The sequence below is a fragment of the Bos taurus genome, chromosome 26 (assembly GCF_002263795.3).
Source record: "Bos taurus isolate L1 Dominette 01449 registration number 42190680 breed Hereford chromosome 26, ARS-UCD2.0, whole genome shotgun sequence".
In the NCBI taxonomy this organism is placed as follows: Eukaryota; Metazoa; Chordata; class Mammalia; order Artiodactyla; family Bovidae; genus Bos; species Bos taurus.
This window is the reverse complement of record NC_037353.1, coordinates 14,517,303-14,589,391: the sequence shown is the minus strand read 5'-3', so window position 1 is coordinate 14,589,391 and position 72,089 is coordinate 14,517,303.

Here is a 72,089-nt window from a genome sequence, read left to right as displayed (position 1 = left end):
ATGGAAAAACCCACGTGGACTTTTTGGCCAACCCAATACAAATGGAGTCACTGAAGTCCACAAAAGTGACCTGTTTCAGGTCACCAAGGAAACACTATCTGATGAGTATCATGACAATTAAGCACTTACATGGATTTTTTTCTTAACTTCTCAAGAATTCCATTTCTTTGTCTTTAATATGGGAATAACACATGTCCTCCACACCGTATCTGAAACCCTTTGAGCCAGGTATTCAGACATTAGAAAGTTAGGACGGGGTGAATATCATCCCTCCGGTGGGGTCTAGGGCAGTACCTACTAACCAAACACATTAGTATTTCTGCAGCAAAATGAGGTATTTTCATTAGGCAGGGGGAAATAAAGGCTGTATATACCTTCATTTTGGTTCAAGTTAGATTTTACCACAAGAATTATTCTGGTTTTAAGAGCTCTAAAATTTTAGACTGTGGACTGGTGATGCTGACTTCAGACGGTCCAGAAGATTCTACAAGATAACTCACGTCAAGTGGCTGACATAAGTGGGAGTTCTACATGACTGCTGACTGTCATTATCAGCTAGTCTGGCGCTCAGCCTGTGCTGCTAGCCGTGGAGAGTCTCTAGCAGGACATGACGATCTCAGACAACCTCAGGAAGACGTACTATCCATGCACTCAGCCTGAGCACGCCACGCCCTTCCTGCAGGGCTGGTGAACAGAGGAGAAGAAGCAATGCTCTGTGAAGACCTCCTGTGCAATTGAGGAGTAAGGAGATGATGCTCTAAACCACAGACTGAAGCCTCAAGGGCCAGGCAGGGAATGGAAAGGAACAAAGAGACCTGGGTGTGGCCATGGCAAGTGGGACAATACCTGCCCATCCCAAAGACAAGATGCCACCCACTTTGAGCTGTTGGTTGCCATGTAGGCATTTAAGCCTTGTACTGTCAGACCTTTTGATTTTTTAAGAGAAGTCAAAATCAATGTACATATTAAATGCAATGTCCTGAATTTTACCTATTGGCCACCAATACTTTTAAACACTACACACACCCAACAAGACACAGCTGTGAATCTCTGATCTAAATAATCATAGAATCATTTAATTAAGTTTGCTATGTGTTAGGCAGTGCCTTATAAGTGCTATATGCATTATATTTAATTGCACAGGAGAAACATTAATGCCATTTTACAGAGCAGGAAAACTGAGGCTCAGATCACATTAGATAAAAATGATTAATGCCCTGCCAGTTGATAAAACTGTAATCTTTAGGGCTCTCATTTCTACAAACAGAAACCACTGATATGCCTAGTGGGAAAACGACACATTGAATTTCTACAAGTTAACAGCTGAAGTTATAGACTCTGGACTTTAAGCAGTAATTAGGGTTTCAGCATATAAATTTGGGGGCACACAAACATTTAGCCTATAACAGATAATAAATAGTAAGCCAAACAAAATGATAATTTCCTAGAGCCTCAGCTAATCCTTAAGTGAGTATTTTAGATAATTTTCTAGTATGACATTGAAACAAAAATATGCAATAACTTCTTTGCCTTATTTCCAAATTTTGCATAATTTTTTCTTAGCAAGAACTTTGAAAGCAAGTTTTAGTTAGCTGGCACTAGACAACTCAGGAAAGCAGTTTTGTTCATATGAAAACAAAGTTAGCATCGAAAACTGTCAAAGAAACACTGGCAAAACTTTATCAATTGATTCCCTTTTTAAAATATTCTTTGTATTTATCACCAAATGTTTCTGTCATTATAACACTTCCTTAGGACAGACTGGAAATTTCATGATTTTGGCTTCTCTTTCATTGGTTACATTGTAAATTGGTGCTTCCTTTTTAGAGTCACTGTAGTCATCTTGCTAAGATGTATGCAGTCCTCCAATTTTATTTAACAGACTCCATATTTATTAAGCACACTTTACTGTATCAGGTATTGTGCTCAAGCCTTTTAAATATGCTGTTCCATTTAACTCTACCAGTAGTGTTGTGAGCTAGATGCTACTGAACCCATTTAAAGATATGGAAACTGATGCTCACAGATAGTTACTCAGTTCAGTTCAGTTCAGTCGCTCAGTCGTGTCCGACTCTTTGCAACCCCATGAATCGCAGCACACCAGGCCTCCCTGTCCATCACCAGCTCCTGGAGATCACTCAGACTCACGTCCATCGAGTCAGTGATGCCATCCAGCCATCTCATCCTCTGTCGTCCCCTTCTCCTCCTGCCCCCAATCCCTCCCAGCATCAGAGTCTTTTCCAATGAATCAACTCTTCGCATGAGGTGGCCAAAGTACTGGAGTTTCAGCTTTAGCATCATTTCTTCCAAAGAAATCCCAGGGCTGATCTCCTTCAGAATGGACTGGTTGGATCTCCTTGCAGTCCAAGGGACTCTCAAGAGTCTTCTCCAACACCACAGTTCAAAAACATCAATTCTTCAGCACTCAGCCTTCTTCACAGTCCAACTCTCACATCCATACATGACCACTGGAAAAACCATAGCCTTGACTAGACGGACCTTTGTTGGCAAAGTAATGTCTCTGCTTTTGACTATGCTATCTAAGTTGGTCATAATTTTCCTTCCAAGGAGTAAGCTAGAAATGCCAAAAATCAGTCTTGGGCTTTCTTACTTCTAATCTAATGTACTTTTTATTGTTTAGTAGTTTAAGTGCTACAGCATTTCCTGGGAAGACTGTAACAATGATTTTATTAATTAAACCCATTTATTGAGCACTGAATATCATATTGCCAGACATGCAAAGAGTTGACTCACTGGAAAAGAATCTGATGCTGGGAGGGATTGGGGGCAGGAGGAGAAGGGGACGACAGAGGATGAGATGGCTGGATGGCATCACTGACTCGATGGACGTGAGTCTGAGTGAACTCCGGGAGTTGGTGATGGACAGGGAGGCCTGGCGTGCTGCGATTCATGGGGTCGAAAAGAGTCGGACACGACTGAGCGACTGAACTGAACTGAACTGAGAGATAAAACAACAAATATGGTCAATACAGTCTCCATTCTTACAGAGCTCACACTCAAGGAGGTGGTGTGGCTTAGCCATTTTGCATCAGTTTCCTTTGGGGCTTCCCTGGTGGCTCAAATGGTAAAGAATCTCCCTGCAATGCTGGAGACCCGGGTTTGATCCCTGGGTCAGGGAGATCCCCGGAGAAGGGAATCGCTACCCACTCCAGTATCCTTGCCTGGGAAATCCCATGCACAGAGGAGCCTGACAGGCTAACCCTAACACTTTCACTTTAAGACTTTCCTCTCTTTAAGTTCAGACAGTCACATTTTATGAACTTATCCAAGGATCTTAGGCAATGGCTCTGTTTGGGTTCTCAGTCCCTTAAAACCTGAAACACAGCATTTTGCCAAGGAAAGGGACAAGGACAGCCCCCTAGATGTCTTGAGGATGCAGTTTTGCAATGGCACTGGTGTCAAAAACCTCTAATGCTGAATTAAGCTGGTAGCATCTATACGTGTCAAAGGAAATACCTCCAAAAGGATTTCTTTCATAAACAAAGACTGTCTTCCCTGGGTGCACTGGAATTCTTTCTGTCTCTTTGAAGGGTTTACTGCCAATATTTTTCCGAGGATTTCCAAATGAATGGCTTCCTCAAGATGGAGTCTAAGAAAAACAGGATTCCTTTTTACATTTAATTATTTGTCTGGCTTCAGTTCTCTAGCTCTACTATTTAGGATGACAAAAAGAAGAGCAACCACATCCATATGAATCACATTGATAGACAAAAACCTCAGAAAACTGGCTGTCTCTCTGCTTCCCTGGTGGCTCAGATGGTAAAGAATCTTCCTACAATGTAGGAGACCCTGGTTTGATCCCTGGGTTGGGAAGATCCTCTGAAGAAGGGAATGGCAACCCACTCAAGCATTCTTGCCTGGAGAATCCCATGGACAGAGGAGCCTCGTGGGGCTATAGTCCATGGGGTCACAAAGAGTCAGACATGACTAACTCTTTCACTTTTTTGTATAAACAAGGAACAAACACCCAGGGATACTGTGGAACTGGAAGTCAAGACCTGGCTCTTATTTCCAATCAGAAAGCTATTTCAAAATTCACAAATTGAGCTCCAATTTGGTGTGAGTTCAACATATATGGATTGTTAGATGGAAGAATAGAGGGATGGATGGAGGGAAGGATAGGTGGGTCAGTAGGTGTGTAATTAATTGAACTTAATGTTTAAGGGTGGCTCTTGACTCAGTTATCCTGTTACAGGGCAAAGTGGGAAGTCTCCCTAGTCTAGTCAAGCATCACGTGGGCAGTTTAGGGGATTTAGTTCTACACCAGGGAAGTACCTAGGGGCTTTCTGGTCCCCTCCACATGTTAGAAGGAAACTGAGCTTGTTGGTGCTGGTCACATCACTGGGCTGAACACACATGAGTATGCCCTGACTCACACCCATGAGTTCAGTGTCCTTGGAGCTGCTTTCATTCTTTATCTTGTATCCATGGCATTATTTCCCCAACCCTGACTAACTGGGCTTACTTGATTATATTTCGTATTTACCTTCTTTGGAGGTTTTCTTGCTATGTTATTGTTCTCATTGGCCTGTTTATGCCATAGAATGAAAACACTGCCTTCTGAAAAGGGCAGTGTGTTTTTTGCATGAGGGAAAGAAAGAGTCATAATTGGTTTTGATTGTTAAACATTAAGAATAGGCCCTGTCATCTCTATTTAAACTCAGTGAAATGAGAAAATGATGTTCCAGCTCTGAATGAATTATCCATATTGCCTAAGTAAAGTAATTACAAAGGGATAAGTGGAGAAAAATGGAAGGAAACATAAAAGCCATGATGCAGCATGACTAAGAAGCAAGGGCTCTGGCACTTGCAATGCTACTAACTAAAGCCACATGTCCTCGAGCAAGTCAGTTTATCCCTCTACCCTCGTTTCTTCATCTACAAATTAACAAGATGAATTGTGAGGATCTCTTTCCACTTGCTTTTCCTACCAAAGTCTTGCTATTTATTAGCACTGTGGCTTTTTTTCAAAGGAAGTCTTTTTTAAGATCCTTTTGCAGGTAGAGACTAGCTTTTTCTTCCTTCTTTCTTTGATTTTATCATACTTTCGGTTACAAGCCGTCTTTTCTATTTTAGTTTCTTCGCTGTTGTTTTTCTTGCTGCCCGTGACTCTGTCGTCCCTTTCTCTTGACACATTCTCCTGGGCATTCCTGCTGTTTACTGCAATGTCAATCTCAGAGAAAACTGGCTTCCAAGAGTTGTGAACCCTGATGTTGAGTCAGAACAGATAAATAACACGTCATGGGAAAGGTACTCGAGGTATTTGCCTCTGAGGTAACTGTCATTAGCATGAGCAGTTTCTAATATTTGAGTTTTTAAGATGCAACCTTTATGGGAATGCTTTTGACCCTGCAGTTCCCCTCTGGGAATTCACTTGCACAAGACGGCAAGGTGGCAGGTCCAGAAATGACCTTGGCAGCAGTGCTTGAAAGAGTAAAAATGGAAACAACCTACATGATTCTGCCAGGGTTAGAAAAATCACAGTCCATCCAGGCAACAGGCAGCCCCTCTGGACTTTGTGATGTGTGAAAACACATGGTTTTGAGGGATGGTTCCCGTACAGCAAGAAACCTGTTGAGAGACCTCAACTTTGTAACAGCTTTCTCTGTATGGAGCAGAAGCATGAGCTTCCATGCTGGATATTAGTAAGGAAAGGCCATGATGCTCCCCTCGCTCTTCTCAATAAGCGCTTTCACCTGTGAAACTTCTTGCGGTGAAAGATCTGATGCTGACTCTCTTCCTGATCATCAATGGAGTCTTTAGCCTGGAGGAACTGCCATTACTGAGCTCTAGTCAGGAGTGCTGTGTGCTGGGACTAGAGGGTTTATCAGACTGCTGGCCTTTAAAAGGCACATAGAAACCCAGACAGACAAGCCTAGTGCGAGGTAGTGTGTGTACTGGGCTAGCCAAAAAGTTCTCTCAGGTTTTCCATACCATCCTACAGAAAAACCCCAATGGACTTTTTGGCTAACTCAATATTAAAGAGATATGTAACCTACTGGGGCTGCAGGAATGCAGGGTTTGGAAGGTGGGAGGATGAGGGCAACTTAATCCAGGCTAGCACAGGAAAAGGGGGCACACAGTGGAGCAGTGAGGAAAGATCTCCCAGAAAGGATGACCCAGAGCTCAGCACCACCACAGAGCCTGGCCTTTCTGGGGTCACTTACTCTTGGCAGTAGGCACCCAAACTGCCTCACCCTTCTCCCCTTTTCTCTTCCAAGTCAGCAGGTGGCATCCAGCCTGCTCCACCCAGCCCCTCCTTACCTCCCATTCTGATACTCCAAGGGCAGTGTCACTCAGTGTTCAGTGTTAATTGTGAAATGTGAGCCTCAGTTTCACATCTGTGAAATGGCATTACTCATAGAATTTAAGCAACAAAAGCAAAAACACACAAGCGGGAATATATCAAACTAAAAAGCTTCTGCACAGCAAAGGAAACGACCAACAAAATGAAAAGGCAACCTACTGAATGGGAGAAAATGTTTGCAAATCATATATAGGACAAGGGGTTAATATCCAAAACGTATAAAAGAACTCATAAACTTAATAGCAAAAAAAAAAATCCAATTAAAAAACAGGAAGTGTCAACTCATTGGAAAAGACCCTGATGCTGGGAAAGACTGACAGCAGGAGGAGAAGGGGACGACAGAGGATGAGGTGATTGGATGGCATCACCCACTCAATGGACACAAGTTGGAGCAAGCTCCAGGAGATGGTGAAGGACAGGGCAGCCTGGAGTGCTACAGTCCATGGGGTTGCAAAAAGTCAGACATGATTGAACGACTGAACCACCAAAAAAAAAATGGGAAGGAGATCTGAATAGACTTTTTTCCAAAGAAGACATACAGATGGCCAACAGGTACATGAAAAGATGCTCAACATCACTAATCATCAGGGAAATGCAAATTAAAGCCACAATGAGATACCACCTCATACCTGTCAGAACGGCTGTCAACAAAAAGACTAGCAATAACAAGTGTTGGTAAGAATGCAGAGAGAAAAGACAACGCTTGTGCACAGCTGGTGGGATGGTAAATTCATGCAACCACTGTGGAAAGCAGTCTGGAGGTTCCTCAAAAAATCAAAAACATAATAGAACTAGCATATAATCCAGCAACTCCACTTCCAAAGAAAACAGAAAGACACACTCAAAAAGATATATGCACCCCATGTTCTTTTATTATCATTATCAGATGTTATTACTAATTCTTTCTGCCAGTAGGAACTGTTATAGCCAATGGTACACTGGCAAATATTGGGTTGGCCAAAAAGTTTGTTCAGGATTTTCCATAACGTGGTATGGAAAACCTGAACGGACCTTTTGGCCAACCCAGTATTTAACAGGCTCTCAAAAGGAAAGAAAATGCCCGGTTCAGAGCATTTGCTCATTTCCATGGTGTAACTACTCCCACCATGGTTGATTTTAAACTACTGAAATCAGTGTCATTGAACGTGGAGTCTGGAAGGGGATGCTAACAACAATCTTTGAGCTGGTCCCAGTGATGATGAGTATCCTTGGATGAAATGATACCTATTCTTTAAAGTGCTGATTACACATCCTTCAGTTCTGCTTGACTTCTTCCTTGCCATCTTATGAAGAATGAGATATACCCAGAAGGCTGTGTGAAGACTGAGCCAGCCTGCTGTGGTCACATCCTGACGCCATCATGAACTGGCTCTGAGACCGTGGATAAGTTATTTACCTTTACCACCTCTGTCTGTCAGTTTCTTCACTGTTAACTGGCACTAAAATTACCTTCTGTCTGTATACAGACAGTGCGTGAAATGCTAGCCTTGTGGATGGCCCATATGTGTAGTATGCATTACCTATTACTATTAGCAGTGAGCTAGCATGGGGACTTCTTGCTGCCAACACAATAATTAGTATCTGGCATATGTACAGTATCTCATCATTCATAAAAGGCTTTTCCACACATAACTGTACTTGACTCTCAGAAGAGTCCTGTGTTAAGACCATGTTGCCCTACAGTTGACAAACTCCATATTGGAACTGTTGTGGCTGTTAGGCTAAACTCTTGTCTTTCAGCACTTGGTCTTAGCTTCAGAATTGTGTTCTAACCAGGGACATTGGAGGATATGCGTGTGTGTGTGCTTATGTAGAGTGAGAGTGTTAGTTGCTCAGTGGAGTCCGACTCTCTGCGACCCCACACTGTAGCCCGCCCAGGCTCCTCTGTCCATGGGGATACTCCAGGCAAGAATACTGGAGTGGATAGCCATTCCCTTCTCTGGGGGATCTTCCTGACCCAGGGATCGAACCCGAATTTCCTGCATTACACACAGATTCTTTACCATCTGAGCCACTAAATTGAGTCTATTCCTGAAACTCCTTTAAAATCTTTGAAGTTCTCAGAAATGAATCAAAGACACACAGTTTGCTATATAATAAGGCAGAAAGCAAACCGTGAGGGCTTAAATTGTATTGCAGAGACCTAGAGTGGGGTTATCCTTGTCAGCTCAGGGAGTCACCATGATGCAGGCCTGTCCTAGGTTTTAATACCTGGATGGAATAAGCTCACAGGCTCCCCCTTCAGGCCTTCCTCTCACAGGCACAGAAAGAGGTTCTTAGAGCCGCTTGCCCTCCGATTCTCAAATGGGTTCTGCTTGAGGTGAGGCTGCCTAAAGAGTTTCAAGATGGGAAAAATATTATTGTACTAAAACTTGAGGAAATAGGTTGCTGAAAAAGAATGCACCTGAAATGTGTTGTTTTCTATTTAAAAATTTGTTCCTTGCTGTTTTCTTTTTATGCTAATTTGGATAAAATAAACATAATACAAAATTCACCACTTTAACTATTTTATTTATTTATTTTTGTAGGATAGTATATTTATTTTATTTTTTTTAATTTAATTTTTTTTAAACTTTACAATATTGTATTGGTTTTGCCAAACATCGAAATGAATCCGTCACAGGTATTTTAAAGCACATAATCCCATGGCATTTCATACGCACACAATATTGTACAATCATCGTGTATGCATGCTCAGTGGTGTCCAACTTTTTGTGATCCTATGGACTGTAGCCCATCAGGCTTCCTGTGTCCATGGGATTTTCCAGGCAAGGATACTGGAGTGAGTTGCCATTTCCTCCTCCAAGAGATCTTCCCAATGCAGGGATCAAACTCCTGTGTCTCCTGCATCGGCAGGCAGATCCTTTACCACTGAGCCACCTGGGAAGCTGCTATACAATCATCACAGCTATCTAATTCTAAAATATTTTTATCATCTCTCAAACAAATCCTGTCCCCAAGAACAGTCACTTCCATTTCCCCCACCTCCCAGCCACTGACATCCATGAATCTGCTTTTTGTCTCTGTGGATTTGCCTATTCTGGACATAACGTATATTTGGAATCATATCGTGTGTGTTCTTTTGCAGCTGACTTCTTTAATTTACCATCATGTGCTTCTGGTTCATCCATGTTGTGGCACATTTCAGAACTGCATTCATTTTTATGACTGAATAATATTCCACTGTATGTGTATCCCACATTTTGTTTATCCAGTCGTTTTGTGGATATTTGGAAGTATTTATGTGTTCTGGCTACTGTGAACAGGGATGTTATGAACATTAATGTACACGTTTTTGTTTGATCGTCTGCCTTTGATTCTTCTGGGGCTATGCCTAGGAGTGGAACTGCTGGGGCAGATGGTAGGTAGTTCTGTTTCATTTACTGAAGATTTTTTTTTTTTTTTTTACCAAAGTTACTTTTGGTAAAAGGGAACAGTTATCTTAGAATAAAGAGCATGAGCAGAGAAACCTGATTGAATCCCAGCTCTTTGGCAAGTAGCTGGTCGACCTGTTAACCTTTCTGCTACATAGTTAATGGGAGAGCAATATGTTAACAACCACAGCATTACTAGTAAGCAATTATGTGTGTGATAGTTTACTGTGTCCCAGACTCATAAAAAAAGGAATTTCTCAGTTTTTTATGAGGACGAGGTCTGACTTATTATGACCCAGGCTCAAAATAGAAGTAGTGCAAACGTGGTAAAGAGTTGACCCTTGCTAGCTTCCAGCCCCATCAGCTCATCAAATCTGACCTTGTTTGACATCTCCCTTCTCTCCTAACACTTGTTTTCCAGAATTCTCGATGGGCACAGCAAGCAGTCTGCTCATGGTCTCCTGCCTCTGTGAGGCACTGTGCCCTATCCCCACCAAGCCACTGCCCTTACAGGGACTCTGCTGGTGGCCCCCATGGGTCTGCTGTGCTGCCCCGCAGTCTGGGTGAAAGGGAAGAGTATGGGGGAGATGGGCCCTCTCTCCCTGATCAGGTAACATTCTGTCCCTTAGGCTCTGAACCAACAGTGCTTGGGCACAGTCTCCAAAAGTCTATAAACACAGCTCCTTCCCCACTGCTGAGGACCAGTATCCGAGACAGGGGGCCAGAAACAGTGGTCACTTCCTCCTTTCTTCCTTTCTTCCCAGGCACCCCAGAGGCGAAGATAAAATACAGCAATGGAGAAGACCCTCCACCCTCCTCTGTCAACCAAGAACTAAACTGCTGTGCACATCAACTCATACAAACAAGCCTTAGGGTGAGGGGGGGCCCCTGCTCCCTTTGCAGCTGTGGCTCAGCTCCAGCTCAACCTGGGCAGCAGCTTTCATACACATGATCTCAATCTGTCCGCAGTCTTAGGAACTAGCTAGCATTATTCCATTTCAAGGATTACAGTAGGAGATGCTCAGTATTAAAGCAGAAAATGAGCAGGCCTATCCAACAAGCAGCAGATGCAGTGAATCGCCATCTGTCATCCCCGGCTGGGGACCTGGCCATCTAAAGGCACATTGCCAGGATGCCTGGACACCTGCATATAAACTTCCCTTTGCGGCTTCCTTTTTCCAGCTAATTGTTTAAGATGATCCCTTCTGAGCTCCTATCTTTGCTGGCTATCATCTTTTATGACCCCTGCTAGGATCCCAGACCACCCTTGGTTTGTAAAAGTTTTAGACAACTTAGAGTCTGTAAAAACAGATGCCAATCTTGGCTCCAAAAGGCTAGGATGCTAGGACAAGTCAGGGTCTGGCTTAGTTGTGTTGTTTACCCAAGACAGCAGGAAAGAAAATAAGGTTCTGGAAAACATGGATGTAACAAGCCTGTTATCCTGTCATCCATCATGGATGGAGAAGGAGATTTTGAGATTTAGATAAATCTGGGCCAAAATGCTCACCAGTTTTATCTATCTTTTAAAGGAACCTCAGGAGTCATAGGACGCTGCTACCTCTGTAGCATACGTATTGGAGAAATTGAAACTCAAAACAGCTACATAACCTGTCCAAGTTCACAAAGATGCATCAAGGCAGGAAAAGTTCACTGACACCAGAAAGTTAGAAGTTGGAGCTGTCACTTTAGGCCAGAATGGTTAAAAGACTTTTCTCCCAGCTCCAAAGCAGAAGTCTCATCAAGCCCCCAGGAGGGTATAATTTCCTAGGACCTGCAGAGGGAATTCCAGAGGGGGTCCCAGACTTTTATGGGAAATAATTACATCTTTCTTTCATGAATCTCTAACTGAAATCTAGCATTTCCTTTAATGATCAATGTAGACCACAAACTACACGAATGTTGGCAGAACATGGGACTCTGTCACTGAAATCATTTACATCATATTCTAATGACTGCACACATCTCAACATATCATTTACACTCCTCACTGTTTCAAAATTAAGAGTCATTTGGCCTGCAGCATGTGGGATCTTAGTTCCCCAACCAGGAAACAAACTCACACCGCCTGCAATGGAAGCACAGAGTCTTAATCATTGGACCTCCAGGGAAGTCCATGCTCCTAGATCTTATTTACTACATTAGTAAAGAAGATGACATATTTCTATGACACAATTTGTCTTTAAAATATATATAGATAACTGTATATCAATATAACTGTTTTATAATCATGTTACATCTAATTTATATATAGACACACAATTATATCCATCATACATATATATATACACACAAACATAAATTTATGCTTAAAATATTATTTGACACATATTTGCAACAGTCCAAAGGTAGAAGCAACTTGTATGTCCTTGATGGATAAACATAAACAAAAAGTGGTATAGACTTACAACTTTAAAAAGGAAGGAAATTCTGACAAACACTATAACATGGATAAACCCTGAGGACATTATGCTAAGTGAAATAAGCCAGTCACAAGAGGAAAATACTGTATGTTTCCACTTACATGAGGTACACAGAATAGTCAGATTCATGGAGACAGAAAGCAAAATGGTGGGGGAAGGAGGGACTGAGGAATTAGCGTTTAATGGGTTCAGTTTTACAGATAAAAAGAGTTCTGTGGATGGTAGCACACCAAAGTTAATGCTCTTGTGCTATACACTTAGAAGTGGCTGACAATATATTTTATGTATTTACCATAATTTAAAAAATTTTTAAATTATTTGGCAAAGGGATCCACAGACTTTATCAGATTGCCAAAGGGGTCTGTGACACAAAAAAATGTGAAGAAAGCTGCTCTTATACAAATAATGAAAATTCCACCTTTAGTGATACAAGATATTCTACCCATGAAATTTCCATAGGTCCCTGCTCATTGAATGGCAGGAGTCCAGGAGTCTGAGGACCGATTTCTATCACTTAGTAGCTGGACTTGAACTTCCAATTTCAGAATGGAAGGGTCACCCCTGTTGCTTGGGCCTCACTGGCTATGGAGGAGATCAAGGGAGATGGTAGCATCCGTGACTGTCCTCACGTTCACTTTGTCCCTGCACTTCCTCACCGACCCCTCCCCTCAGCCTGCAGAATCCTCCTTCATCCTGGCCCTCCATAAGCCTTCCCGGATCACTCTGCCTGACTGAGTGGCTTCAAATCCACTTTCAATTAGTGGGTGATCTTTCACAGGCAAATATACTCCCCACTTTGGCCAGTAATTAACACCAAGGACTTTGCGGTTAGACAGAGTCTGGTTCAGAACCTTGGCCTTGGCACTGACCCACAGTTCTATGTCCTTGATGGAGAGCAAGCTACTTAACCTCCCTGAATCTCAGTTTCTTTATACATAAAACAGGCTGATAAATAGCCACTCCATGACAGCTGTGGCCACCACTCAGTGAACTAAAGATCATAAAATGCCTGATACATAGCAGATATTAAGTAAGCGGTAATAGTTTTATTCTTACTATTGGTATTATTCTTGGACAATAAATATCTTCAGGATGTGGATGGAAAATGTGTATTTCCTCACAGAACCATAGACGTAATAAGATTTTACCTGGCTCATGGGCTCACAATAAATACTGGAGATATGAAAGATGAGGACCGAGAAATAGTTATCACTCCTTTGATGGTTATCACAGCTCATGATGCACACTAAGCAAGTATTAGGATGCCTCCCCACCCTCTGGAGGCAAGGCCTTCCTTCTAAGTGCTCTCAATCTCTGAGTTCACGCATGGGTAAATGACTTCCTTTTCTAACCTTTGACTTACCATCTGGACAATGAGGACCGACCATGGGTATCTTTGGTCAACCCTACCCAACCCTTCTCTTGGGAAGAACCTCCACCTTCTGGACTTGGTCTAATCAGCTCCTCAGGACCTCTCTCCTCAATCCAGTCCCAGAGTTCCTACCAGGGTGCCCAGGCCAGGATACACACTCCAGTCTCAGGGCTGGGACCGTCAAAACTGATTAAGGACCTGACCAGCTGGGCAGTTGGAAATGCCACCTCTTTAACATCTCAGAAACACCCTACCTCCACCCACCCAGCAACAGCAGCACAGCTGGGAAGTAATTAATGGCCACCAGTGTTGTTCTACCCTGGATCACCTGCCTGGGCCATTAGGGGGTGGGGAGTTCCTCAGGCCACAAAATGGGTCAGCAGGTCACTGAGGGCCAAGATTCAGCTTCACCTTAGTCATCCTATGACCCAGCCCTCCCTCTCACCATCCAACTTTACTCTCTTTTTCCATTCAAGCGTCTTTCATGAATTCACCCAGCCACCACTTGGCTGTTTGTCTATCATGCATTCATATCCCATACACATGTATAAAGCAACTTGCAAAGATGATGATGGTGGTGGTGATGGTAATGATAACAATCAGTCATTAGCTGAGGCACTGACACTATACCAGGCCCTGGGCTAAGCATCTTATTACCTTTTTTAATTTTCAAATCTCGAAGAAGTATTATATTATCATTATTCTTGTTATCCCAAGAGAGTTGAAGGATAGAACATAGTTAATGAGTGGTAGAACCCTCGGCAGTCTGTCTGCAGAGCCCCTAACCTCTCTACTATACGGCCTCCTGTTGCTGCTGTTTAGTTGCTCAGTCAGGTCTAATTCTTTGTGACCCTATGCAGTATAGCCCTCCAGGTTCCCTTGTCCATGGGATTTCCCAAGCAAGAATACTGGAGTGGGTTGTCATTTCTTTCTCCAGGGGTTCTTCCTGACTTAGGGATCTAACCCATGTCTCCTGCACTGGGAAATGAATTCTTTACCACTGAACCACCAGGGAAGTCCATACTGCCTTCTAGGTGACATGAAGTACAGCTACAGTAAATGCTTCAGAACTAGACAAATCATTAAAGCAACAAGAACTAGAAAGCAAAAAGCCCTCTCTATGCCTCGCACATTCTATCCCTCTGTGTGCAATCTTGGACAAGCTGGAGAATCCTCAGCCCATTTCCCACTTGCCACAAGATAACGCCACCCAGGGTTACAGTGAGGAGTAAATGCAATAAAGATGCAAAGCACTTGGCATGCAGTAGGCACCTAATAAATAACAGTCCCCTCTCTCAGTCCTACATTGGAACCCCTTGCTTTGGCCATCTTGGAAAAGACTGTTCTGAATGAATCACTGATTCCTATCTGATGGAAGACCCATATCACCAGCAGGAAGCTAGAAGAGAAGGGCCACAGTCAATGCTAGCCCTGGTCCAGCAGCTTTTTCTCAAGACACTACGGAATTGGACCCAATGGAAGGCAAAGTCCTGGCCTCCTGAAACCCCATTTGGGATTTCCAGTTCATGTTCTCATGCACGGAGCAGAGGATGAGAAGGTGAAGTAGTCACAGACGCATGTTCTCTTGGCCTAGGGATGGGAGTGCAGAAGGAGGGAGAGAGGAGAGAGTGGGCACTGGGAAACCAGAGAAGAACCAAGTCTCATTCTGTAGCCTCAGTGGAATTCATACAGCCCCATGATTCCTCCAAACAAACAGCCCAGCTCTTGGTATCGGTCCCCACATCTACACTGCATTCACTGCACTGCCAGCTCTGCAGGCAAGTTCAGATCTCTCCACTACCCCATCATGCCTGGGTCAGCCTTCTGCATGCCAAGGATATCTGCTCCCAATTAGTGGACAGTGTGGCCTGTGATCTCTCTTTTGTCTCTCTTTTCTTTTCGTGACTCTATAAAGAATTACGATTGACTTTAAGAGGTCAAAGCATTCTTAAGGACAGCCTCAGCCAAGAACACCCTTGCACACAGCTGCCACACACCATTTTTGAAGCCAAGTCTATAGCATGTAATGCCATGTGCCATGGAGGGGACCTGGGAGGGGGACAGTAAATTGGATTCAAGCAGGTTGAGTAGACATAATGGCTGGAGGTGAGGGATAGGCTGGGTATAATTAATCTTCAAGTCAGTTTCCTCTCAAAGTATCACCTCAAGCCACTTGCATCCGAGTTACCAGGAGTCTTGGAGGACACACGGCTGGGACACACTGAACCAACATCTCTGAGGGGTGGGACTCCGATGATGGTCATTGTGAAAGGAGCCCTTCCCTGAGATTCTGATGAACTCCTGTGTTTGAGAATCACTAGTTTAGACCCAATTGCTGAGCTAATTTGACCTCAATTTGGCTTCCACTGGCACCTTAGCAAACTGAACGTCCACCTTTCCAAAACAGGTCATTTCAGCACCCCAGGTGCCCCTACCTCCCACACTGCAGCTAGTCCCCTCCCTCATCACACCCACTAACACATTTCATTTCCCTGCATCCTCTCATATCTAACTTGATGAGCACATAAGCTTCAAACCAAAATTAGTCTTTTAAGAATAAGACCTAGAAGTGAGAACTCCAACAAGAGACAGAGAGAGGGAAAATACTGTAATCATAGTTTCTTGCAAGGGGGAATTATAAAAATGGATATAAAAGGGCCCTTTCATCTTGACTTTCTATAAATGTTTAAAATAGGGTTGGTGATAATTAATGTTTCTATAAGTATATGCTTAAGAAGTCGTTACAATCGGCCTTTGTCTGCTCAGAGCTGGCAGCCTGGACCCACTGCATTTCAGAAGGGAATGTTTGAGGGTCATTTCACATTGCCTCATTCCTGGCAATTCGAGAGCTGCTATAATTCTGCCAAAGAACATAGAGGGTTTCCCAGTCAAGTTCCATCCTGATTTTGATTATTGTTTATCTCCAGTCCCTGTCTGAATAGTCGTAGTAAAATAGAGGAAGTTTTACTCCTGAATCCGAGGTCAGCTTGTAATGAACCATGGTTTCAATTGCATGAACAGCTGCTTCTTTTATAAGCAAGGAGAGTTCACTTACAGTTCAGGGTAACACAGAAATAATTTAAAGAACAAGGACGCTTCTCTTCATTTCTTTATTTTTTTATGTTTTTGAAACATTTTGACATTTGAGTGGCTGGAGAATGTGGATTATTGACTAGACTCAACAGGGCAAAAAAAAAAAAAAAACCCGAATAAAGTTTTTTTTTTTTTTTAAAGAAATACAATATTTCTTGACCCACCCCCACACTAATCATTATATAAATATTTAATTTGTATAGGGAAAGTTCAAATAGTTGACCACACATTTTTTAAAAAGATATATGGACGTTTAAAAATTTTTTTTTACACCGAATACCTTCAAAAAGGTCCAAAAATAAAACAAACCTTCTTTCCCTGCAAAAAAACAAACACTACAATGTGAATCAAAAATTGGCTCTTAGTTTAAAAATAAGTTAACAGAGTATTTTTTCCCTTGCCACCAACTGGACATAAAATGGAACATTTTAGCTTTGCATTTTTCTGTTACAAATATGTCTGGCATTTAGCCAATAATCCTTAGGGACACACTACTCTGTTCCAGATCTGCAGGGACTCTGCAGACTCAGAGCCTGACCTCCCATCGGCAGAAAGAATTGTTGCCACCACATCCCTGAGAGCCAGTCACAAAGCCTAGTGACTACATACGCACATCTAGTGAAGGAGCAGCATCCTTCACTGTGGTCCTGTTTTGCTCATTATTACTGATCTCATCAAGTCCGCATCATCTCTCAGAATCACAATGCAGGCACTCTTGGACCCAGAAACCCCCACTTCTAGAAATTCATCCAACCATAAGACTTGCCTAGAGGCGAAATGGGCTTCCCTGGTGGCTCAGATGGTAAAGACTCTGCCTGTAATGCGGGAGACCTGGGTTCGATCCCTGGGTCGGGAAGACACCCTGGTGAAGGGAATGGTAACGCACTCCAGTATTCTGGCCTGGAGAATCCCATGGACAGGGGAGCCTGGCGGGCTACAGCCCATGGGGTCGCAAGAGTTGGACACAACTAAGCCACTAACACTTTCACTTTCAGAGGCCAAACGTCATATGATGCACAAAGTTCTGCAGTACAACCCTGTTTGGAAATAGTCTCAGTAGAAATGATGATTGTACATCCCTACATCGGGATACTCTAATAGTAAGAACCAACATAAAATGAATGTTACAAGTGCCAGGCTCTGTTCTAAGTGTTTTGAAGGCATAAATTTATTTCATCTTCATGGCTATTATTATACTATTATACCGATGAGGAACCTGAAGCAAAGAGATTTAGTAAGTTACCTGAGATTTTTAGTACAGATGGAGCTGGAATTCCAAACCAGGCATTCATTCATTCATTCATTCATCCACGTGTTTATTAGTTTGGCCGTCAATCAATATTTATTGTGTGTCTAGTGGGACAGAGTTCTTGCTGTCTAGTCGGGAGATGAAGTGTAAACTATACACATGCAGACAAGTTGTACTGAGAAGAATAACAACACAGGGTAGTGGACAGAGGATGATGGCAGGCTGCCCTTTCAAGTGAGGGGGCCTTTCTATTTCACGGGTCTGCATGGAGCGGCAGCACAGGCTCACCCAGGGCAGTACGACTCCAGAAGCACTCCACCGCTTCTTCCCTAAGAGGACTGAAAGCCTCTGAGTCAGTAACACTGTGGCCACTCTGTGTACAGGCTGGGGAGGCTCTCCAAGTTTCTCTCTGAACCAATGTGTAAGGCAGTGTGAGAACATGCAGTCATTTCTGGTTATGTACACAGGAATCATGTTTGTAAACACACAGATTCTCTGGAAGGACACAGAATAAACAGAGAGCAGCAGCTGCCCTCAAACCTGGGCAAAGGGAATCGTGTCTACTCTTACTATATGCATTTTTGTGCATTTTGTATTAAATTTTTATTATGGATTATTTGATATCTACAAAAGAATATGTGTAACACCTATGTAAGTTATGTTATAATTTTTTAAAATAAAAAATACCTGTAAATCCCCCCGGAGAGTGTACTTCTCCACTAAAATATTTTCAGCTACATAAAGGACACATGTGGGGTCCTCCTCTACCCAATTCTTAGATCCCCTCTTCCTCCACAAGCATCACTTTCCTAAATTTCATGCCTATTATTCTCTTGCTACTTTTTTTTTGTTTTGGATCAAGAAATTTCTGAGTGATTTTTATTCCGGAGAAAAATAAATACAAGCCAAGAACACCCATATGATATGCAAATTGACTTTCCCCCTTAAAGCAAATTTGTTTAGAAAACAATATGGAAGTGTCTTTAAAAATGAAACACATGGGCTCCCCTGGTGGCTCAGTGGTAAAGCATCTGCCTGCCAACGAAGGAGACACAGGTTTGATCCCTGATCCGGAAAGATCCCACATGCTGTGAAGCAACTAAGCCCATGGGCCACAACTGGTGAGCCTGTGCTCTAGAGCCCAGAAGCTGCAACTTCTGAAGCCCACGTGCCCTAGAGTGCACAAGAGAAGCCACCACAATGACAAGCCTGCACACCACATCTAGAGAGCAGTCACTGCTCTGCAACCAGAGATAACTAACAGTAACAAAGACACAGCACAGCCAAAAATTAATAGTTTTTAAAAAATGTAATGGCAGCCTTATTCATAATGACCCAAAAGTGGAAACAACCCAAAATTCCCATCAACTGATGAAAGAATAAACAAAATATTATATATCCATACAATGGAATATTATTTGCCAATTAAAAGGAATAGTGAAGTGACGTGAAAGTTGCTCAGTCGTGTCTGACTCTTTGTGACCCTGTGGACTGTATAGTCCACGGAATTCTCCAGGCCAGAATACTGGAGTGGGTAGCCTTTCCCGTCTCCAGGGATCTTCCCAACCCAGGGATAGAACCGAGGTCTCCTGCATTGCAGGTGGATTCTTTACCAACTGAGCCACAAGGGAAGCCCAAAAAGGAATAAGGTACTGATAAAAGTACGATACTGATAATCTCAAAAAGTGAAAGAAGCCAGTCACAAAAGAACATGTATGATTCCATTTATGTAGAATATCCCACAAGAGCAAATACGTAGAGACAGAAAAGAGATTAGCTGTTGCTTGAGATTGGAGATGGAGAAAGACTGTAAGTCTGCATGAAGTTTATCTTTAGAGTTACTGAATGTTCTAAAATTAGATTGCTGTAATGTTTGTAAAGTTCTGTAAATATGCTCACATTCATTGAATTATACACTAAAAACAGGTCAGTTCTATGTTATGTAAATTATCAATACACTGCAGTAAAACTATTTTTTATTGGAGTATAACTGATTAATAATGCTGTAATATAATAATTTCAGGTGAACTGCAAAGGGACTTAGCCATACATATACATACCTTCATTCCCCCGCAAAGTCCTCTCCCATCCAGGCTGCCAAATAACATTGAGCAGAGTTCTCTGTGCTATACTCTTGCTACTTTTTATATCAACTTTATTGAGATATAATTCACACACCATAGAATTCACCCATTTAAAGTACACAACTCTATGGCTTTTGCGATGCTCATAGAATTGTACGACTATTACAATCTTACGATCAATCTTAGAACATTTTCATTAATCCCATGAGAAGCTCTATACTCATCAGTAGTCACTCTCTTATTCCCTCGAAGTATCCTCCACCCAGCCCTTAGTAAACCAGCAACCTACTTTCTACTATCATGGATTTATTTATTCTGGAACTTCATATAAATGAAATCATTGTGACTGGCTTCTTCAACTTAGTATAATGTTTTCAAAATTCATCCATGCTGTTGCGTGTATCAGGACTTTGTTTTTTAAAATTACCAAATAATATTTCATTGTATAGATACACTGTATCAGTTGAAAGACAGTTGCCTTGTTTCCACCTTTTGGCTATTATGAATAACACTGCTTACTATCTTTTAAAAATAACTTTATTATATAGATTTATCTTTAAGCAATATACTGTTCTATCTGGCTTGATTTTGAGTTTATAAAAAATGTATCATGCTATATGTAGCTTTTCTACAACTTTTTAAAAAATTTATTTAATTGGAGGCTAAATTACTTTACAATATTGTGGTGGTTTTTGCATACATTCACATGAATCAGCCATGAGTATACATGTGTTCCCCATCCTGAATCCCCCTCCCACATCCCTTCCCATCCCATCCCTCAGGGTCACCCCAGTGCACCAGCCCTGAGCACCCTGTCTCATGCATCGAACTTGGACTGGTGATCTGTTTCATATACAATAATATACATGTTTTAATGCTATTTTCTCAAATCATCCCACCCTCACCTTACAGAGTCCAAAAGTCTGTTCTTTACATCTGTATCTCTTTTGCTGTCTTGTATATAGGGTCATCGTTCAGTTCAGTTCAGATCAGTCGCTCAGTCGTGTCCGACTGTTTGCGACCCCATGAATCGCAGCACACCAGGCCTCCCTGTCCATCACCAACTCCCAGAGCTCACCCAGACTCACGTCCATCGAGTCAGTGATGCCATCCAGCCATCTCATCCTCTGTCGTCCCCTTCTCCTCCTGCCCCCAATCCCTCCCAGCATCAGAGTCTTTTCCAATGAGTCAACTCTTTGCATGAGGTGGCCAAAGGACTGGAGTTTCAGCTTTAGCATCATTCCTTCCAAAGAAATCCCAGGGCTGATCTCCTTCAGAATGGACTGGTTGGATCTCCTTGCAGTCCAAGGGATTCTCAAGAGTCTTCTCCAACACCACAGTTCAAAAGCATCAATTCTTCGGCACTCAGCCTTCTTCACAGTCCAACTCTCACCTCCATACATGACCACAGGAAAAACCATAGCCTTGACTAGACAGGCCTTTGTTGGCAAAGTAATGTCTCTGCTTTTGAATATACTATCTAGGTTGGTCATAACTTTCCTTCCAAGGAGTAAGCGTCTTTTAATTTCATGGCTGCAGTCACCATCTGCAGTGATTTTGGAGCCCAGAAAAATAAAGTCTGATACTGTTTCCACTGTTTCCCCATCTATTTGCCATGAAGTGATGGGACCAGATGCCATGATCTTCATTTTCTGAATGTTGAGCTTTAAGCCAACTTTTTCACTCTCCACTTTCACTTTCATCAAGAGGCTTTTGAGTTCCTCTTCACTTTCTGCCATAAGGGTGGTGTCATCTGCGTATCTGAGGTTATTGATATTTCTCCCAGCAATCTTGATTCCAGCTTGTGTTTCTTCCAGTCCAGCGTTTCTCATGATGTACTCTGCATATAAGTTAAATAAGCAGGGTGACAATATACAGCCTTGACATACTCCTTTTCCTATTTGGAACCAGTCTGTTGTTCCATGTCCAGTTCTAACTGTTGCTTCCTGACCTGCATACAGATTTCTCAAGAGGCAGATCAGGTGATCTGGTATTCCCATCTCTTTCAGAATTTTCCACAGTTTATTGTGATCCACACAGTCAAAGGCTTTAGCATAGTCAATAAAGCAGAAATAGATGTTTTTCTGGAACTCTCTTGCTTTTTCGATGATCTAGCAGATGTTGGCAATTTGATCTCTGGTTCCTCTGCCTTTTCTAAAACCAGCTTGCACATCAGGAAGTTCACAGTTCACATATTGCTGAAGCCTGGCTTGGGGAATTCTAAGCATTACTTTACTAGCGTGTGAGATGAGTGCAATTGTGTGGTAGTTTGAGTATTCTTTGGCATTGCCTTTCTTTGGTATTGGAATTAAAACTGATCTTTTCCAGTCCTGTGGCCACTGCTGAGTCCTCCAAACTTGCTGGCATATCGAGTGCAGCACTTTCACAGCATCATATTTCAGGATTTGAAATAGCTCAACTGGAATTCCATCACCTCCGCTAGCTTTGTTTGTAGTGACGCTTTCTAAGGCCCACTTGACTTCACATTCCAGGATGTCTGGCTCTAGGTCAGTGATCACACCATCGTGATTATCTGGGTCATGAAGATCTTTTTTGCACAGTTCTTCTGTGTATTCTTGCCATCTCTTCTTAATATCTTCTGCTTCTGTTAGGTCCATACCATTTCTGTCCTTTATTGAGCCCATCTTGGCATGAAATGTTCCTTTGGTATCTCTAATTTTCTTGAAGAGATCTCTAGTCTTTCCCATTCTGTTGTTTTCCTCTATTTCTTTGCATTGATCGCTGAAGAAGGCTTTCTTATCTCTTCTTGCTATTCTTTGGAACCCTGCATTCAGATGCTTATATCTTTCCTTTGCTCCTTTGCTTTTCACTTCTCTTCTTTTCACAGCTATTTGTAAGGCCTCCCCAGACAGCCATTTTGCTCTTCTGCATTTCTTTTCCATGGGGATGGTCTTGATCCCTGTCTCCTGTACAATGTCACGAACCTCATTCCATAGTTCATCAGGTACTCTATCTATCAGATCTAGGCCCTTAAATCTATTTCTCACTTCCATTGTATAATCATAAGGGATTTGATTTAGGTCATACCTGTATAGTCTAGTGGTTTTCCCTACTTTCTTCAATTTAAGTCTGAATTTGGCAATAAGGAGTTCATGATCTGAGCCACAGTCAGCTCCTGGTCTTGTTTTTGCTGACTGTATAGAGCTTCTCCATCTTTGGCTGCAAAGAATACAATCAATCTGATTTCGGTGTTGACCATCTGGTGATGTCCATGTATAGAGTCTTCTCTTGTGTTGTTGGAAGAGGGTGTTTGTTATGATCAGTGCATTTTCTTGGCAAAACTCTATTAGTCTTTGCCCTGCTTCATTCCATATTCCAAGGCCAAATTTGCCTATTACTCCAGGTGTTTCTTGACTTCCTACTTTTGCATTCCAGTCCCCTATAATGAAAAGGACATCTTTTTTGGGTGTTAGTTCTAAAAGGTCTTGTAGGTCTTCATAGAACCGTTCAACTTCAGCTTCTTCCCATTACCATCTTTCTAAATTCCATATACATGCATTAGTATGCTGTATTGGTGTTCTTTCTGACTTACTTCGCTCTGTATAATAGGCTCCAGTTTCATCCACATCATGAGAACTGATTTCAATGCATTCTTTTTAATAGCTGAGTAATACTCCATTGTGTATATGTACCACAGCTTTCTTATCCATTCATCTGCTGATGGGCATCTAGGTTGCTTCCATGTCCTGGCTATTGTAAACAGTGCTGCGATGAACATTGGGGTACACGTGTCTCTTTCCCTTCTGGTTTCCTCAGTGTGTATGCCCAGCAGTGGGATTGCTGGGTCAAATAGCAGTTCTATTTCCAGTTTTTTAAGGAATCTCCACACTGTTCTCCATAGTGGCTGTACTAGTTTGCATTCCCACCAACAGTGTAAGAGGGTTCCTTTTTCTCCACACCCTCCCCAGCATTTATTGCTTGTAGACTTTTGGGTCACAGCCATTCTGACTGGCGTGAGATGGTACCTCATTGTGGTTTTGATTTGCATTTCTCTGATAAAGAGTGATGTTGAGCATCTTTTCATGTGTTTGTTAGCCATCTGTATGTCTTCTTTGGAGAAATGTCTGTTTAGTTCTTTGGCCCATTTTTTGATTGGGTTGTTTATTTTTCTGGAATTGAGCTGCATGAGCTGCTTGTATAGTTTTGAGATTAATTCTTTGTCAGTTGCTTCATTTGCTATTATTTTCTCCCATTCTGAAGGCTGTCTTTTCACCTTGATTATAGTTTCCTTTGTTGTGCAGAAGCTTTTAATTTTAATTAGGTCCCATTTGTTTATTTTTGCTTTTATTTTCATTACTCTGGGAGGTGGGTCAGAGAGGATCCTGCTATGATTTATGTCAGAGTGTTTTGCCTATGTTTTCCTCTAGGAGTTTCATAGTTTCTGGTCTTACATTTAGATCTTTAATTTACTTTGAGTTTATTTTTGTGTATGGTGTTAGAAAGTGTTCTAGTTTCATTCTTTTACAAGTGGTTGACCAGTTTTCCCAGCACCACTTGTTAAAGAGATTGTCTTTTCTCCATTGCATATTCTTGCCTCCTTTGTCAAAGATAAAGTGTCCATACATGTGTGGATTTATCTCTGGGCTTTCTATTTTGTTCCACTGATCTATATTTCTGTCTTTGTGCCAGTACCATACTGTCTTGATGACTGTAGCTTTGTAGTATAGTCTGAAATCAGGCAGGTTGATTCCTCCAGTTCCATTCTTCGTTCTCAAGATTGCTTTGGCTATTTGAGGTTTTTTGTATTTCCATACAAATTGTGAAATTATTTGTTCTAGTTCTCTGAAAAATACCGTTGGTAGCTTGATAGGTATTGCATTGAATCTATAGATTGCTTTGATCTACAACTTTTTCATATCAACATTGTTTCTAAATTTTTTCCATGTCATTGCATGTATCTGTAGTTTTTTCAATTCTATCACTATATACTATTCCACTGTATGAAAATACTATAATTTATTTACCCATTCTCCTGTTGGTAGACATTTGGTCACTGAGGCCCTTATAGTGTTTCCAAGAACATCCTTGTACACAAATTCTGGCACACGTGTGCAAGGATTTCTCTGGGGGCATATCCTACATGGTAGATGACTAGGTCATGGAACTTGTAAATGGTCACTTTTTCCAAGTAGCAATATCCTCAACAATGTGTAAGTATTTATGTTGACCCACAGCCACGCTTGGTATGAATACCTTTTGAATTTTGTGCCATGGGTTTATAATGTCTTTTCCAAAATAAGGAAATTATAAACAATTTTCTCTCATTCAGAAGTGAAGTCCACTGTCCTGGAATCCAGCTACTGACCCTCACTCTCTCATTTGGAGCTATCCAGAGCAAATCCAATTCCTCTGTCTAAGGTGACAATGTTTCACACACTGGAAGACAATTATCTTATTTTTCTAATCCTGTCTTCTCTAATGTACCTAGAGAAGTCAAGGTGAGAAAATAGAGAAGTCAGGATGGGGTGTACTCATCCATGATTACACGTAGAGCAGGATTTCCTGGTTCCTCAAGAGGCTACTGGGATCTAGGTCAAAAAAGATGTTCCATGGGCAAGAAGTTTAGAAATGGGGGGGGGGGGGGCGGTTAACTGAAGTGAGGGTGTTTTCTTAGCTACAGAACTTCTCAGAACTAGTTTACATCATGAATTTCTTGGAGAGGCTGTAGAATTTACAGAGTACCTTTTGAGAAGCACTTAGGCCATGCTATTCTCAAGAAAAAGTGAGGACCTGATCTTTAGTTCCCTTAACCTATTTTCATTCACTTTTGCTTCCTTTAAGCACCCAATATGCCTATGCCTTCCCTCTCTCCCTACCCCTGCCCTGACCACCAAAACATTTCTCATAAGAGAAATTTTATGTGAGTCATTTAGAACTCTTGTGTGAATTTTTATTCAAGTCATGTTTTTCCCAGAAGGTTTCAGCCCTCAACCCTAGAATAGAAGCTTTGAGCCTAGATGAAAGAGAATTCCAGAAAGAAGAGGTAACTTCGAAGGAAGTATTGAAAGCCTATTCGTTCTCTCCTAATTTCTGCTCATTGCTGAGATCAAGGAATGCAGTTCCGAATGGCAAAAGCCAAGTGAAATATTGCCTGGTAATCTGTTTTGTCAGTTGTCATGGACAAATATTCTGATGATAAGGACTGTAGTTTGTTGAAGAATAGCTAACATTTTCATCTTACAGGTAATATGATATTTAACTTCCCTAAGAACCCTGAGAAATCGTATTATCTGCATGTTACAGATGAGGAAACTGAGGCTGCAGCTCTGGAAGTTTCTGTTTGACCCCAAAGTCAGCTCTCTCAACTCCTTGCTCACCCACATTACCATCAGCCTTGTCATTTATCAGCTTTACAAAACAGGCTGTATGTGACCCCATCTGATCAAAAGCACAACAGTCTCCTAACTGGCCCTCCCATTTCCCTGGAATACTATGTATTCCATCTCCTTATAAGTTAACCTGGGCTTCCAGGATGTATTAATAATTCTCAGCTAACTTCTCTCTGACAAGAACACTCTAGGCTTAATTTTTGGCCACCTACACTTTTCTATGGCCCCAGCCGTCTTTTCCAGATGGATTAACCCAAATCTCACTGTGTATTCTTGGCAGATCCCACTCAGGATCTCATTCTAAGCAGCAATTGCCCCCAAAGACTTTCCTGACTGAGGTTCCACCATGACCTCAAACTGAAAATGAGCCGCATGGAGTGTCCTTCCTTTTAACCACCACCAAGGGTTCACCCTGGCCCAAGCTTACCCTGAACTCTTGGATTAGATACAGATTCAAGAGCAGTCAAGGATGCCAAAGAATCTGAATCAGGTATCTCCCCTCTCCCCATTTCTCTTTTATTTGTATTTCACAGACACCAAGGGGTGCGGGGCATTAAAAAAAAGACTGAGTTCCTGGGTCCAGTTTTGGCTTTTTGAACCCCCAATCCCTGACTTTACTCAAAACACCATAGGGTTCAGGAGCAACCACGGGTATCCCCAAAGGTTCTGATCTGAGAGGAAATAACCACCACAAAATGAAAAGAGTTTCAGACTGCCTGTCCCCAAAGAGGATGCCCCTTTGGCATGGTGATGCTGCCCTCAATGGTCATTTCTGTATCATCTGACTCTGGCCACGACTAGTTGGACCAGGAGTGTCACCTGACCCAATGAGGGGACTATCCATAAACTAGCTGGCAACGTATACTTACATGGCATGGCTTAAGAAAATGACCGGTTAGTTTCCTTTCCTGCAAATTTAAACTAAAATTCTCCAGGGGAACTTGACACATGGCAGTGGTCGTGGCACTACCTGAAAACCCCAGGAGCCTGAGATGGGAGTGGCCATTACGGCTCAAGAGCACGCTGAGATTTGGAGGAAAGGAGACACTGGAACCACACAGGAAAGCCAGAGAGGGGCAGGGTGGAGAGCAGATGCACTGAGAAAAGCCAGGAAACCATTAGAGAGGGAGGAGAGAGGGAGATGGACAGAGAGAGAGCAACAGAGAGCAAGCCTAAGGCTTCTCACTCTAGTTCCGGTGAGATGTCCTATGTGGGGTCTGGTCCACAGACTTGGTTGTGTTTCCTCTTGGGTTCTCATAACTAAGGCCCTTTTCCTTAATGATATTCCAGTGAGTCTCTGTTCTTCAAAACCAAAAAGATTCTGAGTAGAATCCCCCCAAAACTGCTTGCTATCTACTTGCCCCAGGAATTTGTCCCAAAGCAAACACTGCTAATCCTTTCAATTCTGGAAGCCCCATTAAGAGAAGAAAAATCTCTAGGAAACTTAAGATTCAGACAGGTACATTTTTTTGGTGAAAATGAAAACGTTTTTAAAAAGCAACAGAAATGTGCTAAAATATATAATAATTTTATTCAAAATCTTCTGTATCTTATACACAGTCTTATTTAAGAACAAGAAAATGTATTATCTATAACATTGTCTTCACATAACACTATTGTGTTGCATGGTTAACATTTAAAGTTATATTTATTTAGACAATTGCTACAGACTGCCTATTGGATTCACCTCTAATATTTCATCCACTAACTTATAATTTCCAAGAGGGAGGGATTTTAGGTTTTTAGTATGCTTATTCACTATGTCCCCACATAAATACTGGATTAACAAATTTTAAATATCCTTTTTTTTTTTTTTCACCGCACCAAGCAGTATATGGGATCTTTGTTCCCTGACCAGGGATCAAACCCACAACCCTTGCATTGTAAGCTTAGAGTCTTAACCACTGGACCACCAGGGAAGTCCCCTAAATATCCAACTTTCAATGGAGTTACAAACTAATAATTTTAAAGGATTTCCCATATAATTAATTTTTTTTTTAGTTTATCCAAATCAGGCAAAAACTGACAGCAAAAGAAATCACTCCCATTATCACAAAATGCTAACCAATGTTGTCTTTTAAGGACAAGCTGACATGGAAAGCATTCATTTGGGAAAAAAGATCCCAGGCAAAAATAAAGGCCAGAAAAATCCTACAACTTATTAGGCATTTTCTTGCCATGGAGAACTTGGCCTAAATTTTCTTACTCTGGAATCTCCACTTCACCCAATGCTTGACTTATTATCTTCACATATGACTAAAACAGGGGCAAGGGTGTTTGGATCAAACAGAGATAAGCTTCAGAGACTCTGGGATGCACTGCCAGCATGCCCCCTCCCCACCCTGACTCTGACTCATTGGAGGAGACCCATCCCTGACACTCTCCAGCCATGACGAAGCTTGGATCTCAGCTGCCCCTTGCCAAAACGGTCCAAGAGGGGAATGGGACAAGCCTTAATTTCCTCTGAGTGCTAATTGTCTCTGATTCCAGATTTCCAGCTTTCACAGATACATTCAGTACTTTGCTGTATTCCGAGACCTAGACAACTTCCTTCCCACATGGCAGAGACTAAGCTCTCCTAAGCCAAGGGAGACAGGGGCTGAGCCCTGCTGTGAACCTGCCAGCCTGGCATGGGTAGGCTCTGCCTGGAAGGCACCCAGACCACATTCCTGATCCAAACACCCGGCGTGTGCAACATCTGAAGATACCTTTCTAACTTCAAGACCAAGTTGTGGCTCGATTCTTTAATCTGCTCCAATGCAGCAAGTACTACTCACACTGCAGACTTTGAATCAGACAGTATACATAACCATCAGATGACTAGAATGATCAAGGAAAAGTGTCTTAAGTGTGTCTTTATTTTTATTCTCTATGTTTAAGTAGAGATAGATTGAGAGTGGCAAAGTTCCTCAAAGGCCACCTCTGTCCATGGGTTTCAATCCCCATTTCCAAATTAGATACACTGGGGCATTTCTCTAAAAATATGGATTCTGGGGTGTCCTTGAGATAGACTGAGTCTAAAGTGTGGAGGGCAGGGATCAGCAGTCTGGTTTAACAAGCCCTGGAGGTGATTAGATGAGCTGTTAGTTTTAGGATGCACTGCCATGCACCTGGTCTTAGAATGTGGAATATTCCTATTCGAATGCAGCACTCTATGTAACAGAGATCTGATTTATAGGAACTTGTTCTATGGCAAGCACTTGGGATTTCATCACAAATTCCTATTCCAGGGCAGGGGCTGGTGCTCAGTCCTTCAGGGTGAGTTCCCTCAAAGAGTCAACCAGAGGCAATTGGTATTTGGGAACTGATCTTCTGGAAGGTTTAAGTCCTTTTCCTTAATCTGTTCCCAGCACTGACCAAGCCTCAAGTATCAAGTCTTACCCACTAGAAAAGTGGATGGTGTTGAACAAGCCTCCAGACTCCACCACAAGCTGACTCTTGCCCAGACTTTTTTTTAAACATCTGTTATCATTATTTGGTTGTGCTGGGTCTTCCTTGCTTTGTGTGGGCTTTCCTTAGCTGCAGCAAGTGGGGCTCCTCTTCCTTGCTGTGCATAAGCTTCTCATTGCAGTGCCTTCTTTTGTTGCAGAGCACAGGTTCTAGGCACACAGGCTTAGTAGATGCCAGACCCACCTAGTACTTTCCCTTTCTGGCTCTGGAATTAACCACGTCTCCAAGGAGCTCTGGTGCCACTGAGAGCTCATTACCCCTGGAGCGTCATTGCTTCTAGGTCTTTGGAGGGAACAGAACTAGTAAATACGTATCTATTTTTAAAGTTATGTTTGTACAAATACTCCAATTCCAACCCAACACCAAAAGTTCTTCGTTTCCTTCCCCTGCCATATTCGTATCTCCCTTCTTGCACCATATAATCCTAGTTCCCTCAAATACCAATCTATTTACTCATTTACTACAATGCACTCAAAATGGTTCAGGAATCACTTCACCACAACCACTACTGACCACAAATTGCCTCAGTGAAGGGAAAAGAGCTCTGTAGCTCAGTAATCATCGGCCTGTAACCCAGCAGGGTGTGCAGTGAGAACTGTATTCACAAGGTTCTTGGATGGGCTCTTTGTTTTATTAACTTGATCTATAGTTAGGTTCAGCTAAGCTTTTAATAAACATGGCGAATACGCTCAAGGTTACAGTCACAGACAGAAGCTGGAGGGCAAAGACCCATGTTGATAATTCAGGACAAACTCATGCTTCCAGTCATTGAGGGGGTAGGAGGGTCCACATCCTGCTAGGAAAATGGACGAGGACTCTTTCTCCTTGACATGACATGAAACTATCAGCACTCACTCACACACGCGCATCTGCAGAGCAAAGGCTGATGACGTCCCAGCTCAGACCTTTCGGGACCCAAGTTTGTCTCATTGCTTCAGTGTTTCTTTGATTTGTGAAAGGAAAGCTGTGATTAGAGAACATGAGAGACAAAGAGAAAAAGGGGAACAAGGAAGGGACTAAGAGAGAGAGGGAGAGAGAAAGCCAGAGGAGAGAGGGGAAAAAAACAGATGGCGACAAAGGCATCCACATAGAACCAGGACTGTGCAGTGCCCTACAGCAGCAGTCCCCAACTTTTCTGGCACCAGGCACTGGTTCCGTGGAAGACCATTTTTCCATGGACTTGGGGTGGGGGATGGTTTCAAGCACATAATATTTATTCTGTACTTTATTACTATTACATCAGATCCACCTCAGATCATCAGACATTTGATCCCAGAGGTTGAGGACTCCTGTCCTACAGAGCCCACACTGCATCAGTGTGCCATGAACTTTCCCTAAAGTCTCCTCTTTACAGAGGAGGTGAGTTTGAATTGAACAGTCAACCCTCCTATCTGGGCTAGTTAGATATTAATATTTGGAAGAGCCCAGCAAGCGCTGGTGTTCCACAGTTGCAGATACCAGCTAAGCTTCTGGTCCAGCTGCAGCCAAAAAGCCCTGAGAAGCAGCTGTGGGCACCAGGGCAGATGCCTGTGTTATCTGGGTACCACGAGATGGTGCTGGTGACCTTGCAAGACTGCCTCCCTAGTTTTAAGGATGTGAGTCAGCTCACACTAGGGGATCTTCACATTCAAGGGCCACGCCACAGGCAGGAAGAAGGAGAGGAACCGAGTCCATCCTTTCTGATGTCTACTTAGCTGTCATGGCACAAAAGGAAGCTGGAAAATTCACATCCAACTTGGGGGTGAGAAATCTGGGTGAGGGGTGAAAATAAAGAGGAGCTGAGGGTCTGCAGTTCCTGCAGAGGTACCTCTCCTCAACCCTCCTTGTATACTATGCTCCCCTGACAAGTCTGCTAATGGAGGGTTCCTCATCAACTCTGCAGGATGTAGTGGGCTGTAGCCCCATGGAGGAACTCGCTTTGTTACCCCTCTACTCCACCTACTCTTCGGAAAGCAGTCAATACCTATTCTTCCTAAAGTAAAAACCTGGATGTAGTTTAAAGATGATTCTCCAAGAAATTTCAACAACAACTCCTTAGGCAATAGAGGTCAGAGCACTAATGGTAGAAATTCAGGCAAAGTTGATATTTAGGGGCAGAGAATGAGATGGTTGGATGGGACTCAACGGACATGAGTTTGAGCAAGCTCCGGGAGTGAAGGATGGAGAAGCCTGGAGTGCTGCAGTCCATGGGGTCACAAAGAGTCGGACACGACTGAGTGACTGAACTGAACTGAATTCTTTAGGACTCCCTTCAAATCACAGTCCTGACCACTTACAAGGCTGGCTCTGGGTGGAATAACAAGATCTGAGGGCTGCTTGGAAGATTCTGTTTCTTCTTAATGGAGTTCATCTTTAGAGTTACCATAAAACTTGAGGGCCTGAGGAAATCGGGGGATACCATTAAGTTTACTTCAGCAACAACCAGGCCAAAATCCCACACAGATCTGCTTCAGACATTCCAGTCATGGGGCAACATCAAAGCATCAGTAGGACCCAGGCTAAGTGTAATAGCATGCCTTTTCCCTTTGTCCTATGCTGGATATCTGATACATGATGAAATGTTGGTAACGTTCTTTTAAGGAAGTAGGGAAGAGAAGGTGACTGAACACAGATGTGGAACCAAAGACCCAAGAGAGAGTGGAGGTGTGCTGTGTGCTAAGTCCCTTTTGTTGTGTCTGATTCTTTGCGACCCCATGGACTGTGGCCCGCCAGGCTCCTCTGACCATGGCATTCTCCAGGCAAGAATACTGGAGTGGGTTGGCATTCCCTTCTCCAGGGTATCTTCCTGACCCACGGATTGAACCCACATCTCTCATGTCTCCTCCACTGCCAGGCAGGTTCTTAACCACAAGCGCCACCTGGAAGTCCAGTGGGGATGTGGCTGTCACTATTTCCTAAGCACGCATATTCCCTTAACCACGGCCAGGAGGCCAAGAGAGCCACAGGACCTAGAGAAGAGAGGAAAGAAGGTGCCAGAAGCTCCATCTCTGCAAAAATATGAGACTGAGAGACTAGCTGACAAATTTACTAATGGGGAAAGTTGTATCAAGAAACACTTTTGGTGTATTAGAGGATGGGGGGAAACTTAGCCAAGGGTTCAAAGAAATCTAAATAATGAAAAAAATGAGCAGTAATTAGCCCCAGGAAACGAAAAATGTTATACAAGAAAATAAATGTCATAATAGTATACCACTTGGCTCAGCATTAAACAAGATTAACTGCGTTTTTTTTTTTTTAAGTTACAAGCTTGTTAGCATTATTTGACTCTTTAAACTCTTTTACTTTTTTTGATAAAAAGTTAATCTGAAAAGCCTTTCATGAATTTTAAGATCTTCTTAAATCTGTTAAGAGTAAGTAGATCAGACCTGAATGCAGTGTGGCACCTGGCAAGAAGTTAGATGTTCGGGTCCAGTGGTTTTGTTTTCTTACTTCTTTTCTCTCAAAGGTTCAGAGGGAAGTGGGGGACTTGGAATGTGACATCAGATCACATCCCTTGGGTTATGGGGACATCCAAAAGTCGCCCACGACTCAGGTTACCCTGAGAGCATCAGGCATCCTCATGAGCCTTCAGTGTTTCTGGTTACAGCAGACCCGGTGCTGAGAGGCATTGGTCAGGCTCCACCAGTACTAGATGGTGGGGGTTGGTGGTGTGGCGTGAGCCCAGACCTTTACTCCACGCACCTCACCTTTCACCCTGGGCTTCAGTTTGCTCAGCTCTGAAACTTACGAGGGAGGGAATGCGAAAGGGAAAGACAATTATCTATTGTTTCATTTGACCAGGAAAGCTTATCCAGCACCTCCCACTTCTCTGCTGGTCACAGGAGTTAAACCATGAACCGGACTCACACTGGCTCTGCCCCTACATAGTTTACGGTCTGGTGGGGGAGACAGATAAAAGAAACCAGGAAGCAGGTGAATACATAATTCAAACCACTGAGATAAAAAATAACAGAAGGCAGGGTATTGAGAGCTTATTAGATGGGGTGGTCAGAGAAAGCCTCTCTGAGGAGGTGAGTTTTGAGCTGATCTTTGAGTGATGACAAAAAGCAGTTTGAGTTTTATCTAAAGTGCCACGTGGGGAGGGGATTTAAAGGAGCATGGGAGAGCTTCTGGTGGAAGCAGTGTGATATGAGCTGATTTTCAGGTTTCAAAGCATCCCCTGGCTGCTGCGGAAGGAGAATGGAGTAAAGTAGGAGAATCCCAAGAGGGCTACTCTGTGGTCCAGGCAAGCATGAGGGTGGTGGAGAGTGTAAATGAGGTCTTAGACTATTTCTGTGGTTCCTTCCAGCTGGAATGAGCCTGTAGGCTTGCCTTGGAAGTACCAGGGTCATCAAGCCATAAGCAGTAACTTAATGGCAACTCCTAAGGAAAACAACAGAACTGGACATGGAACAACAGACTGGTTCCAAATTGGGAAAGGAGTACATCAAGTGACAAGTATATTGTCACCCTGCTTATTTAACTTATATGCAGAGTACATCATGAGAAACGCTGGCCTGGAAGAAACACAAGCTGGAATCAAGATTGCCAGGAGAAATATCAATAACCTCAGATATGCAAATGACACCACCCTTATGGCAGAAAGTGAAGAGGAACTGAAGAGCCTCTTGATAAAGGTAAAAGAAGAGAGTGAAAAAAGTGGCTTAAAGCTCAACATTAAAAAAACTAAAATCATGGCATCTGGTCCCATCACTTCATGGCAAATAGATGCGGAAACAATGGAAAACAGGGACAGACTTTATTTTTTTGGGCTCCAAGATCACTGCAGATGGTGACTGCAGCCATGAAATTAAAAGACTCTTGCTCCTTGGAAGAAATGCTATGACAAATGTAGACAGCATATTAAAAAGCAGAGACATTACTTTGCTGACAAAGGTTCGTCTAGTCAAAGCTATGGTTTTTCCAGTAGTCACTTATGGATGTAAGAGTTGGACCGTAAAGAAAGCTGAGCACCCAAGAATTGATGCTTTTGAACTGTGGAAAAACTGTGCTTTTCCAACTGTGTTGGAAAAGACTCTTGAGAGTCCCTTGGACTCCAAGGAGATTAAACCAGTCAATCCTAAAGGAAATCAGTCCTGAATATTCATTGGAAGGACTGATGCTGAAGCTGAAGCTCTAATACTTTGGCCACCTGATGCAAAGAAATGAGTCATTGGAAAAGACCCTGATGCTGGGAAAGATAGAAGGCCAGAGAAGGGGATGACAAAGGATGAGATTGTTGGATAGCATCACCGACTCGATGCACATGAGTTTGAGCAAGCTCCAGGAGTTGGTGATGGACAGGGAGGCCCGGTGTGCTGTAATCCATGGGGTCTCAAAGAGTTGGACACAACTGAGCTGAACTGAACCAAAGGAAAACAGATTTCCTTCTTAAAAGGGCCCCTCCAGGGCTGGCGTTTTAGTCAGTGACAATGATCTGAATTATATTAAGAGCCCTGGCTGCCCCTGGTTGTGCCTTTGTGCAGGGCACAGCCTGCCAGATGGTATGCGGCAGCTCTGTCTTCCAGGTGAGAAGTGTGAAAAAGTGAAAGTCACTCAGTCGTGTCCAACTCCTTGCGACACCATGGACTGTAAGCCTGCAAGTCTCTCTCCCCTGTCCATGGAATTCTCCAGGCCAGAATACTGGAGTAGGTAGCTTTTCCTTTCTCCAGGGGATCTTCCCAACCCAAGGACTGAACTCAGGTCTCCCGTATTATGCAGGTGGATTCTTTACTGTCTGAGCCACCAGGGAAGCCCAAGAACACTGGACTGGGTAGCCTATTCCTTCTCTAGGGGATCTTCTCAACCCAGGAATCAAAGTGTGTGCTTAGTCGCTCAGTCATGTTTGACTCTTTATGACCCTGTGGACTGTAGCCCACGAGGATCCTCTGTCCATGGAATTTTCCAGGCAAGAATATTGGAGCAGATAGCCATTCACTTCTCCAGGGGATCTTCCTGACCCAGGGATAGAATCCAGGTCTCCCACATTGTGGGCTGATTCTTTACCATCTGAGCCACAAGGGAAGTCCTACTCAGAGCAGTACTAAGGGTTAAATGAGATAAACAGAGAGCCCCAAGTAGGGCCTGGCACACAGCTGGCATTCAACACGTGTTAGGTGCAGCTCCTTAGGAACTTCAGAGAGCCATATGCTTAATTTATTACCATAAGGTAGGGGGCCACAACTATAAAATGGCATCCCATGGCTCTGGCAGCTAAGGAGCAGCAAATAAGCCAATCCTCAGTAGTTGCAGAGGGTTGGGGGTTGGGGAGAAGTTGACACAGAAGCCAGAATTGGAATGAAAATTTTCCTAAAAGCATTATATACAAAACAGTCTAAAACCAAAACTTTGACAGAAGCTGTGTCATGGACACCCGGAGAATGGAGGAGATGTGATGAAAGAGATATTTATAACTATTTTGGAAGCATAACTTGATGTGTTTGAGGGAAAACAGTCATAAGTATTCTGGAAACAGTGAAAGACCACAGACAACTATGTAAGGACCCAGTGGTGGATGGAGGACATCTTTGAAAAATCCCGGTCAAATATCTTGTACAGTGTTCCACTGTCTAAACTTGTTTGTTAAAGTCTGGTTGAATAGTTTTGCCTAGAGCACTGTATGAGTGATGCTGTGTGGATGAGGCAGGTACAGAAGACAAGGAGTGATTGCTCTAGGCAGAAGTGATCAAAGCTGTATTTACTTAGTACTTGGTCAGCAGCAGGCACTCCATTCACAGATGGAGGTAAGGGCGTGGAGGGGAAAGTTCAGGGCTTTGGCAAGACAAAGGGAGTCAGGGCAGGGAGGAGGAGGAATTTAAGACTGGAAGAGGTAAATGGAAGCCAGACTTTAGAGATGATGAATGTCCAGTTGAGGCATCTGGTTTCACACTAAGGCTTGGGGAATCCTTGGGAGTGTCAGGGGGATGAAGAGTCAAGGACATGCTTGTGCACAGAAAGCCCAGAGTTTGGCTACTCTGTCCAAATCTCACCGGGAGTGGCAGGACTGGACAGGAGCCCAGGACTCCTAACTCCTAGAAGTTGTCTACACACTACTGATGCTTCTGCACAAATGTTTACCAAAAGGTCAGGGTTCCCCCTTGAGAATGGCTTACATCAAGTCCATGGAGGAGGAAAGATAAGAACTAGAGTTTGAGCAAAGGGAGTTGGTGGAGGTCAGGAAAGCTGTCAGTCTACAGAGTCCAGCTCCAGACTCAGATGCAGCCTGTGAAGTCCATGGAATACAGGAAGTACCAAGTCACCATTTTTCTCCTCCTTCCCTTCCATTCTTTTGCAAACTACTTTCACACTGCCTAGTTCATTTCACCTAAACTATAACCCTGGACCAGAGAAGGCAATGGCACCCCACTCCAGTACTCTTGCCTGGAAAATCCCATGGATGGAGGAGCCTGGTAGGCTGCAGTCCATGGGGTCGCTAAAAGTCAGACATGACTGAGCAACTTCACTTTCACTTTTCACTTTCATGCATTGAAGAAGGAAATGGCAACCCACTCCAGTGTTCTTGCCTGGAGAATCCCAGGGACGGGGGAGCCTGGTGGGCTGCCGTCTATGGGGTCGCACAGAGTCGGACACGACTGAAGCGACTTAGTAGTAGCATAACCCTGTACAGTGATCAAGAAGATGTCTTTATTTGACAGATTTGAAAACCTGAGGCTCAGAGAGGTTCAAAAACACTTCACAAAGGAGTTCATGCTGGGGCCCAGATGGCATTGCCCAGATGGCAAGGCCCTACAAGGCAGACCCTCTGCGTCTGGACATTTCAAATTCCATAATGTTTCCTTTGTGCTCAGTCATGTCCAACTCTTTGCAACTCCATGGACTGTAGCCCACCAGATTTCTCTGTCCATGGGATTTCCCAGGCAAGAATACTGGAGTGGGTTGCCATTTCCTTCTCCCCGACCCAGGAATCAAAAACCCACATCTCCTTCATTGGCAGACAGATTCTTTACCACTGAGCCATCTGGAAGGTGCAATGTTCCCCTATCTCTCTGCAATTTTCTTTATAAACACAGAGTTAAGAAAACAAGGTAAAGCAGAGGGGGCCAGGCTCCAGGCTTGCTGAAGGATTTTTCTGAGGACAGCACTTCCTCTTCCTTTGCAAACCCATTTTTGAGTACCAAGGCAGCTGTGCCAAAGAGGACCAAGTGTGGGCCATGAGCCCAGCTGGGCAGAGCCCTGCAGGGCAGGGACAGGCAGGGTTCAGTGTAGCAAGTGGTGTCATCACTAAGTTCTAAGACCTGTGGGCAGCTGGAAGTCCTTTCCAGGGAGCCAGGTCGAGGAGGACATTGTGCTTGACCACAGTTAGCAGTCTGAAGGGGGAGAAGTGACCCCACAAGGAGCCTCTCCTCTGCCGGGTCCTGTGACCCTCTCCGGGGTCAGGCTTGGCTGGTAGTTCTGAGGCTTGTGTGACAGCCTACAGGCAGCCAGGCTGCCCAGGCTGATGCCAGAGGGACAGGCTGCTGGTGGAGAAAATCATGCCCTGAGGCCTCAGGGCTGGCCCAGGCCGCACGTGGCATTGACCATGATGCTGCAGACCTGGCTAGGCATCTCTGGGGTCTGCAACAGGGCTGCAGAAGAATAAGCAGCAGGGACATGGATCCACAGGCTCAATCACCTTAAGTCAGCTTAAGGAGTTAGTTTATGGAGACAAAAGACAAGTGACAAATATTTCTAATACAGTGCCTGTCACTAAGCAAGAGCTCTGTAACCTTCAAATGTAATACAGAGAAGAAAAGCAGGGAAGGGAGAGAGAGAGGGTGGAAGATAGTAGATAATAATCTTACTGCAATTTCTCATAAAAGGAGTTGAACTCGGGTCTTTTTACTCTGCAATCATGGCCACTCTCTTCCCATCTTACTGCAATTTCTTGCAATGCTTTGGTACCAACAGGAAATGCTTTGAGTTCTGACACAAGAAGGCCACAAAACACATACTCTAGGGGCTGACTCCACCTTCAGACACACAGCCACATCTGCCACTATCCATAACCACACCCACCTGGGCAGACATTCAAACTCATACTATAGGCTCAATGCTCTAATTTCCCCAAGTCTACAAAAACTCCTTCAAAATCAGTTTTCCAATCCTCTTTGCTCTCCATTCACCCAAACACTGGGATGGAGCACCTCCACTTCAGGCCCCTCCTACTCCCACACCATGCTCAGCTCACATACACAGACACACAACCATACCCCTAAGGTTACAGCCACGCACACACCCCAGTGTACAAGCAAAGCCAAATATGCAAGGACCCTCAGACCAGTCAATGCCCCCTCCCTTTTCTGTAATTACACTTATAGTCACCCTCTCTTCCCAGCTAGAATCATACTAACAGTCTCCGCTTTGGTCAAATTCACACCCAAAGGCCACAGTCAGGGTCAGACTGATTAGTAAGCAATAATCTCCCTATCGCCAACTCCAGCGTGTCAACATGTCACCCAGGTCCTTACCTTCCAATAATACTCTCTTTGTCCCCTTCCAAAGTGGTGGAGAATGGGAAACGAAGAAAGAGGGAGAGACAGGAAAGTGGAGGAGACACTCAGCCCAAAGTCACAGGATGGCTTCTCTGCCCTGATCCTGTTTCCTGCATCGCCTCAAAGAGAGGAGAACATTCCTTACAGGAAAGAGCCTTAGACACTGGAGCTCCAGAATGAGGCAGACACCTCGGGGTGAGGGGGGATGAGAGGGAGGGCTCTGCCCCTCTGAGAAATCTCAATCTTCCTAGTCTAGTTATGCTTCTCAGAAAAGGGCAAAAGTAATAACAAATTCCATTTCACATTTGAAACACCTTGTGATACTATTGTCATGTCATTATCAACATGTACCTTCTTTATATATATATATTTTTTAACTAGAGGATAATTACTTAACAATATTGTGATGGTTTTTGCCATACATAAACAGGAATCGGCATTAGGTATACATATATCCCCACCCCCTGCTTAAATGCCCTCTCCTCTCCCTCCCCTTCCTAACCCTCATATATGTTCAACCCATTACCTCACTTGGTCTATTTGTAATGCCCCAGCTTCTGTGTAACTGTGGCCAGGAGAAAAAAGGGCTGGGTTCTAGTTCTTGGGAAGGCCATTTAAGCATCTCGTGTGTCAGATTCCTCACATGGAAAATCCAAGAATGCTCCAGATGATGCCTAAAGCTCTTTGCACCACTAATGTTTATGCTTTTACAATCTACAGAGCAGCCCTGTCCAACAGAAATTTAAATGCAAGCTATGCACATAGTTTAAAATGTTCTAGTCATATTTTAAAAGTCAAAAAAGGTAGGTAAATACTTTTAACAATATATTTAGCTCAATATATCTGAAATATTAACATTTCATCCAGGAATTAATGCTTAAAAAATTATAATGATTTATTTTACATTCTTTTCTCAAAATAAGTCCTCAAAAATCTGGTATGTATTTTATATTTACAGGCACGTCTCCATTCAGATGCTACATTTTCACTGGAAATACTGAATCTGTTTTTAGATTTCATAAAATTACAGTTGTAAAAGTAAAAAGTATGATCCACATACCTAAGTTGTTCCAAATAAATTTTTAAAATTTTTCCAATAACTGAATTGAGAATGTTTTTAAATTAAAAATTAAATAAAATGCAAGGTTTTGATCTCCCGTGGCACTAGGCACGTTAGTGTCCTGTAGCCGCACACAGCTTGTGGCCACCATATTGGACATCTGGACAGTGGGGACTGGAGCGTGTAAGCAGGACTCCTGGGAGACCGTCCTCCCCTCTGTTCACACTTGCTCATAGAGCACCGGACAAGCTGCTAGATGCGAGTGAGATGGGGAGTGGAAAGTTTAACAGCCAGCATCATCCCATCAACACCTGCCCCACTGCCTGTTGTCTGCGAGCCAAGAAGCCAGAGAAGGGGCCGACCCCTCCCCGCTCCTTGCCCATGGAAAGAGTCTCCAGCTTCTTTCCATGAAGCTGCCGCCAATGTTTCCGCAGGCGGTGGCCACATTTCCAGCTCAGACGCAAAGGCACGGGCGGGTGTCTGAGCTTCCTTTCCTCACTCAAAGGAATGCCCGCCCGGCGGCCGGCCAAGGCGTCAGCCCAGACTCTACGTGTCACACTGGGGATTTGGGCTTTATTAGTACGAGTCAGATGCAGGGTGATGGGAGGTGGTACGAAAAGATACCAGAGGGACAGCAGGTGAAACACGAGCATCAGAAAGCAAGGTCAAGAGGACACGCCACTGCAGTCTACCATGGGCCCAGGGCGAGACGTTGGGTTTCAGAAATACCCGCTGGAACGTCATCCCTGAGTGAGCGGAAGCTTTGAAAGAGGCCTCCAGGACGATCCTTTCATTCTTCCTGAGCAGCAGAGAAAAGTTCAGACTAGCAGGGGCTTCATACACAGTGTTATTGTCTTCATGGAAAAATTGAAACTCAAATGAGTAACTTGCACAAGGTCGTGTAGCAACAAAGCTGAAATTCAGACTCAAATCTGTTTGAATCCAAAGCCTGAACTCTTTCTACTAATAATACCTAATGATAATAGATGATGCTTACAGCATGGTGCATGTGCTGGATGCTTTATAAAAGTGAACTCAGTGATACTCACAGCATTTTTGTGAAGTATGATCTCATGCCCATTTTCTAAATAAAGAAAGCTGAGTCTCAGAAAGATTATATAACTTGCCCAAGGTCTTAAAACCCGTAAGTGATAGAGCAGACGCTTGAACTCGACTTCTAAGTTCGTGCACTTAGCTATGACATAATATCTCTTAATAAGTGAGAATACTTCCATAGCAGACACTGCCATGTTCACCCTGAGCTCACTATAGCTGGGATGGTTTCAGCTCATCAACAGTGTCCCACCTCAAACAATCTGCATCTCTGTTTCTCTGCCTGAAGGCTTTCTCAGATACCTGAGGAGAACTGGAGGTAGGGTTGGGGGTTCTACATCTTCTGGGGTTTATCAGTTAGGTCTTCCCTAATGAAGTACCTAGATAAACCTAGACAGCATATTAAAAAGCAGAGACATCACTTTGCTGACAAAGGTCCATCTAGTCAAAGCTATGGTTTTTCCAGTAGTCATATATGGATGTGGGAGTTGAACCATAAAGAAAGCTAAGTGCCAAAGAACTGATGCTTTCAAATTGTGGTGCTGGAGAAGACTCTTGAGAGTCTCCTGGACAGCAAGGGGATTAAACCAGTCAATCCTTAAGGAAATCAACCCTGAATATTCATAGGAAGGACTGAAGCTGAAGCTCCAATATTTTGGCCACTTGATGAGAAGAGCTGACTCATTGGAAAAAGCCCTGATGCTGGGAAGGATGAAGGCAAAAGGAGAAGAGCGCAGCAGAGGATGAAGTGGTTGGATGACTGACTCAATGGACATAAATTTGAGCAAACTCTGGGAGATACTGGAGGACAGAGGAGCCTGGCATGCTGCAGTCAATGTGGTCACAAGGAGTCAGACATGACTTAGCGACTGAGCACCAACAATGAAGTAGCACAAACTGGATGGCTTACTACAACAAAAACTTCTCTCTCACAGTTCTGGAGTCAATCAAGTCCAAAACCCAGGTGTCAGCAGAGCCATGCTCTCTCTGATCCTCTCCTGCTTCCTCCCACCTTCTGGTAGTAGCCATCAATCCTTGATGTACCTTGGTTTGTAGGGGCATCACTCTAATCTCTGCCCCAGTCTTCACATGACCACCTTCCCTTGTGTCTGTCTGTGTCTTCTCTTCTTTCAAGGATACCAGTCACATTGGGTTAAGGGCCCACCTACTGCAGTATGACCTCATCTTAACTAATTACATCTGCAAATACCTTAATTCAAAATAAGATCACCTTCTGAAGTTCTGGAAAGAACACGAATTTTAGGGGGACACTTCAGTCCAGTTGCCAACTCTGAACGAATGGAGGGAGAGGGGGTGAGTGGGTAGGTGAATGCTCCAGTCACTCCATCCTCAGGTGACACAATTCCAAGATGTGTCATGGTCTCCCAAAGGTTCCCCAGCTCGACCAAGTCTCAGTTCCCTGCAACAAGAACCCACTCCTTAATGTACCGACTTCTGGCTTTTCTCATTTCTCTGTCTCACTTTTCCCACTCCTTCATTTGGGATTGCCGAGATCACCTGCCAAAGAAAGTGGCTCCAGGTTTGTTTGGTGGGGACTCCAAACAAATGATGCATTTTGGATAGAATATGAAAAGAAAATGAACTTTGGGCCCTAAATCTGTTTAGTATGCTCTGTCTCATCTCAGGAAGCCAGCAGACCTTTCAAGGGTCATATGATGATGACTTTCTACTCCATGTTGGCTTAAGCAGACCATGGGGGATCCACAGACACTTTGTAAAGGGCCGTGTATGTTGCAGGGGCTGTGGGGAGTGGCCGACTAGAGGTAGAAAAAGCAGGATATATCTGAAAGTTGGTGCTAGGCCTGTGGCATCATGTAAAATAATTTTACTGACAGTTGTGTAATCAATGTTGAGGATTTTATCAGTCATTCCCCCTAAAGGGTATAAACATCAAGAAATGTTTCACAAACCAAGAAAATCCAATATCCTGGCAACAGAGGAACCTCTAAAAAGGGAGGACTATAGAATGGTAATAACATAAATTAGAAAATTTTCAAGATGATTACTTATCACATCTATCAAGTATGTGGATTTCTTTACTATGGGCTTGTCCATTTCCTAGTTCAATATTTCTCAAAATGCATCCTGCAAGATGCTCCTGGGAATAAAGTTTCTGTGGCCCAATCAAGTTGTGAATGCTGATTACTGTTCATTCTTCTGGAAAAGGTACAGTCCAAATTAGTATATTGAAGTTTCCAAAATCTTGATGTTGGAAACAAAATTCAGTGTCGTATTGTTCTCCAAACTTATTTTGCCATGGAATCCTTCCTTTGCGTGCGTGCTGCTGCTAAGTCGCTTCAGTTGTGTCCAACTCTGTGTGACCCCATAGATGGCAGCCCACCAGGCTCCCCCATCCCTGGGATTCTCTAGGCAAGAACACTGGAGTGGGTTGCCATTTCCCTCTCCAATGCATGAAAGTGAAAAGTGAAAGTGAAGTCGCTCAGTCGTGTCCAACTCCTAGCCACCCCATGGACTGCAGCCTACCAGGCTCCTCTGTCCGTGGGATTTTCCAGGCAAGAGTACTGGAGTGCCCTAACCCTAACCCTAACCCTTCACGTAGTATCTATTTAAAATCCCACAGAACCAGTATTCCACAGGATCCATGTTGGGAAACCCCCATCAATTTGACCAGAATGTGTGCCCAAAAGTCTGCTCCAGCCCACATGCCTCCTAATGCAGAGCGTTTCAGGGCACCGTTGTCCTTTTGTGTCTACATCTCATCCTACTCCCAGTCTCCAATCTCCCTTCTTCCTTTTTCTTTTTTTTCTTTCTCCATTTTGGTTTAGATCACATGGATTCTTGGCCATGGGCTGCAATCCCCACCATCATGGGCCAGACATATAAATCCTCCTGCCTAAGTGCCACTGGGTGAAGCAGGACTTCTGAGTGGCTACCGCCTCATCCCTACCTCTTTCGGGTGCAGAACAGGGCAGGGGACCCTCAGGAGATGGACATCTACACAGGAAGGACTCCATTGTCAATAAGCACCTGTGAGCATCCAGGTAATGTGATTCAGATCCTTCTGCTTGGCTAGCAACACCAAAGCCACATCCCAAATATGAGCTCTGCTACAGGTTGCACTGTGTCCCCGCTAAATCTATAGGTTGAAGTCCTAATCCCCACCTCAGAATATGAACTTATTTGGAAACAGGGTTATTGCAGGTGGAAGCAGTTAAGATGAGGCCATACTGGAGTGGGGTGGGTCTCCAATCTAATACAACTGATGTTCTTATAAAAGGGGGAAACTTGGAGACAGGATGACACATAAGGAGGATGGCATATGAAGACTGGAGTAACGCTGCCAAAAGCCAAGGAACGACCAAAAGCCAAGAGAGAGGTTTGGAACAGATCTTTTCTTAGCATCTTCAGAGGGGTCGTGGCCTGCTGACACCTTGATTTCAGACTTCTAGCTTCCAGAATGTGAGACAGTAAGTTTCTGTTGTCTTGCTTGCTTGCTTAGTCGCTCAGTCATGTCCAACTCTTTGCAACCCTGTGGACTGTAGCCTGCCAGACTCCTCTGTCCATGAGATTTTTCAAGTAAGAATACTGGAGTGGGTAGCCATTCCCTTCTCCAGAAGATCCTCCCGACCCAGAGATGAAACCCGTGTCTCCTGCACTGCAGGCAGATTCTTTACCCACTGAGTCATCAGGGAAGACTAAGCCACTCCATTTGTGGTGCATTGTTACGGCAGCCCCGAAAACTAACATGAGGGCAAAGTCTCTGCCTGTTCTCCCACCCAGTCTCTACCAGCAGTGTGTTCCTGACCCAACTCCCTCAGGACAGAAGGAAACAAAAGACGGCCCTGATGGCCACGTGGGCAGACTCAGGACACCTCTCCTGGCTGGGGTCTTGATGTCCTCCTCTTAATTTCCACCTGTCTCTGACCTCTGACCCGCCAAATCCCAGGGTCTCATAATTAGTGGGAATGGTACTCCAGCTTCACTCCCAGCCCTCTGGCTTCACTACAGACCACTGACAAAGTGGTTGTGAAAGTGGAGGCAATGCTGCCGGGATGGGAAACCATCTTTGAGAGGGAGGTGCTGAAATCCAACCCCCAGGGACCTGGATCCCAGCCCCTCAGAAATGCAGCCAAAGCTACCAGCCCTCCCCGACCACTTAATCAGGCTGGACCCCCTGTGCTTTGGTGTGTTGCCATGGAGATGAGCAGGCTGCAACTGCTTTCCAACACCAACAAAGCCACTGTGTTTGGAGGCATCAGACAGACCAGGGTTCCCCATCTAGGCCCTACTGACATTCGAGCAGGATAATCTGTGTTGTAGGGACTGGCTGCCCTCTGCACTGTGGGATGTTCAGCAGCATCCCTGGTCTCTACCCACTAGGTGACAGTGGCCTTCCTTCCCAAGTTGTGACAACCAAACAGTCTCTGGAGGCCTAGTCTGTTCAGGCTGCTGTTACAGACTATCACAGATGAGGTACCTCAGAAGCAACAGAAATTTATTTCTCAGAGTTCTGGTGGCTGGAAAGTCCCAGGTCAAGGTACCAGCATGGTTTTGTTCTGATAGTGGCTCTCTTTCTGGTTCATAGCCAGCACTTTATCCCTGGGTCCTCACATGGTGGAAGGCACCAGTAAGTTCTCTGGGGCCTAATCCCATTCATGGGGGCTCTACCCTTAGGACCGAAGCACCTCCCAAAGGTCCTACTTTCTAACACCATCATACTGGGTGCTAAGATTTCAACATATGAATTTAGGGGGAACACAAACACCCATACTATAGCACCAGACCTTGCCAAATGTTCCTTTGGAGGCAAAATGACCCACAATTGAGACCTCCTGCAATAAAGTAACTTCAGCACTTTCTAATCTAAGGTCCTTATCGTCTGAGGTTATTTCATTATTTCACTGATGTTAAAAACCTATTACCATTCCTTGATCTCAGTAATATAAGAAAAACATACAAAGAAAAAAAGATCTAAGGACTTTCCTGATGGTCCAGTGGTTAAGAATCTGCCTTCCAATGCAGGGGACTCAAGTTCAATCCCTGGTCAAGGAACTAAGATCCCTCATGCTGCAGGGAAACAAAGCCCATGCATTCTGGAGCCCGTGCACCAGAACTAGAGAGATGTTCTCACACAGCAACAAAACAGCCCACACGCTGCACTAAGACCCAACACTGCCAAAGAAATTTAAAAAAGAAAAAAGATCTAGAAAAAAATGTTGAGTCACAGCTGTGTCTATATGTTGGATAGTAGATTTGCTAGTGGATTGTCTATTTTTCTGGATTTTTCTTGTATTTCTTGTATTTGCTATATTGCACATGTGTTTGGTGTACACCTGAAAAAAAACTATTTCACTGGTAATTTAAAAATTGATTTTTTAATCAAAAAATCAATTAATTGGTGCACGTAATTTTAAAGATCTAATTAGGCATAATCAGAGCAAAATGATAAAGGAGAAAGAGCAGAGTTTTTAATTCTTGTACTTCCACTCACTACTGGCCATGGGGATGCCATTAATGTCAGCCCTATTAGACTGAGTCAAGGTTGTGTGAAGTATTTGTAAAGCATCTAGAGAAGAGCGGTAGCTTAATAAACAGCAGCTCAAACAGTTGGTAGGCTCCCTTTTAGCTGAAAGTTCTCTTTATCCCCTGCCTATGCTAGTGTGGCATCCTCACCACAGTGTCATCAGAATGCCCTTGCAAGGCCCTGTAGGATCTCGCTTGGCAAGTGAGTCCTCTTCCAAACCGCTCCAGACTCAGGCACTCTCAGGAAGAGACAATAGCCATCATCGCTTATCACTATCATGCCAGGCACAGGGCCCCACACTGTTCACACATGGTCTCCCATATTCTTCTTAACCACCCTGCAAGGCAGAAATAACGATGCCCTTTTCAGAGACGGGAATCTAGCTCAGAGAGGCTCTGATACTTCTTCAAGGTACACAGCTGGTAAGCAACAAGCTAGCACCAAACAGTCCAACCTCTTCATTTTACAGGTGATAAAACTGAAGCTCAGAGAATGAAGAGACTTGGTGCCCAAGGTCACCCACAATCCTGCAAACAGAGCCAGGCTCTTTAGGGACAGAGTCACAATGTTCAAGCACACATATGAGTTGCTTCCACGGAAGAAGGGAGAAGGATGTTGACGTTTCACCAAGCAATTACTGAAATCCGGAGGCAAGGATGCCTGTGATTTGAGGAGTGGGATCTGGAGTCAGTCAGCCTGAGTTCCAATCCTGGCTCTATCTCTTACCAGCTATATTATCTTCAGCAAGTTACTTCAAGTATTTGGGCTTCCATTTTCTCATTTCTAAGAGGAAAAAATATATTAAAGAATAAATAATTTAACAATTCTGACTTCACGCTGGTCAGAATGGCCATAATTATAAAATCTATAAATAGTAAATGCTGGATGTGGAGAATAGGGAATCCTCCTACACTGTTGGTGGGAATGTAAATTGGTGCAGTCACTATGGGGAACAGTACGGACACTCCTCAGAAAACTAAGAGTAGAAGTACCATATGATCCAGCAACCTCATTCCTGGGCATATATCCAGACAAAACTCTAATTCAAAAAGATATATGTCACTCCTATGTTTGCAGCAGCAGTATTCACAATAGCCAAGACATGGAAACAACCTAAATGTCCATCAGCAGATGAATGGATAAAGAAGATGTGGCACATATACAACGAAATTCTACTCAGCCATTAAAAAGAGCAAAATAACGCTATTTGCAGCAACATGGATGCAACTAGAGATTTAATAACTTAGTACATGAAATAAATCAGAAAGAGAAAGACAAATACCATATGATGTCACTTATACGTGGAATCTATGATCACCGCCTCCTGTGCAATGTCACGAACCTCCATCCATAGTTCTTCAGCCACTCTGTCTATCAGATCTATTCCCTTGAATCTATTTGTCACTTCCATTGTATAATCATAAGGGATTTGATTTAGGTTATACCTGAATGGGCTAGTGTTTTCCCTACTTTCTTCAATTTAAGTCTGACTTTTGCAATAAGGATCTGATGGTCTGAGCCACAGTCAGCTCCAGGTCTTGTTTTTGCTGACTGTATAGAGCTTCTCCATATTCAGCTGCAAAAAATATAATCAATTGGATTTCGGTATTGACCATCTGGTGATGTCCATGTGTAGAGTTGTCTCTTTTGTTGTTGGAAGAGGGTGTGTGCTATGACCAGTGTGTTCTCTTTGCAAAACTCTGTTAGATTTTGCCCTACTCCATTTTGTACTCCAAGGCCAAACTTGCCTGTTACTCCAGGTATCTCTTGACTTTCTACTTTTGCATTCCAGTCCCCTATGATGAAAAGGACATCTTTTTTTGGTGTTAGTCCTAGAAGGTCTTGTAGATCATCATAGAACCTTCAACTTCAGCTTCTTTGCATTAGTGGTTGGGGCATAGACTTGGATTACTCTAATACGGAATGGTTTGCCTTGGAAACAAACAGATATCATTCTGTCATTTTTGTAATTGCACCCAAGTACTGCATTTTGGACTCTTGTTGACTATGAGGGATTTTTCTCATAGTAGGGATTCTTGCCTACATAGTAGGAAAACTCCATAGTAGGGATTCTTGCTCACAGTAGTAGATATAATGGTAATCTGAATTAAATTCACCCATTCTGGTCCATTTTATTTCACTGATTCCTAAAATGTTGATGTTCACTCTTGTTATCTCCTGTTTGACCACTTCTAATTTACCTTGATTCATGGGCCTAACATTCCAAGTTCTTATGCAATATTGTTCTTTATAGCATCAAACTTTACTTCCATCACCAGTCACATCCACATCTGGGCATTGTTTTTGCTTTCGCTCAGCCTCTTCATTGTTTCTGGAGCTATTTCTTCACTCTTCTCCAGTAGCATATTGGGTACCTACCAACCTAGGGAGTTCATCTTTCAGTGTCATATCTTTTTGCCTTTTCATACTGTTCTCGTGAACTGAGAATTTCCAGATGTTCAAGCTGGATTTAGAAAAGGCAGAAGAACTGGAGATCAAATTGCCAATATCCATAGGACCATAGAAAAAGCAAAAGAATTCCAGAAAAACGTCTACTTCTACTTTATTGACTACCTTAAAGCCTTTGGCAGAAAGTGAAGAAGAGCTAAAGAGCCTCTTAATGAAAGTGAGAGAGAAGAGTAAAAAGTTGGCTTAAAATTCAACATTCAGAAAACGAAGATCATGGCATCCAGTCCCATCACTTCATGGCAAATAGATGCAGAAACAATGGAAACAGGGACAGACTTTATTTTCTTGGGCTCCAAAATCACTGTAGCTGGTAACTACAGCCATGAAATCAAAAGATGCTTGCTCCTTGGAAGAAAAGCTATGACAAAACTAGACAGCATATTAAAAAGCAGAGACATTACTTTGCCAACAAAAGTCCATCTAGTCAAAGCTATGGTTTTTCCAGTAGTCACATATGGACATGAGAGTTGGACCATAAAGAAAGCTGAGTGCCAAAGAATTGATGCTTTTGAACTGTGGTGTTGAAGACTCTTGAGAGTCCCTTGGACTGCAAGGAGATCAAACTAGTCAATCCTAAAGGAAATCAGTCCTGAACATTCATTGGAAGGACTGATGCTGAAACTCCAATACTTTGGCCACCTGATGAGAAGAGCTGACTCATTGGAAAAGATCCTGATGCTGGGAAAGACTGAAGGCAGGAGGAGAAGGAGATGTCAGAGGATGGGATGGTTGGATGGCATCACCAACTCGATGGACATGAGTTTGAGCAGGCTCCAGGTGTTGGTGATGGATAGGGATTCCTGGCATGCTGCAGTCCATGGGGTCACAAAGAGTTGGACATGCCTGAATGACTAAACTGAACTGAATATGTGAGATCTAAAATACGACACCAATGAACCTATCTGAAACAAGTAGAATCACAGAGAACAAGCTGGAGGTTGCCAAAGTTGGGGAGTGAGGGAGTGCAAAGTTAGGGTTAGCATAAGTGAGCTATCATGTATGGAATGGATACAAAACAAGATCCTACTATATACCACAGAGAACTATGTTCAGTATCCTATGACAATGGAAAAGAAAGCTAAAAAAGAATGTATTTATGTATAACTGAATCATTTTGCTATATAGCAGAAATGAACACATTTTAAATTAACTATACTTCAATAATAATAAAAAAAAGAAGTTAATCCACATGTACATTTTGGAATATATGAGCTGCAATAAACACTCAATAAACATTTAGGTGTTATCAAACTTTGCACAGCAAGCTAAGAAATTAGGGAGTGATTAAACTGTTTGTTTTATTTCTTGTCACAAAGTATTCTTCCCATCATTCAAAGCAAATTACCAGGACTTCCCTGCCGGTACAGTAGTTAAGAATCTACCTGCCAATGCAGAAGACACAGGTTCAATCCCCGGTCTAAGAAGATTCCATGTGCCGCAGAGCAACTAAGCCCGTGTGCCACAGCTCCTGAGGCCCCACGATGGAACTACTGAAGCTTGTGTGACTACAGCCTGTGCTCTACAACAAGAGACGCCCATGCACTGCAACTAGAGAGCAGCCCCCAATCACCTCAACTAGAGAAATCCCATGCATAGCAACAAAGACCCAGCACAATAAAAAATAAAAAATTAATTAATTAATGTAAAAAATAAAATAAATCACCATCACTGTGGTAAACTTGGAAAAGACATAAAAATATAAGGGGAAAATAACAATCACCCAGAATGGTCACTAATTAAAAACAACAACCTTTTTACTTTCGAAAATTTCAAATACTGCATATACAAAAGCGGAAAAAAAAAAATAGTATAGTGAAACTCCATGTCCCATCACTCAGTTTTTCTTCAATACTAACTCCTGGCAATCTTATTAAGTTTATAGCCTCATTGAATTTTCTTTCTTCCTACCTCCAATCTCTTGGAGTAAATTCTAGACATCATATAATTTCATCTTTAAATATATCAGAATGTATCTCTGAAATATATGATTCTCTATTTTTTTAAAAAAAAGGCTATAATACTCTCCAGAAATTGGACATAGAAGGAGCATACTTCAACATAATAAAGGCCATATATGACAAACCCACAGCTAATATCATACTCAACAGTGGGAAGTTAAAAGCATTTCCTCTAAGACCAGGAAAAAGGTAAGGGTGTCCATTCTCATCAATTTTACTAACACAGTTTTGAAAGTCCGAAGCATAGCAATAAGAGAAGAAAAAGAAATACGTGGAATCCAAATAGGGGAAGAAGAAGAAAAACTGTTATTATTTGCAGATAATATGATACTATACATAGAAAATCTCAGGATGTTACCAGAACACTCTTGACATAAATCGCAGCAATGTCTTTTTGGCAAGCTCCGGGAGTTGGTGATAGACAGGGAAGCCTGGTGTGCTGCAGTCCATGGAGTTGCAAAGAGTCAGACACAACTGAGTGACTGAACTGACTGACTGACTGACTTGAGCTTGCCAATGAATTTCATAAAGTTGAAGGACACAAAATTAATATACAGAATCTGTTGTATTTCTATATGCAAACAGAAAGAAACTAGGGGAAAATCTCATTTACTATCACATCAAAAAGAATAAAGTACCTAGGAATAAATCTACCCAAGAAGACAAAAGACCTGTACTGTAAAAACTAAAAGACACTGGATGAAAAAAAATCAAAGGTGAGACAAACAAATGGGAAAGTATACCATGTTCTTGGATTGGCAGAATCAATATTGTCAAAATTACTAAACTACCCAACGTAATCTACAGATTCCATGTAATCCCTATCAAATTACCAATGGCATTTTTCATAGAAGTAGAACAAAAATCACAAAATTTGTATGAAAATACAAAAGGCCCCAAATAGCCAAAGCAATCTTAAGAAAGAAAAACAGAGCTGGAGCAAACAGGCTCCATGGTTTCAGATTATATTACAAAGCTACAGTCATCAAAACAGTATGATATTGGCACAAAGACAGACTTATAGATCAATGGAACAGGATAGAAAGCTACGATGTAGAAACAACAGTCTCTTCAGTAAATGGTGCTGGGAAAACTGTAGAACCACACGTAAAATAATGAAGTTAGAACATTCTCTAACACCGTACACAAAAATAAATTCAAAATGGATTAAATACCTAAATGTAAGACTGGAAACTATAAAATTCTTTTTTTTATTTTATTTTTTAACTTTACAATATTGTATTGCTTTTGCCATATATCAAAATGAATCTGCCACAGGTACACATGTGTTCCCCATCTTGAACCCTCCTCCCGCCTCCCTCCCCATACCATCCCTCTGGGAAACTATAAAATTCTTAAAGGAAAACATAGAACACTCTTTTGACATAAATTGCAGCAACGTCGTTTTGGATCTACCTCCTACAGTAATGAATATAAAAACAAAAATAAACAAATGGAACCTTATTAAACTTAAAAGCTTTTGCACAGCAAAGGAAACCATAAACAAAGTGAAAAGACATCCCACAGAATGGGAAAAAATATTTGCAAATGATGCAATTAATTTTCAAAATATACAAACAGCTCATGTGGCTCAATATGAAAAAAAATCAGCCAGAAAATGGGCAGAAGACCTAAATAGATATTTCTCCAAAGAAGACATAGAGATGGTCAAAAAGCATACAAAAAAATGTTCTACACTGCTAATTATTAGATAATCCAAATCAAAACTACAGTGAGGTATCAACTCACACCAGTCAGAATAGTCATTATCAAAAAGTCTACAAACATCACTTTGCTGTGCATCTGCAACTATCAAAAATTGTCCATCAACTATACTCTAATATTAAATAAAAAGTTAAAAAAAAAAGTCTACAAACAATAATGCTGGTGAGGGTGTGGAGAAAAGGGAACTCTTTTACTCTGTTGGTGGGAATGTAAATTGGTACAGCTACTATGGAGAATAGTACGGAGGTGTCTTAAAAAACTGAAAATAGAGCTACCATATGATTTAGCAATCCCACTCCTGGGCATATATCTGAGAAAAACATGCTCTGAAAAGATACATACACCCCAATGTTCATTGTAGCACTATTTACAATAGCCAAGACATGGAAGCAACCTAATGTCCGTTGACAGATGAATGGATAAAGAAGTTGTGATCAGTTCAGTTCAGTTCAGTTCAGTCGCTCAGTCGTGTCTGACTCTTTGCGACCCCATGAGTCACAGCACACCAGGCCTCCCTGTCCATCACCAACTCCTGGAGTTCACTCAAACTCATGTCCATCGAGTCGGTGATGCCATCCAGCCATCTCATCCTCTGTCGTCCCCTTTTCCTCCTGCCCCCAATCCCTCCCAGCATCAGAGTCTTTTCCAATGAGTCAACTCTTCGCATGAGGTGGCCAAAGTACTACATATACGCAATAGAATATTACTCAGCCACAAAACAGAACATTTGAGTCAGTGCTAATGAGGTGGATATACCTAGAGCCTATTGAGCAGAGTGAAGTAAGTCAGAAAAATAAATACCATATATTAATATATATATCATATACATATATATATACATGGAATTTAAAAAGATGGTACTGATGGATCTATTTGCAGGGCAGCAATGGAGATGTGGACATAGAGAACTGACTTGTGGGTTCAGAGAAGGAAAGGAGAGGGTGGGATAAATGGAGAGAGTAGCATGGAAACATATACGTTACCATATGTAAAATAAGCGGCCAGTGAGAATTTGCTGACACAGGGAGCTCAACCAGTGCTCTGCAACAGCCTCGAGGGGTAGGATGGGTGGGAGATGGGAGGGAGGTTCAAGAGGGAGGGGACATATGTGTACCTGTGGCTGATTCATGCTGATGTATGACAGAAACCAGCACAATATAATAAAGCAACTATCCTCTAATAAATTTTTTAAAAAGAATGAAATAATGCCATTTGCAGCAACTTGGATGGACCTACAGATTACCATTCTAAGTGAAATTAGACAGAGAATATCATATGATATCACTTATATGTGGAATCTACAAAAATGATACAAATGAGTTTACTCACAAACAACCTCACAGACTTAGAAAACAAATTTATGGTTACTAAAGGGAAGAGGTGGGAAGAGGGATAAATTAGGAGGTTGGGATTAACATATATACCCTATTATATATGAAATAGAAATAAGCAAGGACCTACTCTATAGCACAGGGAAGTCTACTGGGAAAAGAAACTGAAAAAGAATAGATACATGTATGCTGTCACTGCTGCCAAGTAGCTTCAGTCGTGTCCGACTCTGTGCGACCCCATAGACGGCAGCTCACCAGGCTCCCCCGTCCCTGGGATTCTCCAGGCAAGAACACTGGGGTGGGTTGCCATTTCCTTCTCCAATGCATGAAAGTGAAAAGTGAAAGTGAAGTCACTCAGTTGTGTCTGACTCTTCGCGACCCCATGGACTGCAGCCTACCAGGTTCCTCCATCCATGGGGTTTTCTAGGCAAGAGTCGGGGAGTGGGGTGCCATCGCCTTCTCCGAGATACATGTATAGGTATAACTAAATCATTTTACTGTACACCTGGAACTAACATAACATTGTAAATCAACTTCCAATATAAAGTAAAAAAGAATTAAATTATAATACCATTATTGCACCTTAACAAACTAACAATAAATGTTTTATATCATCATATTATGATTCAGTATCCAATCTTCCCCCAGTTGTCCTTTAAATTTTACATCATTTGTTTGACTCAGGATCCAAACTGCATCATTGGATTGGTTAATAATGCTTCCATTTCTTTTAATGGACAGATTCTCCCACCATCTCTTCTCTTTTGCAATTTTTTTTGTTTAGGAAATTGAATCATTTGTCCTGTAGAAGTTACACAGTTTGGGTTTTGCTGATTGTATTCCTAAGTTATTACTATACAAGCTCCTCAGGACTGTGTGTTTCTTGTAAATTAGTAGTTCTAGAGGTTTGGGCAGATTCACGTTTGATTTTGTGCCAAGAATACATTATGGGTGATGCAGTGGCCTTCCATCAAAAAACACGTAATGTCTCTTGATCTGTCCCTCTGAGAAGTGAGCAGCCTGTAATAATCATAGTCCAGATCCACACATTTTGTTAGAGGTTACAAAATGGTGATATTCTAAACCTACCAGGAGTTTTCATTTTTTAACTGAAAATGTTTCTATAAAGAGAAACCTTCATCATGATATACACTCTACATAGGAAAAGAAAGATAACAGATTCTTCCCCTTTTACAGCCAACTTTTGAAATAAAGACTCTAATCACCAAAGGTGACAAGTAGGTTTTGTTGTTCTTGTTAGTATCATTGGCATATATATTATAAATTCACAGAAATGAACATACTTCCCATGTTTCAGTCCACTGAGGTTATTATTCTTACAATGCTTAAAGTATCTAAAGTTTTCTTTTTCCTTTTTTTAAGGTTTGGTGGAGTCCCTGTGAAACCATTTGGACTTAATGTTTTCTAATAGGCAAGTTCTTTCATCATTTTTTCTATTCTGTGGTAATTGGTCTGCTAAGACTGTCTCCTCTGGGATTAACTGCAATTTTTTTAAGAAAATTATCCATTTCATCTAGGTTTTCAAATAATTTTTCATAGTGTGAAAAAAAATCTCTTACATTTTTATTTTAGATTCCTCTATTTTGATGACTTTCCCTACCCACCCACTGCTACCACTTCTTATATAGCATGTCTATGCTTTCTACCATTTATTTTCTTAATTAGTTTAGCTGGTAGTTTGTATATTTTATTGACTGCTTCAGCTCTGAGAATTTTTTTTCTTTTTTTTCCCATTTTCTAATTCACTAATTTCTGTTCTCGTCTTCATTAATCCCATTTTTCTGGATTCTTTTTACTTACATTATTCTTTTCTAGTTTTCTGAGTGGGTGCTTGATTCATTTTTTTTCTTTATGTTGATACACGTATTTAACACTAAACTTTTACCTCTATTAACTGTTTTAGTTGAATACCATAGACTTGATTATTTGTTTCCATTATTGTTGTTTTCAAGAAATTCTGTGATAGCATTGGCCACTTCTACCTCTGAACAACAGCTACTTATTAACATGATTTTTGTTTTAATTTTCAGATGGTGTGGTCTTTCTGGTTTTTTATTTGTTAATAATGGGGTTTCCCTGGGGGCACAGCGGTAAAGAATCTGCCTGCAATGCAGGAGCCCTGGGTTTGATCCCTGAATCAGGAAGATCCCCTGGAGAAGGAAACGGCAACCCACTGCAATATTCTTGCCTGGGAAATCCCATGGATAGATGAGCCTGGCAGGCTACAGTCCATGCGGTCACAAAGAGTCGGACACAACTTAGCAACCAAATAACAACTCTGCGTTGTGATCAGAGAGTACTCTTTCTGTTCTTTGGAGTTTATGGAGGTGTTCTTTGTATCTCAAGGTATGGTCACACAGAAGATGGTATTTTCTCTACTAATGAGGTTCAGATTTCTACATAGACTTATAAGACCTACCTTATTATATGTTTCAATCTCCTTTATCCTTACTGTTTACTTGATTTGTGTTGGGTAAGAGAGATGTAGTTAAATCACCTATTACTAGTGGGTTTCTGTGTTTCTCCTGCATCTCCAATTGTTAAGTGTATAAATATTAACAACTGATATATCTTCACTGTGAATTATTGCCTTTAGCATCTTATAATCTCCTTCCTTATCTCCTGTAATGCTTTTTGGTTCAAATTTCATCTTCTTAGATATCAAGATTGCAACTCTAATTTTAGGTTTTATTTTGCATTTGTCTTAATATTTCTATCTGTCCTTTTATTTTTAACCTTTTGGGATCTCTTGTTTTAAGTGTGTCTCTTGTGTAGAGCAGAATGTGGGATTTTGCTTTGTTAGTCAAATTGGAAGACTTTTTTCTTTAAACAGGCAAATTAAGCTTCTTTACATTGATTGATATATTTGACCTCAACTCTGTTATTTTATCTTGTGACTAACTTTTAGTGTAATTTTTCATCCCTGTAGCTTTCCTTCTTGCCTTGTCATCCCTTTGCTGGGCAAAGTACCACATGATTTGCTTTTGTTTCCACCATCCCTCATGCTGTTTCTGATGCTATTTTGTAAGTTCACACTGATCATATATCCATCTTGCGGTCCTAAAGCTTGGAAACCTCCTCAGCCTGTTAAAACATTTAGAAAGCATTAGTTTGCTGCAATGTGTCCCATCACGAATGAAGGACTTGTTTAGAGAGACACCAGGCTTGCTTGACATAGGAATGAACCCGGAGTTTGGAAATTAAAAGACAAAGGGTGTTAGGAGAGGAGAGCAATGCTTCTGGGAGCGCTTCCCTTACTTAATGAATGACTAGGAGATTTGTGGCTATGCAGCCGGTCTGGGTAAGCCTTTCAGCATGTGGACCCAGAAGTGTCATAGGCTTGCTCCAGTATATCCTCCCTGCCCTTTCTGTGAACTGTGACACTTCCTGTCACCAGTTTATTTTCACTTCTCTGCTGGCAGCTGTCCACTGTGGTCGGCATGCATTTGAAATCGTTTGCTACTTACTTGAGAATTCACGCTAGGGAGAAAGGGACAAAAATAACCATTCCTGGGGACACCACAATCGTCATGAATTTGAAAGAAATGTCAACACTGAAGAAAGCTCATTTCCACTTTTTTTTAACCACCCAGATGACTGTGGATTAAGGACCCAGAAAATGCCAAAGAAATGGTAGGATAAGGGAAAAGAAAGTTCAAGTCAGTTGTGAGGGGATGCCTTAATGAGATTTGAATCCCTTTGCTAGCCTGCTCAGGCCCAGTCATTCCACGGTCCCTCATTCTCCCTCTTAGAGCTGCTCTTGGGTTCAGCACCCATTCATCCACCACCAGCAGATACTTAGGATCACCTTGGGATTTTCTGGAGAGCTTTGGTTTGGTCTTGGATGTGTGGGTTTTGTCATTTCTTTTTGTTTTTTAATTGGAATATAGTTGCTTTACACTGCGATGTCAGTTTCTGCTGTACAGCAAAGTAAATCAGGCATATGTATACATCCTTTTCTTTTTTGGATTTCCTTCCTATTTAGGTCACCATAGAGCACCGAGTAGAGTTCCCTGAGCTATAAAGTAGATTCTCATTAGTTACCTATTTCACACATGGTAGTATATGTCAATCCCAATCTCACGATTCATCCCATCCACCTTGTTTCCCCCTTGGTATCCATACATTTGATCTCTACATCTGTGTCTCTATTTCTGCTTCGCAAATAAGATCATCTGTACCATTTTTCTAGATTCCACCTATATGTGTTAATATATAATATTCGTTTTTCTCTTTCTCACTTACTTCACTCTGGGTGACACTCTTTAGGGTTTTGTCATTTGTAAGCTACAAACATAGGAATCTGAAAGCTGTATATTCAATGGTCAGAGGAAGAACTCAGGTTCAAATAGTCTTGGGTTCAAATCATAGCTCTGACCTTATCTATTTGACCTCTCCAACATCCATGTCCCCATCTAAACAACTGGGGATATAATATCATGCAGAGTCTTTGTAAATCTTCAATGAATTCATACAAGTCAATGGTCTTCAAAGCGTGGTCCCCAGATTAGAAGGATCAACATCACCTGGCAACTTGTTAGAAATGCAAATTATCATGCCTCAGCCCAGGACCACTGAATCAGAAACTGAGGGTGGGCCTAGTGACCTGTGTTCCAAAGAGCCCTCCAGGTGATTCTCAAGCCCAAAGAAGTTTGAGACCCACTGGTGTAAAGAAAGCAATTTAGCACAGGGTCGCCAACATAATAAGTCCTAGATAATGGTAGCTCTGAGCATTGCTATTATTCAGAGTTCAGTTCAATTCTGCTTTTATAGCTGCATCAACAGGGGCCCAAGGAGGTGGTCATTTGCTTAAGATCACAGGGAATTAGTGGTGCAGCTGGGGATGAACCCAGATCTCTTACATCCCCAAAAGGTGTCTTTTCCTGTCTTTTCTTTCTCTCCCTCTTAAAAGAATTATGATGATAAACCAATGTATCTTCCTTATAGTTAGTTCAGAAAATAGAGATGACAGCCAAAACTAAGGCTGAATCTTATCTACAATCCTAATCTTCCCCTCCCAAGAAAGAGCAGAGTTGACTTTTGTATGCTTTCTTCTATATTAATGTGCATAGATGTAGGTAAACAATGTAATATTTATATGATATATATTGTTATAAATAATGTGTGTATATACATAGATATATACATATATTTATATACACTTGTGTATATATGTGTCTGTGTGTATAGTCACACAAATTGGAATCACACTGATTTAAAAGACAAATAGTATACTACTGCTATGTTTATAATAAAAAGGTCCATCTCTCCCCATTCTCAATTCTTGCTCCCAGAGGCAACTCCTTTTTATCTTTTCAACTATTTTTCATATTTTACTGTGTTTTTGTAAACAGCATGCTTATAGTACGCTTTCTTGACTCCTCAAGTTAAGAGATGATCTATTGGCTTTCTAGTATGGAGGATGATTTAGCATCCCCCTCCAGCTCCCCAACACACACACACACACACACACTTTCCTTTCCAGCATAATAATATCATTGTCATTTTCACTTTAAAAAATTAAAGCCGCATGAATTGTATGTAAATTCTGTACACATTTAAAGCACGCACTAGGGCACACAGATGCAGGCGGAGTCTAAGGGATGATCAGATTTGAAACCTAGACTGTGCAGAAGGGAGAGGCAGGGGCATTTTGCAGCCATACTGTGTGGATGGACGGGATCTTGGGACAGCATTAGGGGGGCCACAGACGTAAGAAGCACTTAGGGTGACTGTGACAAGGCCATGTGGCAAGGTAGGACATGAGTATGATCTGGGAGGATCTTGGAGTCTCTTCGCAGATCAAAATGAAGAAATGCAAGCTATTGTAGCTCCTGTGTTCTACCTAGCTGGGAAAACCACAGAATAACTGTTAAGTTTCCATTTCTTGTGAACCTACTGATTCCTCCTTAAGCATCCTTCTAGATGTGTCATAAAGATGAGCCCCTTCCTGATTTAGTCCAAGTAAGGAGTTGCTGTCACTGAAACAACACTCCAACAACCAAAAAACAATTATAAAATCTTCATCCCTCTGCTCCCCCATTAGCACCCTCAGACACTATAGATACTATTAAAACAACTCCTGGCATTTGGTCACCTGTCCTTGTCCAGGCCACCTTGATCAAGGGTGAGCTCCCAACTTGCTGTATGACCCTAATGCCCCCTACCTTCCAATCTACAAGGAGGTAGCTTGCTCCATCTTCCTGCCTCAGCTTCCATCAACCCCCAGGAACTAGGTCCTCCACTAACCTGCTCCTCCATCCCTGCCATGATCTAATTTTCAAGCCCAGTCCCTCCTGGTCTTAGTTTTCCCAACATTGCACAAGTTCCCATTCTGAGAAGGTAATTATTTTATTCATTCCTTCTTCATTTATCTATCAGTCCATATTATTTGTTATATAAGCACCCTAAAACTTAGTGCCTTAAAACAATAACCATTTATTATCACTTATAGTGTCTGTAGGTCAGAAATTTGGGAGTAGCTCACTTGGCCAGTTCTGGCTTGGGATCTCTCATGAGGTTGCAGTCGGATAATGACTGGGGTTGCATCATCTGAAGGCTCGACTGGAGCTGGAGGATCCCATTTCAAGGTGGCTTACTCACACAGTTGACACATTGATAACAGTTGTTGGCCAGAGGTTCCTCTCTACATGGACCTCTCCACACAGATGCTTGAGTGTCCTTGCAACATGGTAGTTGGCTTTCCCCAGAGTGAGCAGTTGAAAGTGAGAAAATACCCAACTCAGGGTAGAAGATATCCCTTTATGACAGTCTCAGAAGCCATATAGCATCCATCTGCCCTGTTTGGTTTGTTAGAAGTAAGTCACCAATGGCCCACATTCAAGGAGAGGGGAATTAAACTCCACCTTTTGAAGAAAGGCTTGTTAAAGAATTTGGAGACATACTTTAAATCACCACAAGAAACTAACATATCTGCTTTCAAGAAATAAGGGGAAAACTAGTATGGTTCTTTCTTCTTTTTATTCAATAGTTGAACACCTACCATCAGGAATGGCTAATAGGATTCAAATCATGTGCCAGTTCCTACTGATTGCTAGTGGCTTCCAGAGACACTGTTGCAAAAGGTTCTGAGGGCATAACCAGGTTATCAGGAAAGAGTTTCATGATTGATTAGTGATGTCTGCCTTTGGCACCAGAGTCAGGCGATCTGGCACATGAGTCAGATAACACATGAGTGTTATTTCTGTAGCAGGTGTTTTATCCTGCCATTGGGACAAATGTGAATAAGACAGAGACCTAGCTCTCTAATTGCTTAGAGTCTGTTTACTGAAGTCTGTGATGGACATAGTGAGCTACTTACTGAATTTTATTCATCCCTTATTCCAAGTGATAGAACTGTAGCCAAACACCTGGCTGGCCAGCAGATATAATTCCTAGCCTTCTTTGAAGTCATATGAAGTTATAGCCTATACAACTAAGTTTTCTCCAAAGTTAAGTAGAAATGATATATGTCACTACTGGTCTGATATCTTAACTCTAGGCCATAGCTAGGAAATGATGGGGAAGAAAATACAGAAGAAGCCAAGGTCTCTAAACAGCCATGTGGAGTGTAGCCACCAACCAATCTGAAACCTGCTTCCTGGATTTTTACGTGAAACAGAGATAAATGTTTTTGTTCTTTATGCAACTAGTTTTAGGGACCTTTTTCTTTCAGCAACTAACATAAAAAAAAGCTGATGAGATATATAATAAACACTACAAAACCTTCACATAGTACAAGATAAACACACACGATATCATCAACCCATGTAAGGATCACATGAGTCACACTGAATATTGGTGGCGTACATTTAACAACAATAGTGCCTAATTATAAACAGTAACAACTCCTTGAATCATTCTCAGTGCTAAATGAGACAATAGCTATGCAGTACTTTGTATAGTACATGGAACAATATAAATGCTCAATAAACGTCAGCTATTTTGTCCTTATAAATTCATGTCTAAAACTGGCATCATGTTTTGGCAAAAAGTCTATATGCCAAGAATTGAACTGTTGTTTGTTCTTTTTTTTAACTACTTCAGCATGATTCTGGTCCATTCTCTCATTTGTTTTCATGACCAGGCCTATTTCTTGCCCATTAATCCATTACTTGATATGCAACCAGGATGATGTCTGAGGCAAGAAAGCTAACACACAGCACAGATGTGGTGCAGGTCTCTGAGGAGTTAATTGTAGTCATGAAATTGAAACACTAAAGCCATGAAAGGAATTTAAAGCATTAGAAGTAAAATCAGTAATTCTAAGTCTGGGCCAAGGCAAATTAAGAACTGGACATATATTAACCTTCATGAGCAGAGCTGCTATATAAGCATTTCTCATGGAGCTACATTTGGTAGAGAAACTCACGCTGCAGAAATACACGATGGCAGAGAATGCCCTTTCCTGCTTCTCCAAGATTCCCCACAAAGAATGCAATGCAATTATCAGCAATTACGTACTTAGCTCGGCCTCGGCATTAGGAAGAAAGATATCTTTTACATTTGTTCCTTCTGTGTGTTCTTTGAGGCCGAAGACTCTGACGGTCATGACTCGTGTGAATGTTTGGTTGAAGGTCACAGCTGTGGGAAAGGAGACAAAATATATGATCAGTTCCTGCTCTCACTGAGCTTACAATCTTACAGGAAAGATGGATGCTCACACGAGGAGAAACAGAAGGTGAGAACTATAAACTGATAGCTGGTGAATGGTTAAACCATGCAGCACAGGCTCCATGTTACTGGAGGCAGAGAAACGATGGCTCCTTGTGAACTGGGTTAGACCCATAAAATGTTAGAGCTGAAACGGATGAGTGACCTGGTGTTGGTTTTCTCCTCCCAGTTGGTAACTTCTTATTAGCCTGATTCCTCCTCACATTGTGTAACAATACCCATTCCAGAGCTGGGAAGGGAAGAAAACCCGCTATGGGTTTTCTATCTGGACAATGTTTAGGGAAGGTTGTTTTTGGAATGGGGGAGGTGGAAGAAAGAAGAGGAATTTTTGTTTCCCTCCTGCTGGCACCAACTCTGAGAATGCTCCCAACCCAGGCCCCCTCCCCTCAGCCCTCATCTCCCCTTTGGTCTTGAGTTGATTCTATTCTTGTCTCTATTCAAGAGGAATCAAATGAACATACTTAAAGTGTCATATGACCTTCTGATATATTTGTTCTTACTTGTATATAAATGATCACAGGATCCTTTACTGGGATTTGAAGCTCTGAGAGCTCCTTTCCATTCCAAAGATGGCTTTGTCTTTTGAAAGTCTGAGAAATATCCCTCAACTGTATTTGAGATGTGAGAGAGTCAAGTTAGGGTAAAAAAATTTTTAGCTTGAAAAAATTCTCAGACATTTTTTGCTAAGCCATAAATCAACAGTGGTTGAATTAAAACAGATCAAGCTTGGCTTGAGTTTAGACCTCCATGAGGTCTCTGGCTAAGCTTGAAGGAAAAAAAAATAAGTTAATACTTTTTTAAAAAACCAATTCCTATCCATGTCCAGTTGGAAGAGAGCAAATCCTGTTTAATGAGAGTCGGCTCTTCTAATCACTCTTGTGTTTGAATCTACATAGCATTTCTTCATGTTGACCCCAAACCTGGTTTTCTGTCCTTTTCCCTACACATGAACCAAGATAGGGAAGAAAATGGAACCTATTTGGAGAATCCAGAGCCCATCTTTCAGATAGTGTGGCTTACCCAGGGAATGTTGTTGTTCAGTCACCCAGTCGTGTCCAACTCTTTGCAACCCCATGGACTGTAGCATGCCAGGCCTCCTTATCCCTCACCATCTCCCAAAGTTTGCCCAAGTTCATGTCCACTGAGTTGGTGATGTCATCCTGCCATCTCATCCTCTGATGCCCTCTTCTCCTTCTGCCCTCAATCTTTCCCAGCATCACGGACTTTTCCAATGAGTCAGCTGTTCACATCAGATGACCTAAATACTTGAGCTTCAGCTTCAGCATCAGTCCTTCCAGCAAGTATTTAGGGTTGATTTCCCTTAAGATTGACTTGTTTGATCTCCTTGCTGTCCAAGGGACTCTCAGGAGCACCACAGTTCAAAGGCATCAGTTCTTTGGTACTCTGCCTTCTTTATGGTCGAGCTCTCACACCTGTATGTGACTACTGGGAAGATCATAGCCTTGACTATATGGACCTTTGCTGGCAGAGTAATGTCTCTGCTTTTTCAATACATTGTCTAGGTTTGTCATAGTTTTCCCGCCAAGAAGCAATCGTCTTCTGATTTCATGGCTGCAGTCACTGTCCGCAGTAATTTTATTAAGTGTACCTAACCCTTAATATTAACTTTGGTGAGAATCGAATATTGGTTCCTTGGTCTCTGGCTTCGAAACAGCAGCTTAAAAAGAGAATCGTGATGGTCCATCCCCAAGACAGAAAAATCTGGGCTGGACACTAGAAGGATGCTAATCATCTCTCTTTCTCCTCAATGGGTCAAATCTAATGGAAATATCTTTGTTTTCAAAGCCAAAAACTAATCAGAAAGGCATTATGAGTCATTTTCAGAGGCAGTGTCTGTACAGAACCATGGCCTTGACCCTTTGATCACAAAACTTTTGGGCATCTGAGTAGCAACATATAAGAAGTTTCCAGAGCCACTGGATTTTTGAGGCTACATGTAACTTCCCAGGCCACTATAAGCATTTGACTCTGTGGATCCACAAACTTGCAACTTGTATTATCTATATAAGCATTATGTGATTTATCTTCTTTCTATTTTTTTTTTAATTTTACTACCCATGTTTAAATTGGGGGGACATATGCCAAAAGGAGCCCTATCCTAACTCTCATCTCAAGTTATAACTATCAACTGATCTGCCTTGCTTTTTTTTTTTTTGGTTAATGTAATGAGCAAAACAGTTATTTCATGGACAATTTAAGTCCTGGAAAGCTAAAACCCAGAGAGATACTTCACTGATGTTTATATAGAACAGACAAATATCCACTGGGCTTAAAAATGTCTAGTTAATTCACTTAAACATAACTGTAACAATATCACATAAAGAAAATAAAAAAGTCCAAGTACCAAAAGATGTATTTGATCTCTGATCTAGACTATAAACTTGTTACTTTGGCTCTTTTAAGCAAAGTCTCAAAGGAGAAGGTCTTTACAATGCCTGCTGATACTACTGTAGGCTTAAAAATGTCTAGTTAATTCACTTAAACATAACTGTAACAATATCACATAAAGAAAATAAAAAAGTCCAAGTACCAAAAGATGTATTTGATCTCTGATCTAGACTATAAACTTGTTACTTTGGCTCTTTTAAGCAAAGTCTCAAAGGAGAAGGTCTTTACAATGCCTGCTGATACTACTGTAGCCTATAAGATGTTAACATTATTTTAGCCTAAAAGATGTTAACATTATTTAGTCTGTAAATTGGCTAAAAGTCCCAGTATCCTTAATATATATGCTGGCTCCTTCTTGGTTCTCAAACTATCAAGTCTGTTACTACATCTTTCTTTCTAAAAGTCTCAACACCAGTCTTTCTGGGAAAATTCTGAAGCAACCCTCTCCCCTTTTTTTTCTGAATCTACTTATTACAGTAGAAGCCTATGATGTAGCTTTATTTCCATAGGTCCCAATTCTCTGTTCCCAGCTTTGTAAATGAATAATGCATTATCATTGGTTGGGGAGGGGAACAATCAGACATGCATACATTAAATCCATGAATTCACCAGTTCACAAATCAAATGTATTTCAAATTACATTATTTGGAACTGGATGTTCTTTTAAAAATTTTTTCATAGAGCCCATGCTATGAATGATAGACAGTCTAAATGACTCTTAGAAGTATGTTGTTTTTACTATCAAGCTGAATGAGAACATTAGTTGCCCTCTACTTTCCAATTATCTTTTTGTGTTATACCTGGAATTCTAAATTTTAACCAAGAAATCAAGTCACAAAAAATGGCATCCTTCCCAAGGCAATCCCAGATACTGAAAGCGAACTCCCACCCCTAAACCACGCATCTAATGCTCCAGGGCCAAAAGGATTTTCTTTACCTGCTCCTCTTTCCAGACTAAAGACAAAAGAATTATTATACTATTACAAGTAAGAGATAAAATTGTTGTCTAGCTCGGCCTTCTACATTACCTGTGGAAGCTTTAAGAAATTATGAAACTTCTCTGAACTTCTGTTTCCTCCTGTCTAAATGGCAATAACACTCCCTCTACCCTAGAATGAAGAAAATAATACTTACTCACTGGATTGTTATAAGAACTAAATGAGAGAACGTACAGAACGCCCTTAACACATCTAAATGTCAGGTGGCTCGAGTGGCAAAGAATCTGCCTGCTAATGCAGGAGATGCAGGCTTGATCCCTGGGTTGGGAAGAAGCCCTGGAGGAGGAAATGGCTACCTACTCCAGTATTCTTGCCTGGGAAATCCCATGGACAGAGGAACCTGGCAGGCTAGAGTCCATGAGCTTTCAAAATTGAACATGGCTGAGCATGCACACACACGCAACATACCTAAGTGCCTGATGAATAGCAGTACTGATTTTCACTCCTTGGCCCCCTCCCGTGTAGTCTCGGTGGTGGAAGAGCACTCCAATCCCATCTAAATCCCCTCAGTCCCTCAGCAATGAGTCAGGTGCCCACCCAGGACCACCTGTACTATCTTTGCAATAAAGCCTTTCTCCCCCAAACTGCAAGTCAAACAGATTTCTTCAGGCTAAAATAAACAAGCAAAAAACACTGGTTGTGTTTAGAAAAATGATTTGGTAAGCCACAGCTGCCCACCCCCATTGCCAATCACTTCCAATCACAAGCCAGTTCAGTTCAGTCACTCAGTTGTATCCAATTCTTTGTGATCCCATGGACTGCAGCACGCCAGGCATCCCTGTCCATCACCAACTTCCAGAGTTTGCTCAAACTCATGTCCATCAAGTTGGTGATGCCAGCCAACCATCTCTTCTTCTGTCATCCCCTTCTCCTCCTGCCTTCAATCTTTCCCAGAAAGCCAAACTGACAGTAAACACAGGACTCTGCCACAGATAGTGGAGGGCTGCTGCTCAGACCAGCTTGCAGCTCTTAAAATCAAAGAAAAATGGTGAAATTGGCACATCTGATGATGGTTAAAAGAAATAAACATTTAGGACATCTTATTACCCTTAAAATGCAGATTCCAGTGCTGGGTCTGTTTCGAAAAAAGCTTCAAGAGATTATGTAGGCCAATGGTTTCCAAACTGCAGAGTGCAACCCACTAATACACTATAAAATGAACTAGTGGGCTACTATCAGCATTTTTTAAAGAAACAGGATAAGATAGAAAAGAAAGTAATAGGATGCTTCGAACAAGGTAATGGTGCTTATTGTTTCGTGAAACTAGGTTGGGATACAATAAGTATTTTTGATTGTGGGCTGCAGGCAAAAAACTTGAAATCTGCTGATGTAGACTCTAAAAAAGGACTTTTAATTTTTTATTTTATATTTATTTTTGTTTATTATTTCATTTTAGTTTTATTTTGAAAGTTCTTTACAACACCAAAAGTACTATCTCCTCATTAAAAATATATATATAGGACTACCAACAATTTGAGTTCTACTTGAGGAAAAAAACCTGTCAAATTTCTGTTAGATTCAGAGATGCCTGGAGTTCAGTTATCCAGGACAGACTATCAAGTCAAACAAAACTGAGATTTACCAAAAAAATAAAGCTGATGTGGTTATATAAATACTGGTGCAAACAGAAAGGATTATTTGTTGAAAAAATTGGAGGTGAAATGATCCCCATGAATGTGAATGATGGGTGGGGGGGGGCAAGTGTGGGCCCTTTTCCAATGGTGTCTGGTACATACATACCCAATAAATATTTTTCAATAAAGGAAAATATATTGTTACAGGGATAACCAGCCATGACTTTCAGAAAGTATTTGTGGGAGGGAAAAAAAAACCCACAACTCTTGGGAGGTTTGACCAATAAAATGACATTTAGCAAGAGTGATGGAAAACAATGCTCTGAATAATTCTGTATTCTGGGTACAAGAGAGAATTAGTACCTGCGCCCTGCCCTACTCAGTCCACTATCTGCTTTTTTCTGCTCTATTCTGTGTACCAGGAGGCTGATCCCTAGGGATTGTATTATCTTCTTCCTCTGAACTCTCCCTTAGACCATGTGGCTTCTGGTTGGGTTTGGTCAATGGAAATTAGCAAGGGAGAGGAGAAAGAAGTCAAGGTATTTCTTCCCCGCTCCTATTCTGCATTAGAACCCTGGTTCTGGTAGAGATTCCACCCCTCTGAGTCTGTGGCTCCCACCAGCTCCCTCCAAGAAGTCTCTTACATTCCCTGATCTCCACTAACACTGGTCCCTCTTCTTCCCCCTTTAGGCCCAGAGGTGGTGATGAATGCCCACTGCTGCTAGTCTCTGGTGCCTCAACTTTCCTCATGGGCTCCCTCAACCCTGATTACCCTTCTATAGCTGGTCATCTCCCTAAGTCTCCTAATTTAAACCATGCTTCCTGCCTGGACCCTGAGAGATCCTGTATCTAAAGTACATAGAAATTAGCTTTTTTTTTTTTAAATTGAAGAATGGCACAAAGCATGTAAGCCAACAACTTTTCAAAGCACTATTTTCTCCATCTTCATGTTAAGTTCTTGAGAAATCTTGGAGTCACTGTAGATAGTGTTCACTCTTCTAGAGAACTGTGAGCATTTCAGTGATTCGGCTTCTGGTTGTTTGGTTTCTGGACAAAGAGAAATGTCCTGTTATGTGACATGAGGGTTGGTCAGGTCCCATTGGGCTGGTTGTCTAGGAAAGTGCTCAGTAGAAATATTCAGGCCTTTGGGGTAAGAGAAAAGAGTTTGGTGGTAACTAGGGAATGGGGAGAATGTGTCTGGCTTCCTTTCCCCAAGTTTCTGCAAGGAATGAAAGAAGAATCTTTAAGAACAGTAGTGGGCAGAGACATTCCTGGAGAGACACTTGATGTGGACTCACCAAAGCCCAACATGGCTGCAGTGGCACCTGCATTTCAGCCCCACTCTTCTTTTATTTCTCTCACCTTGTTGGTACTGGCCACTCAACCATCTTATCCTTCTCTTCTCAGCCACTCTCCTCCAGCAGTATCTTTCTTTTCACTATTCTCAGGCTTGTAAACATGGACATTGTTTAGGGAAATGGCCACCCACTCCAGTATTCTTGCCTAGAGAATCCCATGGACAGAGGAGCCTGGGAAGCCACAGTCCATGAGGTCGCAAAGAGTCAGACACGACTTAGCAACTAACAATACCACTTGCATGCTCAAGGTGATGGAAAGTCTGGTATGATCATAGGCTAGGCATAGACCAAACAACAGACTGAGGCTATGAAGGTTAGAAAGTCAGCATTCTGTCTAGATGCTTAATAAATATTCGCGTAATGCATGATGGTGTCACAAGCCAACCAATAGCTTGCCCAAAACATCTCTGGGCTGAGCAACGAACCTAAATGCCAGGTGGGCAGTATCTAATAAAAAGCATATTCCCCTAAAGTTAAAGGACACTGGGATTCCAACACGATACACTCACAGCTTAACTTGAAACACCTCTCACCAAAAACCAGAGCCTCCACTGGGGAAGTTCCGTGGACCTACAGAGGCTCCTGTGTCCCCTCCTGCCCGTCTCTCCAGATGAAAGGGGGCCCATCTGGCACACGCTGTAAACCAGATGTGCTGCAGGAACCAGCATAAAGGTCTCCCTGTGTTCACAATTCCTGTCTAGGAAGTCAGAGAACTTTTGGGAAATGCAGAGAAATGGCCAAATTGGTTTGCCATGGAATGTATAAACCCAACTGACCCCACGATTGGATTTCATTCTCTGACCACAAGAGTGCCAGGCAAGGGAAATGACTGAAGTTTTCCCCATTTAGGGCCCATGAAGACAAACTGATTGACTTTAAACTTTCAGGTTTTAATTTGCCCTATACCCAGATGGCCCCTAGGGATAGACAGAGTGGCCCTGCCCCCCTGAAAATTGGTTTAATTTTTTTTCTCTTTGGTTTCTTTGAATATGGTATTATCTGATGGAATTTTTTAAGTAATACAAATTGTTTTCTAATTATAGAAAAAGTACACATTTACTGAAGAATGTTCTGGAAGTCTCAAAAATAGTAAAAAAAAAAAATTTTTAACATCTCACAATTGACATTTTGCTGTATTTCTTAATTGGATTTTTGTATGAACATATGTCAGTATAGACATGTATTTTTAAAAATCAGGATCAATACTTTTCTAGCATAAATTACCCTATTTCATATGAATATCCCAGAACATAAGTTTTTTTCACACCTCTGTCTACAGTTCCCCAGGCTTGATTTCTAAATGAACTTAGTGAATCAAAAATACATTTTTTGTCTCTTTTTGACTTACTTAACTCTGTATAATAGGCTCTAGGTCCACCCACCTCATTAGGACTGACACAAATGCATTCTATTTTATAGCTCAGTAATATTCCATTGTGTATATGTACCACAATTTCTGTATTCATCTGTCGATGGACATATATTAACTTATGCACATGGAATCTAAAAAGATGTTACTGATAAACCTATTTTCAGGGCAGCAATGAATATGCAGATGTGGAGAACAGACTTGTGGGCACAGTGAGGGGAAGGAGAGGGTGCAATGAATTAAGAGAACAGCATGGAAACATATACATTACCACATGCAAAATAGACAGCAAGTAGGAATTTACTTGTGATGCAGGGAGCTCAATCCAGTGCTCTGGGACAATCTAGAGGAGTGGGATGAGGAAGATTCAGGAGGGAGTGGCTGGATGTATTACCTGTGGCTGATTTATGTTGATTATGGCAGAAACCAACACAGTGTCGTAAAGCAATTATCCTCCAAAACAAAAAAACTTAAATGCATTTTTTAAGCTCTTGACACATATTGTCCAACTGCCCCTAGAAAGGTTGTACCAAATTTGGCTTTGTCTGTTGGCTTGATTTTATTTTTGAAGGAGCCCTGCTTTTCTCCCTCAGAGTTTTCTATGAGATTATAGGCCAGGGGAAGGGTACTGAGTCATACAATCCATCTGTGACTACGGATGGTTTCTCACATGCACTTCTCTCCTCTCCAGGTAAAAAGGAGGAACAGACCAGCTCAGGAATGTTTTCCAACCAAACATCAAGTGACCCTGTAAGTCAAAGACTGTGCTTTCAGGGATCCTCAGCCTCCAGTGCCTCTCATGTATTTGAGTACCAAGGTTTTCTTAGAACTATTAACATGTATTTTGTTATTATGAACACCAATATTTATACAGAACTAAGTAAATATGTATGGATGTGAGAGGTGGACTATAAAGAAAGCTGAGTGCTGAAGAATTGATGCTTTTGAACTGTGGTGTTGGAGGAGACTCTTGAGAGTCCCTTGGACTGCAAGGAGATCCAAGCAGTCCATCCTAAAGGAGATCAGTCCTGGGTGTTCACTGGAAGGACTGATGTTGAAGCTGAAACTCCAATACTTTGGCCACCTGATGCGAAGAGCTGACTCACTGGAAAAGACCCTGATGCTTTTGAGGGTTGAGGGCAGGAGGAGAAGGGGATGACAGAGGATGAGATGGTTGGATAGCATCACCAACTCAGTGGACATGGGTTTGAGTGAACTCCAGGAGTTGATGATGGACAGGGAGGCCTGGCGTGCTGCGATTCATGGGGTCGCAAAGAGTCAGACACGACTGAGCGACTGAACTGAAGTAAATACCTGTTGAGGGCCAGAACTTGGAGTCTGGTTTGGCAGTTTGGCAACCAGTGAAATATCTGACTTGGAGAAGGCAAATAAGGA